The 72,089-nt window shown below is 44.9% G+C and overlaps 2 protein-coding genes across 2 annotated transcripts in view; both read left to right on the top strand.

Moving 5' to 3' along the window:
- Positions 1-45,148: 45,148 nt before the first annotated feature.
- On the top strand, positions 45,149-64,859 carry LOC100079382 (liver carboxylesterase 1). The gene is made up of 14 exons (XM_029076003.2): positions 45,149-45,418; positions 48,933-49,137; positions 50,793-50,937; positions 52,324-52,457; positions 53,115-53,268; positions 53,662-53,766; positions 54,728-54,832; positions 56,158-56,196; positions 58,208-58,348; positions 60,255-60,335; positions 61,434-61,581; positions 63,324-63,455; positions 64,072-64,144; positions 64,257-64,859. The coding sequence occupies exons 1-14, from the start codon at positions 45,349-45,351 to the stop codon at positions 64,432-64,434; spliced, it is 1,710 nt and encodes a 569-aa protein (XP_028931836.1). The 5' UTR covers positions 45,149-45,348; the 3' UTR covers positions 64,435-64,859.
- Positions 64,860-69,786: 4,927 nt separating this feature from the next.
- Positions 69,787-72,089, top strand: part of LOC100079348 (carboxylesterase 1D-like) — a 20,742-nt gene continuing 18,439 nt past the window's right edge. The window contains exon 1 of the mRNA XM_001510275.5: positions 69,787-70,099. Coding sequence (XP_001510325.2) covers positions 70,030-70,099 — 70 coding nt within the window. The 5' untranslated portion in view covers positions 69,787-70,029. The remainder of the gene's footprint in view (positions 70,100-72,089) is intronic.

Raw genomic sequence — 72,089 nt, 5'->3', positions numbered from 1 at the left:
TGTGCAGTGCACTGTAGCTAATGCTTGGGGAGAATACAATATAACACCATTCGGTAGACACGTTCTCCGCCCACAGAAGGTTACAGTCTAGAGGGGGAGAATAACATTAAAATAAATTACGGATATTAGGCTCCGGGCTGGTGGAAGAGCAAATTTCACCTCCTCCAGGGTGATGCTCACTTAGTCTGGAAAACTTCACTTCCCTGAGTCCTCCATTCCTCAGCTGGGCTTCCACCTTCAACTCGCTCCTCCTTTTCTCCTTTTTTACCCCTTCCCCTCACCTGCCACTTTGCTCCATCCTCGGGTCAGTAGGATGGCCAAACAGTGACACATTGCAGGCTTATTTCTGCTTTCTCCCAGATCTCAGAGCAGCAACTGCACAAGTCTAGTGAGAAACAGTGGTGCTTAGTAGTTAGAGCATGGGCCTGCAAGTCCAAAGGACCTGGGTTCTAATCCCAGCTCCGCCACTTCTCTCCTGTGTGACCTTGAGCAAGTAGCTTAATTCTCTGTGCCTGTTACCTCTTCTCTAAAATGAGGATTAAGACTGTGAGCGTCCTGTGGGACGTGGACTGTGTCCAACCTGATTACCTTGTATCTACCCAGGGCTTAGAACAGTGCCAGCACAGAGTAAAGTGATTAATAAATATGGTAAAAAAAGCCTGGTCTTGGGAAGTGGCAGGTTTCACAGATTTAGGCCAAAGCAAGACAAGTCCTCCCCAAAATGGAGTCAATTTCAAAAAACCCCATCAGCCCCACATAGAGTTGTAGCAAGCAGACCCTAGAGCTTCATTTTGTGGCGGCAGAGATGGGGTTCTTTAGTATCAGTCAATCAATCAATAATATTTATTGATTTCCTACTGTGCACAGAACACTGTACTAAGTGCTTGAGAAGCAGCGTGGCCTAGTGGAAAGAACACAAGCCTGGGAGTCAGAGGACCTGGGTTCTAATCTCAGGTCTGCCAATTTCTTGTTGTGTGACCTTGGGCAAGTCACTTCACATCTCTGTGCCTCACTTCCTCAGCAGTAAAATGGGGAATAATGCCTAATCTCCCTCCTACTTGGACTCTGAGCCCCAAGCACAAAAGGGACTGCGTCTGGATCTTATTCACTTATACCTACCCCAGCATTCAGAACAGTGTTTGAACTCCAAGTAAGCCTTAGCAAACACAATAAGAAAATTCTAAAAAACACCTGAGAGCATAATAAAGTTAGTAACACATGATCCCTCTCTTTGAGGAACTATACTGTAGTGGAGGAGACAGACGCTAAAATAATTTACAGATGGGAAAAGAGGAAAAAAGGAGCTATATGTACGAGTTAGTATTTAAGGATCCGTCATCTTCTTCTCTGGAGTTCTGTCCCAAAAGCAGTGGGAAAGTCACTGTCGATGGCCTTGCCAGCTAGCCTTGATGCACTATGCCAAGGGGCAGGGTACATAAGTCGGATCTCAAACAAATGGTGTCGACCTCTGCGTGTCATCTAACTTAAATTGTGTTCCCGGGGGCGATTTAATCTCAGGTTTCAAATGCCTTGCAAATGCCCAGTTTCTGTGCTGCTGTGAGGAGCTTATAATAATAATAAATAGTGATGATGTTTGTTAAGGGCTTACCATGTGCCAGGCACTGTACAAATCACCGGTGTGGATACAGGCAAATCAAGTTGGTCACAGGCCCCGTCCCATGTGGGGATCAGTCTCCATTTTACAACTGAGGTAACTGAGGTACAAAGAAGCAAAGGGACTTGCCCCAGGTCACACAGCAGGCAAGTGGGCAGAGCCGGGATTAAGTATCCTCCTCCGTCTGACTCCCAGGCCCGTGCTCTATCCACTACGCCATACCGTTTCCCAAGGCAGTGTGAGGGCCGGTTGCTGTGAGCACCCGACATACGAACTCCCTGGAGAGTGGAGAGTGCAGCTTGTAATAAGAGAGATGCTGACATAGATGAGAGATCATGTGCCAGCCCTACGGATGACTCACCCTCTGAAAATAAACAGGATACAACCAGCCCCCTGAAATGCAGGCACTGAAAGGTCCTCTTATCTAGGATCAACTACTGCAGGCCTCACAGAAAATCCCAGCAAACTCGGGGCCTGGACTCCTCACCCACCCTGGGACATTCCCGCCCTTTTCCCCTCACTCCCTACCCCTTTCCACCTTGCCCCTTTTGCCCACCTCCTGCTTTTCCTCCCCTTCCTTCCTCCCCCCCCCCCCTCCTTTTTCCTTCCTCTCCCTCTGTCCTCTCTTCCATTTCTCCTCCTCCTTTCTTTGCCCCTCTCTCCTCTCCTTTCCCGCCCCGCTGAATCTCTCTAACCTCACCTTCATTTTCCGGACCTCCCTCCTGCTGGTCACATGAAGTCGGCCTGCCCGTACCCAGCTAGTCCAGGCAAATTCCCATGATGCCAAACCATAGGATGCCACTTCCCGGGATGGCTCTTAAAGAAATGGGTGATGTTCTGGATGAGAGGGACCGGCCAGCTGGCTTCCTCCTTGACACACCTCCTCTCCTGCCCAGAAACATCTGAAAGCTCTCCCGGTAGTCCAACCTTTCCCAGCTCACTTCAGCAGAATTGCACGTCTCTCCACCATTTGTTGGACGCTTAATCCAGGCTGCGGGGTGATTCCTGGTTCCCCGACTGTCCGTGCGGAAAATGAGGAGTCTGAAGGAGCAGCCCCACCGCATGGGAAACAGCCCGGCAGCTGCAGTTTCCTTTCACCAGCACCCTGGCCGTCACTGTTCCCATCTCAGGCCTGCCAATTGACGAGCCCTCTCACATTCTCTCTCCTCCCTTCCCCCTGCTCCTTTCTCAGGCTTTTGTTTAAAGGCGAGGACCATTAATACTAACGCAGAGATTGCTGACCGGTTTCCCAAACGGGGCTAAGGAAGCTCGCCTTGAGGTTTCTGTTTTCTTCAGTGGTTGTGTTGAAGATCGAAGGAAATTTATCTTATACCAGATGGTTTTGCCCAGACTGTGTGTAGAAGCCCCCTGGGTTAGGAACTATATCAACTCCCTTAAAGTAACTGGATGGACTTGGCCTGAGTGGCCAACCCAGCTCTGCCACCTGTCTGCTTTGTGGCCTTGGGCAAGTCACTTAACTTCTCTTTGCCTCAGTTACCTCATCTGTAAAATGGGGGTTACAACTGCGTGCCCCATGTGGAACAGGAACTGTGTCCAACACAATTTGATTTTATCTACCTCAGCGATTAGTACGGTGCCTCACACATCGTAAGCGCTTAACAAATACCACAATTATTATTATTATTATTATTATATGACACTGAAGTAGAAATTGCTTTTCTGCAGGACTGAAAACAGCTTCAGCATATATTGTGTCTTTCACTTCTTATTTAGTTGAGTATACACCTAGTTCTTCTATGGCGGGGGGGTTGAGTGCTTGCAAAACCTTGAGTTGTGCTGTGTACTCACTGTGCTCCAAACCAAGCATACGCACGTACGCACAAACCGTTTCTTCCGACAATGTAGTGTACCGTCCAAATGAGCTCCTGTTGGCCGATGAATGCTCCTCAATTCCCTAACATTGTTTTAGGAAAATGCAAAGTGAAATCATGCATAATGGCACCACTAAGTGCATTTTCTCTTTCCTTCCTGGGATCATTGTCTTTCATCAATATCCGGTTGGTGGGGTGAGAGGGGAAGCTGAGGGTTTACCTGTTGCAGATACGTGTTTCAGCTAGAAATAATTGTGCCAGGAGACGAAACTGGCAGTTGGTCGTAGGAGTCAGTGGCCATAGTGGTTGAGGCCAGTGTCCAGTTGGTGAATTGATTGAGCCCTGAGGAGAATTGCAAGATGACCCTGCTCTCAGGGAGTTTACGTTCCACAAGAAGGAACCAGAAAGGCATATGACATGTAATATAGGAATAGCTTTGGGGAAGATATGGCTACGTGTTCAAGATGCAAAGACTTAGTGAGAGAAGGCTTCTCGTATGATTGTATGTATATATGAGAAGTAATGTGACTTTGTGGATAGAGCACGGACTTGGGAGTCCAAAGGACCTGGCTTCTAATCCCGGCTCTGCCACGTGCCTGCTGTGTGACCTTGGGCAAGTCACTTCACTTCAGTGAGTGAGGCCTCAGTTGCCTCATCTGTAAAATGGGGATAAAGAGTGTGAGCCCACCGTGGGACAGGTACTATTTCTAACCTGATTGACTTGTGTTTCTCCAGCGCTTAGAACAATTCTTGGCATATAGTAAGCTCTTAACAAGTACCGTAAAAATAATTATTGTTATTTAGAAAGTGTATTTTAATTGGGTTTGGATAACATTTGCAAATTATTCATAAGATAATGCTTCCACTTCCCACCTCCACCAAAATTCTACCTCCCATCTCCATCCAGGGAATGGATGATGCTTTATATTCCAATGTCCCAGGACTGTCCCCCTTCTCTTTCTCTTCTCCTCTTATCTTTTTTCTTGTCTTCCTTCTCCATTTCCTCTTCCTCTTTTGCCTCCTCTTTCTCTTTTTCCTCTTCCCTCCCCTCTTCCTCTTCCTTTTTTCCCCCTTTTCCATTTCCTCCTCCCTCTCCTCCTTCTCCTCCTCCTCCCCAGTTAACACTGGCTGAGTGCCCACACGGTCTTGTGCCAACCTGAACCTCTTACCGAACCAATCACCAACCAACATTGGCTAAATAAGAAGCAGAGTGTGAGAGGGAGTTGATGTGGCTTAGTTACTCACAGGAAATAAGACTCGGTGAACACACTATATCCTTTAAAATAGACATGTCAGTGAGGGTTTATTTTTAGTAGAGCAAGCAATTGGCATTCTTTCACAGCAGCCATCTGCCAAGTGTAGTTGCCAAGCAACCTGAGCCTATCGGGGGAGAGGGAGAGAGAACCGTCTTAGATAGTGTGGGGTCCCTGGAAATGGAGCTAGGATTTGAGCATTCGATCCCCTCAGCCTCTGAAAAGGTCTGAGCCTGTGCTTCCAAGATCAGACTCCTCTTCCCTACCCCCAGTCACCCTCCTCCTTGGTTTAGTGGATAGAGCCCGGGCCTGGGAGTCAGAAGGACCTGGGTTCAAATCCTGTCAGTTGTGTGACCCTGGGCAAGTCACTTTACTTCTCTGGGCCTCAGTTACCACATCTGGAAAATGGGCATTAAGACTTGCGAGCCCTATGTGGGACAGGGACTGTGTCCAACCCAAGCGGCGTGGCTTAGTGCAAATAGCACGGGCTTGGGAGTCAGAGGTCGTGGGTTCTAATCCCAGCTCCACCACTTGTCAGCTGTGTGACTTTGGGCAAGTCACTTAACTTCTCTGCCTCAGTTACCTCACCTGTAAAATGGGGATTAAGACTGTGAGCCCCACATGGGACAATCAGCCTTGTATCTATCCCACTGCTTAGAACAGTGCTCGGCACGTAGTAAGCGCTTACAAATACCATCATTATTATTATCTTCTCCAGGGCTTAGTACAGTGCCTGGCACATAGTAAGCGCTTAACAAATACCACAATTACTATTATTATTATTACTTTATGCTGCATCCTGTCACAGTGCGTGTAAATATCATGTACACCAACTTGTCTGGTGGATGGGAGAGAGGTCAGCACGTACTTTGGAGGTGCAACTGATCTGTAGTGAGGTGAGAAACCACATATCTTAGATTCATAGCAAAGTTGTTTTAGGAAAGTATCTGGGGTCTGTTTTGAAACCTTGTTTACCTTCTTCCTAAGTCCTTCACCTCCCTTCTGCCCTTACATTCCCAGTGAAGCCGTGAGGGAACCTCACTTATTAGATAGGAAATGTGACCCATGACTCTTTTAGGCTCCTTAGGCAATCGATGCTTTGTTGATGAGACCGATCAGTCAACCAGTTATATTTATTGAATGCTTACTGTGCTCAGAACACTGTACTAAACTCTCGGGAAAGTATAATATAACAGAGCTGGTAGATGCTTTTCCTTGCCCACAGTGATTTTACAATCTAAAGGGAGCTCACAATCTAGAGGGGAAACATTAGTAAGTCAATAATGGGAGACTGTGAGGCAGTGAAAATATTGCAAGAAGATAATCATGTTTATGTGCCACTGCCCAAAAAAGATCTATCTGCAAGACTCAGATGAGGAATCGGTTTGGGGTAGGCTGTGAACTCCTCCCTTCGACTGGAATCTCCTTGTGGACAGGGATCACATATACCAATTCTGGTATATTCTAAGAATAATAATAATAATAATAACTGTGGTATTTGTTCAGTGCTTACCATGTCCAGGCACTGTACAAAGGCTGGGATGGATACAAGCAAATTGGGTTGGACACAGTCTCTGTCCCACGTGGGGTGACAATCCCCTTTTTACAGATGAGGAAACTGAAGTACAGAGAAGTGAAGTGACTTGCCAAGGTCTTGCAGCAGACAAGAAGAGGAGCAGGGATGAGAACCCATGGCCTTCTGACTCTCAGGTCCGTGCTCTATCCATTATGCCATGCCGATTTTCTCCCCAGCACTTAGTACAGTGCTCTGCACACAGTAAGCACTCAATAAATACAATTGATTGATTGATTGCTTGGGTAAAATGGATACAAAGATAGATCGACTCATTTGATATGCCCACCACCCTCCTTTACATCTGAAATCTCAGGTCTGTCTCCGCTTGAAAGGTAGGCTAGACTCCTTCTATAGGCTCCAGTTCCAAGCTACTGACCCCAGAAGTCGAAACCATTAGGGATCTTTTCCTTGATTTGAAAGAGGCATCCAGAGCCTGGAATACTGAGATGTGGCTTTGGGAATTCCAAGCTTCCATTGTTTAGGAGATTCAGGGGAGACAGCTGGGCACCAAAGCCAAGGTCCTTTCTGGCAGGACATCCATCACCCGGCCTAGCATTGCTCGAGGTTGGATTATCATCGGAACGGCATCGCATCTGACTCCATTACCTTGGTTGGATGCACGCGGTGCTTTATTCCAGTGGTTTGTATTTTTGACAGCTCTATGCATTATAGAGTACAACTATGAAACCTCAGCCCAGAGCAATAGAGAAGAAAGGTGAGGTGAGCTGTATATCCACCCCCCCAGGGAAAGGACCTGCAATAAATTACTGTCTCATCCATCTGCTCCAAGTCTCTGATGTAGGCAGCAGGCGCGAGCTAGAGAAAACCTAGTGATAACCACTTAGAGAAACCGCATGGCCTAGTAGAAAGAGCCGGGGTCTGAGAGTCAGAGGACCCGGGTTCTAATCCCAGGCCCCGCCACTGGTCTGCTTCGTGATCTTGGGCAAATCACTTCACTTCTCCGGGCCTCAGTTACCTCATCTTTAAAATGGGGATTCAGATGGCGAGCTGCATGTAGGATAGGGATTGTGTCCAACCCAATTATCTGGTACCTAACCTGAATTTAGTACAGTGCCTGGCATAGTTTGCACTTAACAAATCCCACAATTAGTAATTACTAATTACTAAGCTGATGCAGGGATAGTTCGGTATGCAGGATATTGTCTCTAATCCCTTGCTTTTGTTCTCACTGTCTAACCTTTGCTTGGTCAGTTCATTGGGATTGTCAGGAGAGTGGACAGGAGTTAGTTTGCCAGGTGGACGATCGTAGAGGGAGAAGGAGAACAAATGGGTTTTCATTTTTTAAATGGTATTCGTTAAGCCGTTACTATGTGACAAACACTGTTCTAAGCACTGGGGAAGGTACAAGTTAATTAGGTCAGACACGGTCCTGTCCCACAATCTAAGTAAGAGGGAGAACAGGTATCCCCATTTTGCAGTTGAGGAAACTGAGGCACAGAGAAGTGAAGTGACTTGCCCAAGGTCACACAGCAAGGAATTAGCCTAGTCGGGATTAGAACTCAGGTCCTTTTGACTCCCATGATCTCTCCACTAGGCCACGCTGCTCCTCAATGTCCACGACATCCCAACTCTGGGTCCAGATAGAGAGGGTTTCGAGGCTACTCTGAGGTCTTGCATGTAGTGCTGCTTAGCTCCCCAGGAGAACATGGTATTTGTCCACAGCAATGACCTTCACACACATTCCCGTGAAAATCAAACAACAGGAAGAAAGACACATTCCTTTAGTTCCGTGGCCTGGTTTCTTTTAGTCCCCGGGGCACTGTCAACTTGAACGACTGATGGACTGGGTCCGGGTTGTGTGCAGAACCTGAGAGACATGCTGGGTTAGTTTTTCTCCCCCCACAGTTCAGGCCAACTCAAAACCATGACCAGGAGACGGTGGGGTGACAATGCTGAAAGGTACCTTCTTGTGATGGCTGGGGCGATCACAGCCAAATATCACATTGTAAGTTCCGAGAGAAATCTCTGTCCACCCGGACATTAATGGCTGAGATGCTCAGTGATTTAAGATGTCATCCACTCAGCCCAAAGATCAACAATCAATCAATCAGTGGTATTTAGTGAGTACTTACCGTGTGCAAAGGACTGTACTAAGCGCTTGGTAACATATAACAGAGTTGGTGGATGCTGGTCCCTGCCCACAACAAGCTTACAGTCTAGAGGACTGTAAGTTCCTTAAAATAAGTCCGTTTGATTCTCCCAAAGGTCATCTCTCCACACTTTCATTTTCTTCCTATTCCATGGGGAAATGTGCCTAGCCCCCAACTCTCTCTGGCTCCTCCAAGCGATGGCCAGAGTATTAGCCAGATCATATGTGAAAATAATAATAATGGTGGTATTTGTTAAGCGCTTACTATGTGCAAAGCACTGTTCTAAGCGCTGGGGGGGATACAAGGTGATCAGGTTGTCCCTCGTGGGGCTCACAGTCTTAATCCCCATTTTACAGATGAGGTCACTGAGGCCCAGAGAAGTTCAGCGACTTGCCCGAAGTCACACAGCTGACAAGCGGTGGAGCCGGGATTAGAACCCATGACCTCTGACTCCCAAGCCTGGGCTCTTTCCACTGAGCCACGTTGCTTCTCCTAAACAATTAGTAGAGTGTTTGGCACACAGTAAGTGCTCAATATATACCACTGACTGATTGAAAAGTCCTCTCGAAAGAGAGTCTCCGTGCCATGTCCATGCCTGGTATTGTTAAATACACTGGAAAGGAAGAAAGTAACTTAGAGAAATGCTTCACTTTCAAGTACTCAGAGTCATTACTGAAAATGAGATTTTGAAAGTGCATCAGGAGGGACCTTTATAACTGGGCCTTGGTTGGATGAAAAAACTTTCCTGTTCCTGTTTTCTAAGCTATCTCCTATTTCCTCGCAGATGCTTTTCCTGAGTACCTCCACCCATTCCCAACCTGGTAGTCCAACCCCTTGTCCCACTCCTTCCATTTCATTCAATCGTATTTATTGAGTGCTTACTGTGTGCAGAGCACTGTACTAAGCGCTTGGAAAGGACAATTCAGCAATAAAGAGAGACAATCCCTGCCCACAACGGGCTTACAGTCTAGAAGACAGGTCTAGACTTCCCATCTACAGTCTTCCCATCAACTCATCCTTATAATTCTATATCCGACAGCACGTTAAGGGAAATGTGCACTGATATGTCTTGTCTTGCTTATTTACACAAACTCCAAAGTGGGCTGTGAGGGGGTACCTGTAGGTATACAGTTGGCTGCCAACTGATTAAATGAAAACTGACCTTTTTGAAGTAAGGCAGAAGGCTCTTGATGGGTTCACTATCCCTTTCTCCACATCCTACCAGGGTGAGCAACTGACAAGTTCATTTCCATTTTGATTCTTACATAGTTCTGACAGGCAGAAAACAGACCCATTTACAGATCCCCAGAAGAGCCGGAGGGTTCTTCACACCTCTACCCTCATCTTCTCCCAGTTTAAGGGTTCTCAAGTGTGAAGGACCCTTAAATTGGGCGAGGATGAGGGTAGAAGGCAGCCTTAGGACAGCAAGGAATATTCTCAGGGCCCTCAGCTACCTGAAGCAGCGTAGCTTAGCAGATAGCAGCGGGGCTCAGTGGACAGAGCCCCGGCTTGGGAGTCAGAGGTCATGGGTTCGAATGCAGGCTCTGCCACTTGTCAGCTGTGTGACTGTGGGCAAGTCACTTCACTTCTCCGTGCCTCAGTTACCTCATCTGTCAAATGGGGATTAAGACTGTGAGCCTCATGTGGGACGACCTGATTACCCTGTATCTACCCCAGCGCTTAGAACAGTGCTCTGCACATAGTAAGCGCTTAACAAATACCAACATTATTATTATTATTATTATTATTAAAGAGCGTGGGCCTGGGAGTCAGAAGGCCCTGGGTTCTAATCCCGGTTCTGCCACATGTCTACTGTGTGACCTTGGGTAAGTCACTTCACTTCTCTGGGCCTCAGTTACCTCAACTGTAAAAGGGGGATAAAGACTTGGAGTCCCACGTGGAACAGGGACTGTGCCCAACCTGATTCACTTGTAATCTACTCCAGTACTGAGAACAGTGCTTGGCACATAGTAAATGCTTCATAAGTCACACTATTACATTTTTATTATTACTATTACTTGGAAATGTCCCCAGCCCCTTTATATCAGCTAGATATAAATAACGATGATGATAATGATGGTATTTGTTAAATACTTGCTATATGCTAGCCACTATACTGAACTCTGGGTAGATACAAGTTAATCAGGTTGGATATAGTCCCTGTCCCTTGTGGGGCTTACTGTCTCACTCCCCATTTTACAGATGAGGTAACTGAGACACAGAGAAGTGAAGTGAGTTGTCCAAGTTCACACAGCAGACAAGTGGCAGAACTGGGCTTAGGCCCCATGACCTTCTGACTCCCAGGCCCGTGCTCTATCCACTGCACCATGCTGTTTCCCATTGTTCCCAGCCCCTTTGTGCCAGGTAGATGTAAATGTCCCCAGTCCCTTGTGTCACCTAGAAGTAAACGTCCCCAGCGCCCTTACATCAGCTTCCTGTAAATGTTCCCATCCCCAGAAGAGGAATCCTGTGGGATCGGGGATGGAAAGGCAGAACACAAAGCTAAAGCCCAGAGCCGACTGAGAAGACCCTCACCTGTCCCCCACTCCTATCTACACCTCTCTTCGGGGTGGGGAAGAAGGGCAAAACAGTTATCCACTGTCACTGAGGGAACAGAGAAAGGGAACAGAGAAAACACCCACTCTTATCCAGACTTCTAAAGGTTCTTTTAGGTGGCAATCTAACACTCCATGTTGTCAGTTCCTGCTTGAGTCAGTCCCCTGCAGGAGACCAACTACATACCCCCACCCGTTATCTAATTCCATCATCTCTTACTCATGTTATCACCTGCAGCCAAACAATCCTGCTTACTGCTCCCCACACATGATTGTCTTCCCCGTGAGACATTGCTCATGCTCCTAGCCCCAACCTGTGTCACAGTGCCAAACCATGCACCTTCCACTTCTTCAAAATGCTACTAAAATACCCGCCACCTCCATGAGGCCTTCCCGGATTAACCTCCCCTGAGTGGCCATTTCAGTCATTCTGGGCATCTTTCACATATAAGTAATTCTCAGTAAACTGAGGGAATATGTGTGTTTATCATTAGTGCTCTTTAATCATAATAACAATAATGGTATTTGTTAAGCACTTACTATGTGCCAGACACTGTACTAAGCACCGGAGCAGATCGGGTTGGACACAGCCCATGTCCCACATAAGGCTCACAGTCTCAGTCCCCATTTTACAGATGAGGTAACTCGGACACAGAGAAGTGAAGTGACTTGTCCAAAATCACACAGCAGATAAGTGGCAGAGCCGGGATTAGAACCCATGACGTTTTGCCTCCCAGGCCTGTGCTCTATCCACTACACCTCTGCGTCTCTGCTTCTTTAAACCCTGCCACCCCGATTATTAAATTTCCGTGTGATCAAATATGGGTGTTTGTTCTGCGTCCTCATTTGACTGTAAACACCTTGAGAGGTGGAATGTGTGTCTTGGTCTTCCTCTGTATGGTCCCCCAGTTTCTGCAGCCTGCATGCTGGTAGTGCAGTAAACTGTGATGCGTGTAAACTGACAAGAAGCCTCAGCCTTCGTTCCCTGGAAGACGGATGTGTTCCTAGAGGGAGAGGCTGGCTGCATCCTTCATTCACAAGAGCGATAGCTGAAGAGATAGGCCAATTGCTCCCTCGTTTGCATTCCTTACACCATCTGGATTGGGACATGTTTCTATTGAGAAGGGAGATGCTTTGCTCAGCCCGGAATACTCGTGGCTTGCTCTGGCCCTGGATCTGTGGTTACGGCGATCCAAATAGAAAAGCACGCTGGAGGACTGGGGGAAAAATGCAAACCTGTGTGTTCAAGCCACTGGGGGAATTGGTTTGATTGCTCGTGCTTGGGCTCTGAGGAGACTCTGGCCACCAATTCAGATTAGTGATTCCAGTGGGAGCTGTGTTTGCTTCAGGATACTGTGGTGTGACAAAAATCAAGGAGGTGTGGTTCGGGGAGGAAGGAAGAGGTCATTTGAGCAGCAGGAGTTAGGGAAGACCGCTTCAGAGCTTTAGGCCCAAACCCACTAGAGAAAGTTATGTATTTATGTCAGATGTCTGTCTCCCCCTCTAGACTGTAAACTCCTTTTGGGAAGGGAATATCCACGTTGGTAGATATTCTGAGAAGCAGCATGACCTAGTGGATAGGGCGAAGGCCTGGGAGTCAGAAGGACCTGAGTTCTAATCTCAGCTCCTCCACTTGTCTGCTGTGTAACTTCGGGCATGGGTCCCGCCTACCCAGGTGCTTCATAGCCCGTGCCTGCTACTGGCCCTCTGCCCTCTGGTCTTCCAGCTGCCCATTGTGTCTTCTTGGCTGGCAGTCGCTCTCTCCAAAGAAGGGATGACATCTTGTACAGCTGCAGCTAAATGGGTCACACTTTCAATGAAAATGCCGTATTAATTACCACTAAATAAGTATTATTACAACAAAAATAAATCAACAGCCATTTACCAGAGGGCCCTCCAGACGAAATGACAATCAGGGTGAAAACATCATCAACTTGTCTAGTACCCAGAGGGATATTTAAATCCCTTAAATTGGGCCTTTTCTCCTGGAGAGTGTGGGAGGAAGGTGGGGTGGGGGATAATATGGATAAATTGGTTGGCAGACAGTGGATGGGAAACCACTGGAGGTGCTCGAGGGGAGGGGAATCACGGTTGGAATGGTTTTGTAGAAAAATGAACCAGGCGGCAGAGCGAACTACGGGCTGGAGTGGGGAGAGTTGAGAGGCGGGGAGGTCAGCAGAAGACTGATGTGGTAATCAAGACAGGATGGGATTAAGGCTTGGATTAACAGGGTAGCCAACTGGATGAAGAGGAAGGGTCGAAATATAGCAATGTTGTGAAGGTTGAACCGACAAGATTTGGTGACAGATGGGATATGTGGGTTGAATTTAAGAGATGAGTCGAGGATAATGTCAACAGTTGCCCATCCAGTGTCTACCAACTCTATTATGCTGAACTCTCCCAAGCGCTTAATGCAATGGTCTGCACGCAGTAAGCGCTCAGTAAATGCCACTGGTTGATTAAGGTTCCACTATGTGTTAAACTCTGTTCAGTCTGTTCATACAACATGATCCCTGTCTTCTAAGAGCTTCCAATCAAAAAGCGTTGGTCTTTCCATCTGAGCACAGAACCTCATTAGCAGTCTAGGCCCAGAAAGAACAACAAAGGGGAGACATGGCAGTTTTCTGCCTTGAAGCATACCTGAGCTGAGGGGAGACTCATTCCCATGCCTTGTCACTTACTTTTGGATTAGTCAGTTCATGTGGTGACCTCAGGTGGAGCCCAGCCAATTCCGGGGAGGATGGGGACAAAGGGGAAGTCAGAAGAAGGAGCTAAAAAAAGGATTCTTAGAGGAAAAGGTGCTCTGCCTCCCTGCTCCACCTGAAGAAGGTTGAAATCTTGGCTCTTGGGTCCAGAAACTTCAGCCCAGAGAACTACTGTGATTTGAGCTTTTCTCGCAGGGATTCTGCTGTGTGGTGACGTCCCTTTCTTTCCCCCAACACTCTTAAGCAGATCACATCTTCACCGTGGTGCCATTTATCTTTGAAAGCAGCGGTGTTTCTCCACAGCATCTTAGGATCATGGGTCTGTTTGTAGTATTGGGTAAGGGAGAGTGCTGACCAGCTCCAAAATGCAACTCCTCAGTCTCCTGCCTTCAGAGCAGGAATATGAATGCATTAAAGGGATTTGGGTGGGAATGGGGTAGGAATGCTGGATGACTCACCCCGGTGGAAAATGATAGGCAGGAAGCCCGATGAACTATTCTTCTGGTTTGTGCCTCAACTCTCCTGCTTGCAACCAGATAAAGTCTTCGTAATAATAATGTTGTCCAACCCCTGCTTGCCTCTATTGTCTCCAAAGTAGATCGAACAAGTTCCACTTTTGATGTAATACGGGCCCTAAAATCAATAATGACTCCATATTGATTTCGACTTGATGATGGGATTTTTCTGTTTTGGCTTCCAATTTAGATTCTTCATTCAGTTGTATGTACTGAGAGCTTACTGTGTGCAAACCACTGTACTAAATACTTGGGAGAGCATAATATAACAATAAATGGACACATTCCCTGCCCAAAACAAGTTTACAGTCTAGAGGGTGATTTGCGTTCAAGTGATCCAACTCCTGCTTCCCTGACTTCTTCCTTTTCCCTTCCCCTTTAGGACTGAATTGAATGCAGTCCAAACCAACTTAGATTCTTCCTTCCTCCTTCCTAATCTCTTCCTCTCCTTTCCTCTACCATCCCTGATGTCTCATTGACATGGTCCGCTGTTTTTAAATGTAAGATTTAACCACCTGCCTAGATAGTTTAGGCAGTTTGGATACCGACAACTGTTTTGTAGACTGTCTTCTAGAATGTAAGCTCGTTATGGGCAAGGAACATGTTTAATAACTCCATTATGATTACTATTATTATTATTGTCATTATTATTCTCAGTATTTTATTCAGTGATTACTACATGTCAAGCACTGTTCTAAGCACTGGGTAGATACAAGTAAATCAGATTGGACAGTGTTCCTGTCCCACATGGGGCTCACATTCTAAATATTGTATTGTATGGTACTCTTGTATAGTACTCTTCCAAGCACTTAATACAGTACTCTGCACATAGTAGGTGCTCAGTAAATACCATTGATTGATCGACTGATTGGACTGGATGATACGTCAATGTCCCTTCCAGTTTTCTGGTTTTGTGAACAAGACCATGGAAAGGATTCATAACAGCCTTCTTGGACAGTGAAAATTTCAGAACCTTTGTTCAATTCTCCCATTGTTGTTATTTCTTCCTATTCCTCATCTGCATGTGAGGGCTGCAATCTTAAATCTCAAGGCTTCTCAACCTTATAATTACTCCCAGTCCCAGCTCTGCAAAAATACACACACTCCAAGCAGACAGTGAATGTAGTTTAGCAGTGTGGGTTAGCAGTGGACTGTCAGGCGATGCTGCAGGTTAAGACCAGCCGATCATGTGGCAATCAGAAGAGGGGTTATTATCCTTGAGCAGAGGCTCTGGGAATATCAGGAAAACAAGAGACAGACTGGAAAACAACCTTCAGTTCTGCAAATGCCCGACTCATCAACCTAGCAAAGGACAATTTTTATGTGCACACAGTGTTGAATGGGTTGTTATCCATGTGTGTAAATCTTTTCTGCCACATCCATACATATGGTTAGGATTTCCCTAGCAGTAGTTTGTACCTACCCCAGCACTTAGTACTTACCCTGGCCCATAGGAAGTGTTTAACTAATACCATTTTAAAAAATCAGTATATCAATAGTATTCACTGAGAACCTACAGTATGCAGATCATTGTACCAGGCCCCTGAAAGAGTACATTAGAGGTAGAAGACAAAATCCCTGTCCACAAGGAATCTGCAATCTAACAGAAGGGATAGACACACAATAATTGATAGGTAGAAGACCTGCTTAAATTGTAGAGTATGAAAATCAGTGCAAACGAAAGTGCAGTGGGAGACTGTGAGTGGAAAAGGGCTGAGGTTGTGCAAAGTATGTGGATATGGCTGAAAAGATCTACGGAACACATAATCTCGCAAATAATTCCATACCGTGTGAACATGAAAGTTGTCCTTTCCATGCTCATGGAAGCTACATGTATAGCCTCGAGCTGCTGAAGTAATGGTGCCAATAAGTGGCATCAAACCTTTTGAGGAATTGGCCGGATCACACTAACAGCCTCTCTAACCTTGGACTGAGCTAGAAAAAATGATTACATTGTTTGTCGGCATCATCACATAGAGCACAGCTGGAAGAAGAACCAAGGGTAGATTCATTCAATCAATCGTATTTATGGAGCACTTACTTTTTTCAGAGCACTGTACTAAGCACCTGGAAAGTACAATTTGGCAACTATCGATCTGCCTTGTAAGAGATCTCATACTTATCCTTCTTTCCCCAGTTGGAGATGAGCCTTTGAGTCTCCTCCTCTATACTGTAAGCTCATTGTGGGCAGCGAATGTGTCTGTTTATTGTTATACTGCACTCTCCCAACTACTTAGTAGAGTGCTCTGCGCACAGTAAGTGCTCAATAAATACGATTGAATGAAAGAATGAGAAATCAGTCATACTGGTCAGGAAGTGACATCTACCTACAAAAGGGGCCCAACTCTCTCATGTCCCTAGTTGGGGATGTCTGGCGAGGTCAGTAACCTTAGCAACTTAGTCAAGGAAGTTAGAGAAAAACTCGCTTACCTCTTAATACAGTGTTCTGCACACAGTGTTCAATAAATATCAGTGATTGATTGATTGACTGAACACACACAATTCCCCCTTTGCTGAGAGCTCTAGGAGAAAATGCAGCTAGTGATTCTGCTCTTAGTGTCTGCTTTTGAATGGCCCTATGAAACATACTCTAGAGTTCTAACTTCATTTTAAATAGGCCTTTAAGAAGTGGCTCTTATAAAGGAACTAAAAATGCTTCTGGCTCAAGGATGATCACCACCAAAATGTATCTCTTGACTAAGATCAAAGGTTAAAACTTTTATTAGAGGTCCAGCTCTATACCATCTTGTTAAAGGAAGGATTGAGTAGCCTAATAGAGCTTTCCCATCTCTATTAATTTCCCTGAGGGGCAAGAAAAGTCTGCTCGTTGCACGTTATCTGACATCACTCAATACTCCACATGAAATACCAAAGCTCTTTCTAAACAGCCGAAAAACTAAAAACAAAATTCAAACATAATTTCTTTTTCTCAGGTCAAGAGAGCATTCAGGGAAGAAGGCCAAGATTATCTGAGGGAAATCATTCAATCGATCAATGGTATTTATCGAACACTTACTACATGCTGAACATTGCACTTGGGAAAGTACAACAGAATTAGCAGATATATTCCCTGCCCATATCGAACTTACAGTCTGAAAAAACCCCTTTCTCCAAGACCCAATTAGGGAACTGGGAGCACAGACCTTCCAGCTGACCATAATTCTAAATATAAAACTTTGTGATAAAGACCTCTGCCATGGAAACCATTCCTGGAACGCTGCTGGAATCCAGGCTGCTGCAAGAGAGGCTAATATCCGGTTCTATGTGAACTTTTGAATATGGCTCTGAAAATACTACACACACTTTTTAATCAATTTAATTGGGCTCCGACAAACACAAACGGAGAACAGAGGGGCATCTGTATTTCAGCATAAGTAGGAGGCCCCTTGCAGTCTGCGACAGATTTTCTTAGGTGTAGCTCCCTCCTGCTGTGTATTTCCAATGTGCTTTAATGTTACTGTCTTCAGCGGGGGTTCCCTTCCCATTTTAATTAGGCCTTTCGTTACCTGGCAATATTAGGTTCATGAGGAAATGTCCTTCTTTCTCTTTTTCAGTATGTCCGGTTTGACTGTTGAATTATGCATAACTTTGCCTGTGTCTGTGCATATCCAACTATATGCTTGCATATTTATATATGTATACATGGAGAGAGTGAGAAATCTGAATTAAGCACTTCAATTTCAAATAAGAAATCCCAGGATCTAGGAAAGCCATGGAGGAAACTGAAAGATTGTCCAATGTTCCTGAAATCATTGGGCTGCCAAAGAGAGCTTGGAAGAATACCAGAAGACATTTTCTCATTTATTTTTTGTTTGCTTCTTTGTTTTTTATATTTGATAAGCATTTAGTGTTTGTTAAACACTGTTCTAAGAGCTGGGGTAGATAGACTGTAAGCCCGTCAATGGGCAGGGATTGTCTCTTTCTGTTGCCGAATTGTACACTTCAAGCGCTTAGTACAGTGCTCTGCACATAGTAAGCGCTCAATAAATCCTATTGAATGAATGAATGAATTCAAGTGAATTAAGTTGATCACAGTCCCTGTCTCACATGGGGCTCACAGTAGGAGGAAGAACAGGAAAACTGAGGCACATATAAAGTAAGTGACTTGTCCAAGGCTACTCAGCAAGCAATTGGTAAAGTGAGGATTAGGACAAAAGTCCTCTGACTCCCAGGCCCACATTCTTTTCACTAGGTCATGCTGCTTCTCACTGTTATTCCAGAGAATGTTTTCCCAGGTGAGATCATTCATTGTGATGTGGGCTCCTGCTGTCTTTCATTCATTCATTCAATAGTATTTATTGAGCGCTTACTATGTGCAGAGCACTGTACTAAGCGCTTGGAATGTACAAATCAGTAACAGAGACAGTCCCTGCCCTTTGACGGGCTTACAGTCTAATCAGTAGCCTCCTTCAAGCATCACCTTGGAGGTTCTCTGAAAAATGCTGTTGATCAAATGACTGATCAGCCACAGATCTGATTTTTCCAATAGTCTCAAGGTTTCACCACATAAATATACTCTGGCAGCTCCTTTGAAAAAAACAAAAAACACTTTCCCAGTCAATGGTATTTATTGAGCACCTGCTTTTTGCAGAGCACCAAATTAAACTTTGGAGTATACAACAGAGTTGATAAACATGTTCCCTGCCCATAAGGAGCATACAGTCTAGAGTCTTTAGAATCTCCCCTATTGAAAGGTACCTCTTTTGTGTGAGTCATCTTTTCATTTTCAGTCAACCCTGTGATTCTGAGGGAAGAACTCCCCTCTCTAGACTGTAAGTTCATGGTGCGCAGGAAACAAATCTACCTATGTTATATTCTCCCAAGTGCTTAGTACAGTGCTCTGCACACAGTAAGTGCTCAGTAAATATGATTGAATGAATAAAGTACAATTGATCAATTGATTGAAGAGCTTGGCAGTGACCCGAAAAGATAGCTGGAATGAGGTTTGGAAGAAAGGCAGAAACTGGAAAGCTAAGTAATGACAACCATCTAATCCCGACTCCACCACTTGTCTGCTGTGTGACCTTAGGCAAGTCACTTCACTTCTCTGTGCCTCAGTTACCTCTTATGTAAAATGGGGATTGAGACGGTGAGTCCCACATGAGACAGGGACTGTGTTCAACCCGATTTGCTTGTATCCACCATAGCGCTTAGTAAGCACATAGGTGCTTAGTAAGCCTGGCACATAATAAGCACTTGATAAATGCCATAATTTATTTTTAAGCATTTAAAAATAAATGCACACAGTAAGTGCTTCATAAATATGATTGAATGAATGAATCATCTTTGATTGTGAACAAAGGTGGGTGCAGAGGTCAGTGGTCCCAGGTGCAGCTGGGAGGTAAGAATGCCAAGCCTTGCTATTGGAGGTGGGCCTTTAGGTCTCTAAATAGGATGTCTGGCATCTCTTTCCCCAGAAGGGAAATGGTCTGGGATTTGATGAGCCTGGAATTTATGAGCACAGATTGCCAACCACTGAGGGGAAACATTTCAGCGCTGTGGTCAATGAGGTGAATCCAGAGGAGTTTCTCATTTTCGAATACTCATTTGATTGGGATTTTTCAATTGACAGCTCCACTGCACAGACCCTTCCCCGCAGTTAGGCTTCACCATGACTCCAGCTACTGCCTTTGGTTGTTAAGAAAAAATGTGCTCTTTCACATCTTGAGCAGAGGCCTGGCCCAGAGATAATTATAATACGTCGGAAAGGAATCGATCAATCAATCGATTAAATTTATTGAGTATTTACCGTGGGCAGTTGGAAGATGTGATTCCTGCCCTAAAGGAACATACAATCTAGTTAGAGAAATAGATGTTAAAATCAATTACAGGTAGGGGAAATAGCAGTGGATAGGGATATGTACAAAAGGATTAGGGAGTGGGTGGGGGGCGAAATGAGGATCAAAATGCTTAGGGGTTATAGATCCAAGTACATACGCACGGGGGACCTGTCAGGCTGTAACTGGATAAATCCAGAGTCTTTGAGATCTGTCAGGAGAGGAAGAGGTGTTGTCGATGCCTCTTGCAAATTTCTTGGCAACTCCTGGTAGTAAAATGTTGCAAACTAAGAGCTGGTCTAGTCACTGCTGGGAGTCAAAAGATCTGTGTTTTACTATGGATCCTGTCAGTGATGGACCAGGGTATCCACCTCTCCCCCTTCTTTGCTCCTCTGTTCCCCGTTCCCACTTTACAACCTTGACTGTATTACCATTGGTCACGTTCATGCAGATGAGTCTACCCCGCTTCCGCTATAATTACCCCCACCCTCAATTCCGAGAGCTGTACGTTCAAGAAGCTTTGAGCTTCTCGAAGGAAAATTGTACTGGGAAGCAGCATGACCTACTGGAAAAAGCGCGGTGTTGGGAGTCAGAGGACCTGAGTTCTAATTCCGGCTCTGCCACTTACATGCAGTGTGGCCTTGGCCAAGACACTTAGCTTCTCTGTACCTCAATTTCCTCATTTGTGGGGATTCAATACCTGTTCTCTTTCCTACTTAGATTATGAGCCCCCATGGGACAATGGCTGGGTCGCTCCTAATGAATTCGTATATACCCCAGCACTGCAAACAATGTTTGTTACACAGTAAGTGGTTAACATGTAATACTAACAATAATAATAAAAGATTATTGTAATGATTGAATACCCACTGTAGGCAAAGGCTTGAGAATAGACTTCAGATGTTAGGTCTCTTGGAAAATTCAGCCCGATCCACATGCTAACATTAAATACCAGATCTGCATCCTATCAAATTAGGACTTTCTATTCTGGGATGATGCAAGGTAAGAAGGGACATGACTGAAGTTTACTTAGTCATGAAGACTGTGGTCAGGCTGAACAAGGGATTGTTGTTCATCAGCTCTCACAACACCAGGAAAAGGGAGGACCCTTTAAAGTTAGCTCTGTTCACATTCCTCTGGAGGCTCAGCTGCTTCAGTGGAAGATAAGTAGAGGGCACAGACTTGAATCAAAGTAGGATCCTTACAATTCTCCTAAAACAACAACAATAGTATTTGCCAAGCAGTAAACTAAGCTCTGAGGTAAATACAAGATAATCAAGTGAGACAGAGCCTGACCTTTATCAGGTTCACCGTGTAAATAGGAGGGAGAACAGGGATTAAATCCCCTTTTACAGATAAGGAAACTGAGGCACAGAGAAGTTGTGATTTGAGTGCTTGACACATAGTAAGGGCTTCACAAATATAATTATTATGTCCTACCCAAAGTCACAAAGCGGGCAAGTAGCAGGTCCTCTGACCTCCAGGCCCATGTTCTTTCACTTAGACCACCCTGCTTCTCATGAGGCAGTATGAGGGTTACCCTGATTAATAATAATAATTGTGGCATCTGTTAAGTGCTTACACTGTGCCAAGCACTGTACTAAACACTGGGGTAATTACAAGATAATCAAGTCGTACACAGTCCCTTTCCCACATGGGGTTCACAACCTAAGAGTGAGAACTTGTCCCTGCTTTTTATAGGCGAGGAAACTGAGACACAGAGAAGTTAAGTAACTTGCCCTGGGTCACATAGCAGGCATGTGGCAGAGATGTGATTAAAATCAAGTATCTGTGATTGCCAGACCTGTGCTCTTTCCACCTGGCTACCCAGCTTCACCAGTTGTGATCACCTTCTGGCACCATTCCTCCATCGCTGACTAACGTTCCATCCAGCCCAATACGCTGACTCTTGCAGGGACGGTGTGATGACACTGAGCCCTAAAGACATCAGCCCTGTCTGGAAGCTTGACAAGGCAGTTCAAGCCCCGGCCTGGGAATCAGAAGGTCATCGGCTCTCATCCCGCCTCTGTGTGGAAAAGGAAGAAAATTAAATGGGCTGGCAGAATGTCTGTACGTTTTGGCCTTAAATGATGCCATGCCAAATAATATCCTGCTGAACTCTGTAAGTTTCCCCTGAGTGTTTAGTAGGAGTGCTGGTTAACCCGTTTTCCCTAGTCTCAGTAGAATGGAAAGCCAATTATCCAAACACCAATTATCTGTCCCAAAGGTAGCTCAGATTCTTTTGTCTGTAGAAGCGCCTCGTGGGCAAGGAATCTGTCCTCCGACTGCTGTTTCGAATTCTCCCAAGCACTCGGTACAGTGTTGTGCACATAATAAGTGTTCGATAAATACAATTGATTGATTGATGGATGGATTGATAGGCAGCCCCATGATGCATGCTCCTTGTCAGAACACCGCCAGGCCTGGGAATTTGAAGCCCACCTCTCTCTTTTGTCATCAATAGGGTGGCACAGGAACTGTAATCATCAGCCCATAGGGGAAGAGGAGACTGTTTCCGATGTGTAGAGTGAATCTCTGGGGAGTAGGCTGGCCTCAATGCCTTCAGCAGCAAAGTTTAGTGGAGTTTAGCTCCATCTTCTGTTCAAACCTGAGCGTGGAGCTGGCTTTCTGATTTGCAAGAACGATGAGCCAGTGGCCGCTGTCTGATTATTCTAGAGCATGCAACGTTGTGACTACTGGTTATAATTACACACTCTTCTAGGGAACTCTGTATTTTTATGTACTTTCTGCAGCTGGGGAAACTGAAATTCAAGAAGTTATGTGACTTGGGCAGCCCTGAATTTGCTGGGACAGTCTTAGTTTTTGGCAGCCTATCTCCGTGGCACTAGAAGAATTCTTTGGGTGTAAGATGTTCCAGTTGCAATAACTCAGGAATGAATACATCCGTATCTCTTGCGGCCTCCCTAACCCTCCTTCATGTGATAACACCTCCCTCATTTATCCTCTCCTCCCCTCCCTGAGTGTGTTCTTTTGTTGTGGTTACCCAAATGGCCACCCTCCAACCGAGCTAAGGGCGAGGGCATGTAAGCTGATTTTTGTTTGCCTCACCTTCAGGAACCAGGTGACAGCACTCCCACCCACGAGGAAGGGTACATAGAAGGGGGGAGAAGCAGCGTGGCCTAAGAGAAGCAGAGTGTCCTCTTGGATAGACCACAGGCCTGGGTTTCCCAAGAGCCTGGGTTCTAATCCCGACTCCGCCACTTGTCAGCTGTGTGACCTTGGGCAAGTCACTTTTATGTGCCTCAGTTACCTCATCTGCAAAATGGAGATTGAGACTGTGAGCTCCATGTGCACAGGTCTTGGACTGGGTCCAACTCGATTACTTCGTATCTACTCCAGCACTTAGGAGAGTGCCTGGCACATAGTAAGCGCTTAATAAATACCATTTAAAAAGAAGGAGAAAGAAGGATTATGGGTCCAGGGGAAAAAGGGACATAAGATGGCGGGGCTGTCAGCATCTCACCATCCTCTCCAAGGACTGTCAGAGTAAGTAGAAGTTGGAAAGGAGGACTCTGTTGTACCCATGAAAGGGAACTAAATTATAAGCAGAGGGGAGGCAAGATGTGTCAAAGCAGGCCTCCTCGCCTCTGCTAACCCAGTCACTGTTTCAGCTTCCCCTGGAATGACAGAAATGAAAAGCAGTGGAGGGCAGGGGATTGGGAGTAGAGTTGGGGGTATGGAATGGTGGAGGTCACAGTATACAGGTACAGTCTCACTCAGGTGTGGCTCTGGGTCCTGGAGCGGGGCAGTAGCTCAACTTAGATTTGTTCAGCCAGTCAATCGTATTTACTGAGAGCTCACTTTGTGCAGAGCACCGTACCAAGCACTTGGAAGAGTACGGAATAACAATAAACCGACACACTCCTCGCCCGCAATGTGCTTATAGTCTAGAGGGGGAGACAGACGTTAGTATCAATAAATATATTACAGATATGGACGTAAGTGCTGTGGGGCTGAGAAGGGGGATGAATAAAGGGAACAAGTCAGGGTGACACAGAAGGGAGTGGGAGAAGAGGAAAGGAGGGCTTAGTCAGGGAAGGTCTCTGGAGGAGAAGTGCCTTCAATAAAGGGGAGAGTCACTGTTTGCTGGATATGAAGAGGGAGGGCAATCCAGGCCAGAGGCAGGATAATAATAATAACTGTGGTATTTCTTAAGCACTTACTCTGTGTCGAGCACTGTTCTAAACACTGGGGTAGATACCAGGTAATCAGGTTGGACACAGTCCATGTCCCTCATGGGGCTCACAGTCTTGATCCCCATTTTACAAATGAGGTAACTGAGGCAAAGAGAAGTTAAATGACTTGTCCAAGGTCAAACAGCAGATGTGAGACAGAGCTGGGATGTGAGAGGTTGGCAGTGAGACAGATGAGATCGAGATAGAGTGAGAAGGTTAGCATTAGAGGAGGGAAGTGTGTGGAGTGGGTTGTAACAGGAGAGTAGTGAGGTGAGATAGGAGGGGGCAAAGTGATCGAGTGCTTAAGAGTAAATGGTGAGGAGTTTGATGCAGAGGTGGGTGGGCACTAGTCCCCATGCCCAATCTATCAGCATAGCCTGGTGAAAAGAGCACAGGCCTGGGAGTCAGAAGACCTGGGTTTTATTTTCCCTTGCCTGCTGTGTGACCTTGGACAAATCCCTTAACTTCTCTGTGCCTCAATTTCCTCAACTGAAAATGGGAATTAAATCCTATTCCCTCCCACTTAGACTGTAAAGCCCATATGGGACAGTGTCCAACCTACTTAACGTATACCTACTTAGTACATTGTTTGGCACAAACTAAGCATTTAACAAATACCATTATCAGCACCATCGGTATTAGAATTATTATTATTGTTATCATTAGCCCACAGTGCCGGGCACCTCCCACAAAACTTATAAGAGCCCCTATTGCCTCTCTAGACCTCTAAGAACTTCAATCTATGAACCAGTTGATCATTTTTATTGAGTGCTTACTATGTGCAGAGCACTGTACTAAGTGCTTCGGAGAGTGAAGTACCACGGAATTGTTGTCCCCACTCAACCAAACATGCCAGGCAGCAGAAACAGCCGACATCCACCCTCCTGGCAGTCTTGCAATCATCTGCTCGATTACCTTTCATGATGTTTGCCTTCCGAGGGGGTGCAGAGCGTCAAGTTAGAGAACAAGGAATCAAAGCACACCCACCTTCGTTTTCATCTCCAGGCCAGCTTCTCAAAGATCACTTAGGGTGAGCGTTCGGGGCCGATTCTGGATTATGTTCCTGTTCCTCCCTCTCCCCTAGCCGCCTGCAGAATTGCTGATAGGAAGTTCTGAAAAGAATCTGGGCCATACCCAGCCAGCCTGGCCAGCAGGAATGATTAAGCAACTGACTGCAGCCCTTGCAGCCCAATTAAGACATTTTATACTAAATAAAGGGACAGGTTTGCATGTCAGATGGATTTTTTGAACCCAGAAGAGGACGATGCCACTGCCCGTAGCAACTGCTAGAGTTCCCTAGGCTGGAACATGGATTCCCCCAGCTATCTGCATGCCTGCGTTAAGCCAGTCCAGGCTAGAGGATGCTCAGGGATTAACCTATACGCTTCATGGGCAAAGGAAGCCACAGGATCTAGTCCCTGATCTGTCTCTACCTGCCCCTAACCACACCCCTCTACCACTGTGAATTAAGAGTCCAACCCCAGAAGCTCCACCCTGGGAAGATACATGCAGTGACTTCCAAAACCATGGGAATTTGCCTGGACTGCGGGACTGAAGTATTTTCACCCAAGAAAATACTGGGGCTCAATTCTGGAATTGTTTTCTTTTTCCTCCTGCTCTGTCTTCTTTTCCGCTACTACCTTCCAGTTCTGGGAGTCCAGAGCCCTAGACTTGAAACCCCACTGAGGTCGGATGCAAAAATTTCCAGTTGCACACAAAAGAGTTACCAGGCTGCACTATTTTTCCCCAACCTCCGAGCATCGGCACTGCCTTAACTCAGTCATTCAATCGTACTTATTGAGCGCTTACTGTGTGCAGAGCACTGTACTAAGCGCTTGGAATTTAAAAATTTGGCAACGGATAGAGACAATCCCTGCCCAACAACGGGCTCACAGTCTTAACGAAGCGTGGGCTGGAGGGAGCATTGCGGAAGGCGACTTTTTGTGGCCATAAATCCTATCATCAGTGTGTATTTTACCCTCTGCCTGATTTGGAGGGGCTAGATGTCTAGCACTGTTCTAAGCGCTGGGGTAGATACACGGGAATCAGGTTGCATCACGTGGGACTCACAGTCTTAATCCCCATTTTACAGATGAGGTCACCGAGGTGCAGAGAAGTTCAGTGGCTTGCCCAAAGTCACACATCTGATAAGTGTGGAGCTGGGATTAGAACCCAGGACCTCTGACTCCCAAGCCCAGGCTCTTTCCACTGAGCCACGCTGTTTCAGGTCCTGTACAGTATAACAGAGCTGGTAGACATGTTCCCAGCCCACAGTGACCTTGCAGTCTAGAGGGGGAATAGATGCCAAGATAGTTGCCTGCTCTGTTATCAGGGTTCCAGAGATATGGACACAGCGGCTGCCAGAATCTTGACTTCAGTCAGAGAGCCCTAAGATGGGCTGAATGCTAAAACCTGATGCTTCGGCGGGTGCACGACAGAGAGGCACCTCTTAACCCTTACCCTAGTGGCATCAATCTCTTTCTATCCAAGTCACCTCCCTGCTCAAGTAAATTAAGTCAGTTGCCAGACCCTAGGAATCCATGGCATCAGACTACATGTCCCATTCTTCCCCCAGTTTCTAAAGGTATGTTAGAACTCTAGGGTCTTTTTTTTTTACAGTATATGTTAAGCGCTTGCTATGTGCCAGGCACTGTTCTAAGCACTAGGATAGTTACAAAGTTATCAGGTTGGACACAGTCCATCTCTCACATGGGGCTCAGCGTCTTAATCCCGATTTTACAGATGAGGATACCGAGGAACAGAGAAATGAAATGACTGGCCTGAGGTCACACAGCAGACAAGTGGCAGAGTCAGGATTAGAACCCAGGTCCTTCTGACTCTCAGGCTTATGCTCTATCCACAAAGCCCTGCTGCTTTGAGTGCTTCCTAGTGTCTCATAAAGTATTAATGAGCACTTACCTTGCCATTCTCTTTGAAGGACTGTAAAGTGCTTTCTCCCTGTTGGTGGAGAGCAGGAATGTTCTCCTGCTATTTGCCACATTTCTTATTGACCAAGCAGCTTTTCAGAGCACTTTGCAATTCCCCAAATGTGGACCAGGAGAGAACTTAGGTGCTTTCTAATCATGGCCACCGTGGAGCTTCCAAAAGCCGTGATTACGAAAGTCGTGCGAAGCTATTTGGATCGAGAGGTTGTGAGAAAGTTTCAGGAGGAGAGAGACAAAGTGCTATAGTTTTAGCCTAGAGAGACTCAGCAGATTAATAAATTAATCAATCAATCAGTGGTATGTACAAATCTGCAATTTAATTAATTGATTGATTGTATTAATATCTGTCTCCCCCTCTAGACTCTAAGCTTTTTGTGGGCAGGGAGCGTGTCTGTTTATTGTTATATTGTACTGTCCCAAGTGCTTAGTACACTGCTTTGCACACACTAAGTGCTCAATAAATACGATTGACTGAATTAATGAATGTATCGAGCACTTACTATATGCAGAGCACTGTACTCAGTCCATGGGAGAGTACAATACAGGAGATTTTGTCAACCAGATTCCTACCCTCAAGGAGTTTACGGTCTAGTGAGGAGCTTACAGTCTAAAAATGTAAGGACTAATTCAGCTTCGGAGTCATGTGGTGGAAGATTCACTGAAAATGACTTTATCAGACTATACTTCAGTTGACTCGCCATTGGAGAGGTGAAAATAACCTGGGTCAAGTGATCCAACAGTCCCCAAACCTGGCTGGAAATTCTGCCCCTCAGTCCTAGAACACTCAAGCATCTGAGAGTCAGAGGCTTGGAAACACCAAAATGGTCACTAAGCATGTTTAGTGTGTCCTCTTTCCCTTCTGTGTGTGTGTGTGTGTGTGTGTTTATGGTATTTGTTAAGCACTTACTATGTGCCAGGCACATAGCCGGGATTAGGGTTGGGGTAGATACAAGATAATCGGGTTGTACACAGTCCATGTACCACTTGGGGCCCACAGTCTTAATCGCCATTTTACAGATGAGGTAACTGAGGCCGGAAAAGAGAAATGACTTGCCCAAGGGCACAGGGGAAGCAGGGGTTAGAACCTCGCCATTTTACAGATGAGGTAACTGAGGTCAGAAAAGAGAAATGACTTGCCCAAGGGCACAGGGGAAGCAGGGGTTAGAACCCAGGTCTTTCTGACTCCCAGGCCTGGGCTCTACCCACTAGATCATGCTGCTTCTCCATTCTGTGTTTTCCCAAATGTCCTTCCGCTAGAGTGTCCATCTCGGGCTGTTAGGCTAATGGCTAATGCAAAGATTTCTCTGGTGCATTGCCATCTAGACTGTGGGCAGGAAACCTGTCTACCAACTCCGTTGTATTGTATTCTCCCATGCACTTAGTCCGGTGCTCTGCACCTAGTAAACGTGCAATAGATTGATTGATGGAATAATCGATTGCATTCGTTAACAGAGCTCTTACTTTTGCTGAGGCTAATTGTCTTCTCTTTTCAATCAGCAGCCCCTGTGACCTGGTTCCTCATTTCCTTCTCGGACGTAACGTACTTAGTACGGAGATCAGAACCAGCATCCGGTTCTGGATCCGTCCCTGAGAGTGTTCAGCCAACTGAAGCCTAGAATGTCTCGTATAGGAGCAGATGCGGAGGGCCACATTAATAGTAGCAGTGGGGGCCCTATAAGCCTACTCTCAGATGGGGCCACAGTAAGGCCAGCGGTAATAATAAGGCCTCAGAATGAAGTAGACCCTATCCCAACACCATGGGCTGTGAAGAGCTGTCTGGACTAATAATAATAATAGTATTTATTAAGCGCTTACTGGTTTGCGAGGCACTGTACTAATCGTTGGGGTAGATATAAGCAAATCAGGTTGGACACAGTCACTGTTCCACATGGGGCTCACAGTCGCAATCCCCATTTTACAGATGAGGCAATTGAGGCATAGAGAAGTAAAGTGACTTACCCAAGGTCACACCACAGGTAAGTGGTGGAGTCGAGATTAGAACCCATGACCTTCTGACTCCCAATCCCGTGCTCTATCTGACATGAGAGTGCAGGGGAAGAAGAAGTCTCAGCAAAATTATTTTCCCCTTTTTGCCTTAGAAAAAAGCTGAATCAATAGTATTTATTCAATCAATCAATCAATGGTGTTTATTGAGAGCTGTCTATGTGCAGAGCACTATTCTAAGCGCTCGAGAGAGTACAACAGAATTAGCAGACATGCTCCCTGCCCATAATCAGCTTAGAGTCTAGAGCGGGAGACAGACATTAATATGAATAAATAAATAACATACAATAAATAATTTATAGTCATGTTCATAAGTGGTTTGGGGTTGGGGGCAGGGGCAGGGACAGGTATCAAATGTCCGAAGGTCACAGATCCAAGTACATTAAATGTTGCAGAAGAGAGGAGAGGAAGCAGGGGAAAAGAGAGCTTAAACAGGAAAGGCATCATGGAAAAGATGTGATCTTCATTGTGCTTTGAAGGTAGAGAGAGTGGTGGTCTGGCATATATGGAGGGGAAGGCAGTCCCAGGCTAGCGGGGGGATGTGGGAAAGGGATAAAATAGATGAGACTGGGGCACAGTCAGTAAACTGTCGGCAGAGGAGTAGAGTGAATGGGCTGGACTGTAGTGGGAGATCGGCAAGGTGAGGTACGTTGGGGCGAGCTGTTTGAGTGCTTTAAAGCCGATAAGTGCTTACTCTGTGCCCAGCACTGTACTAAGTGCTTGGGTAAGTACAGTATAACAGAGTTGGTAGACACATTCCCTGCCCACGAGAAGCTTATGGTCTAGAGGGGGAGACAGACATTAATATAAATAAATATGACATATGATATAGTGTTTTAAGGCCAGTATTTCCCCTCTTTTTAGTCCAGTACAGTTAGATACTTACTGAATTTGTACATGTACTGCAGTCATCACACCCATTTTTATCTTTCAGGAAGTTGTAGTCATTTCAGCGCTTAGAACAGTGCTTTGCACATAGTAAGCGCTTAATAAATGCCGTTATCATTATTATTATTATTATCATTATTCAGGTTACCTGTTGGTGGAAAACCAGCAGAGGGCACTGACAGTCTGAAAAGTGAACATTTTAAATGGAAAAAAGGCTTCCTCCTCTTTTGGAACCACTTTACTTGCTTATTTCAGTTAAAATTCAATGACCTGAATTCAAGGTCCGGATGTGTGGCCCATTTGTATATAGGGAAATTTCTGGATAATTGCTTTTGTCCATTTTAATTGAAATATGGTTCATGTTTATAGTTAAACAAGAAGGTAACATTCAAAATTAAAGAACTGGAAGGTACTACAGACATCACAGTACTACAGACATCACATCATCTCACTGTCTGCATTTGGCGATGAGACTTTACCTTTAGTGGATTAGAATACATTTGATAAATGTAAATCAGATTTCTGCTTTTACCAAGTTAAATACACAAGTGTGTGTGTGTGTGTGTGTGTGTGTGTGTGTGTGTGTAAATAGAGAGAGAGAGAGAGAGAGAGAGAGAGAGAGAGAGGTGTGTAGCTACACCCAAGGTCTAATTTATACCGACAGATGTAAATAATCTTGAGAGTGCAACTATATTTTAAACATTACTGAATTTTCCATTTTAATCTTGTCTGCCTAGAAATATTAAATTATATATCTTCATGCAATGAAAGTCTTCTTGACGAAAATCTGTTGGTTTTTTTCCAGGGCTGCATTTTGTCTCAGAAATAAAACAGATTATTCTCTTTCAAGAATCACTGAGGGGCATTTATCGAATAGAATTTACATCTCTAAGACTCAAAATAGTAATCCAATTAGGTAGGAATAGTTACTCAAAAAATTTAGTTGAAAAAAAATCTTCTACTGCCTCCTATTGTGTCCAAGATAGGGGTCAGTGCAAGATTTACCAAGCAATTTCATGTGGAGACAGTTTATTAAATTAAGATTCCATTAAAATTTTGCTTCAGAAATGTGCTTAGCCCTCTACCCCCAGTAATATATTTACATATGTTCATTTTATTAAAGAGCAACTGCAGTCTAAATCCATTTTGAATAATAATCTTTTCTTGGCTGATGGTTTTGTATAATGTTAGGAGTGCCGAAAGTGACTAGGGATGGTTTGTTGAAAGAGATGGGATTTTAGGAGGAAGTCGAATGAAGGGAGAGTTCTGGTCTGTCGAATCTGGGAGGGAGGATTTCCAAGCTGGAGGAATAGTAGCGTGAATACTGGGGCCAAGGCAGAGGAGTCGAAAGCGAGGAAGAGTTAAAAGGTTGGCTTGAGAGGAATGAAGAGAGTGAGTTGAGAGGTAGCAGTTGAAGAGAGAAGACAGGTGAAGTGGTGGAGAGTCTTAAAGCTGACAGTGAGGAATCTGGTGGTTTTGTAGGGGGGTTATTTGGGTTTTTTTTTTTAATCTTTAATGTGGAGGGGCACGGGAAACTAGGGGAGGGTTTTGAGAAGAAAGGAGAGATGTGTGTCAAGGGAAGCCTCAAGAAGGTGACCCACGCAGCAGGCTGTAGTAGAGATTGGAGGGTTAGGGAGAGTGGGAGCCCGATGAGGAGGCTGTTATGTTGTCTACCCACCATGTGACCAGAGTTTGTACCAAGGTGCTGACTCTTTATTTGGAGACAGAGGGGTGGATCTGGAAGATGTTCTAATCCAGCCTTCCACACTTCAGTTCATACTTCACTCTAATGCCCAGATCATTTTATTAAAAAACTGTACAGTCCATTTCTCCCCACTCCTCAAGGACTTATGGTGGTTGCCCATCCACATCTGCATTAAACAGAGACTGCTTACCATTGGCTTTAAAGCCTACAATCAGCTCCCTCTGGCTGTAGTGGGAAATCCGCCAGGTATGGTGCAGGTGGGGTGATTATTATTTATTTGACTGGATATTAGCAATCAATAGCTAAATTTGTAGGGGCACCTTAAATAAATGACTAATTTAAGCAAATTGCAAACTGAAAAAAAAAATCAAGAAAAATCCCATTCACAAATTTATTTGGAAACGGGCTTGCCTTTTAAGACTAACCCATGAAAACTGAATAACCACTACCTTTAACAGATGGATGAAAGAAGGTCCAAGGAATCTATGCTATAATTTGCCACAATGGGGAAAAAATAGTAATGAAACATAAAGTTCAAGATTTGCATTTTGAAATGTTTAACTCCTACATTATGTCAATTATAAAGGAAGGCCAGAAGCAGCAAACATTCTGAAATTAATTCCACCCTTGGAAGCACTCTAAAGGTTTTTAAAGGGAGTTCCTTGAAACTCCCTTCTAATAAATTTGTTTTGCTCTTTCAAATTTGAAACGCTGACAACACGAAGAAAATTATTTAATTATTTATGCAAATCCACTGCTGGGCATTGTTTCAAATGGCATCTCTCATGCCATTAAATCTTTCCAGGATTTAAGTGCAGTATTTTAGTGCTGACATTCATTTGTGCTGATGGGAAGGAAAGTGTAACCCCTAGTGTCTTTGGAAACTGGTGAAAATTTTTCCTCCTAAGTCTGGACTCTTTCTAATAATTGACTTGTATATTTGTGTAAATACAGATGTACTCTGGCTAAGAAATTTAAGGACATAATCTTCCTAAATTTTGAATATTCATTTACACTTTCATCAGGCGAAAGGTCTATCTTGGCAAAATGGTATATACCTATATGTTTTCTCCTTTTGGTTGTTGCTGATTTTTTTAATGGCATTTGTCAAGCGTTTTCTATGTGTCAACACTGCTTCAATTGTTGGGGTAGGCAGAGTCCGTATCCCACATGGAACTCACAGTCTAAGTGTCATTCCTACGTAAATCACCCCATAACCTGTCTCTCCACCCACTGAGGCAATTTCTGCTGGGTTTCTAAGGTTTGGTATCATGCAAGGAAATAATGTTTGGGGCATCTGGAAGGCATGATAAGTTTACACAGCATGAGTTGACACTGGATTTCAAAGCCCTAAGAAAATATCCCTCAAAACTTCTGATTATAATTAAAAAAATGCCATTTTACAGTGTTGGTGCCACATTTTAGATTTCTGATTGGAAATGCCTTGCGAGGTTTGACTGCATTTCTCTGGTTAATCGATCCAATCTTCAAACAATATTCACTGAGCCAACTGCTCTAGGCAGAGCACTGAATTAAGCACTTGGGAAAATAAAGTGAAAGTAAAAAGCATTGATTACTGCCCTCAAGGAGCTTAGAATATAACAGACGGCACAAGTTATTTACAGTTAGTGAGGGTAGAAGGAAAAACAGATGCAACTCTACCTCATCCCTTAGTACAGTGCCTGACACCTGGTAAATGTTTAACAGATACCATTAAAAGAAAAACAAAGCTGTTTTTAGCAAGAGTAAGGAAAGGCGAATAAGTGATTTAGAGCCTGTTTAGTTGCAGTTGCAATCTTAAACCTCTCACTATCCAGCTACCTATATCAATCAACTAAGTGTATTTAGTGAGTACTTACTGTGTGCAAAGCACTGTACTAGGCATTTGGAAGAGTAAAATTGAATTAGTAGGTATGATCACTGCCTTCCCTGGCTAGTGGTATTTATTAGGCAGGGGGTAAGAGTTTCAACCCACAAATGAAGTTAGTGTTTCGTAGTATGTACATACTCATTTAGGTCCTCACAAGACTGTCCTTGTGTCCCCGATATGCCTCTCAACAGACAATGGGGTATTTTCTTTCATCATTTTCATGTCTGAAAATGATTTAAAAAAATGATTTTCCCTCCCTTTCTTGTCATTCATTCTTGCAAGGTCTAACACTTAACTTCCTGGCCCTGTTTTCTGGTGACCTACAATCTGATCTAAAAATCCTAAAAGACAGGCAGAGACAACAGGAGCTCCACTCTGATCTGAACCATTTAACTGCTTCATGAGGCACCAAGGGCTGATCCTATGCGGCAAAGCAGGACAGAGAGACTTGAGGAGGGAATGGTGAGAAGTTTAAACACTTTTCAGAGAATAGCACTATTGGGTTCAGAGCACTTTGACTTGGCACTTGCAAGAGAAATAGAGAAGTAAAAGACTGCTCCTCCCTGCAAGAAGCTTACAGTCTAGTGAAGAGAGAGTAATTAGGGCCTTGGCTCTCTGAGCTAGTGATGATAGTGGACAAATTGTATAGTTTAAAATGAATATTTAGTTAGAAAAAGGAAAATCTCTCTGGACCTAGAAAAGGATCCATTTATGAATAATCAGCCACCCACATCTTTCTTCAGGAAGAGGTGCTTTCACTAAAGGAGACTGAAAGCTGTAATGATAATTGTGGTGTTTATTAAACACTTAATACATGTCAATCATTCTACTAGGTACAAGTAAATCAGGTTGGACATAGTCCTTGACCCACATAGGCTCATAGTCTAAGTAGGAGGAAGAGCAGTGTTTGGTTTAGTTTTATAGGTGATGGCGGAGCAGTGGGGAGGGTTACGGTGTTTGTTAAGCACTTACTGTATGTGCCAGGCACTGTATTAAGCCCTGGAGTAGATACAACTTAATCAGGTTAGGCACGGTTCATGTCCCACAAGGGGCTCATAGTCTTAATCCCCATTATACAGATGAGGAAGCTGAGGCCCAGAGAAGTGAAGTGATTTGCCCAGGGTCACACACAAGACAAGTGGTGGAGCCAAGACTAGAGCCCAGGTCCTTTAACTCCCAAGTATGTGTTTTTTTCATCTAGACTATACTATATCCCTGCAGAAAAATTCAGGCATGTCCTGTGTTTGAGAAGGGTCAAAAACAGTGAATTGGGTGGATGTGTCATTCTTTAATTATTTAGAGCTAAGTATTCTTCCATCTAATGCATCCTAAAACTCTGGGGAAGTAGATAATTGCTTCAATGTGTCTTCTATCAATCAATCAATCAATCAATCAAATTTATTGACACTTATTGTATGACTAGCACTGTACTAGACTGTAAGCTTATGACTGTAAGCTTGTTATGAGCAGAGAGGAGCATGCCTCTATTCTTCCAAGGGAATATGGGACCCAAGTGCAGAAGGAAGGGAAAATAGAGTGGGGAGATGAGAGTTCAATCGGGGAAGGCTTCCTGGAGGAGATATGACTTTGAAGATGGAAGAGAGCGGAGGTCAATCAGATACGAAGGGCAAGGGAGTTCCAGGAAGAAGTGAGGCTGCGAGTGTAAGGTAAACAGCATGTCAGTCACTCAGTCAGTCAGTCATATTTATTGAACACTGACTGTGGGCAGAGCACTGTACTAAGCACTTGGGAGAGTAGACTATAGCAATAAACAGACACATTCCCTGCCCACAATGAGCTTACAGTCTAGAGGGGGAGACACACATTAATATAAATAAATAAATAAATTGCAGATTGTCTTGTTTTATGCCATCGAGATGTCCCTGACCCATAGAGACGCCGTGGACACATCTCTCCCAGAATGCCCCATCTCCATCTGCAGTCATTCTGGTAGTGGATCCATAGAGTTTTCTTGGTAAAAATATGGAAGCGTTTTACCATTGCCTCCTTCCGCATATTTAACTTGAGTCTTTGCCCTCTACTCTCTCCCATGCCATTGTTGCCCAGCAAGGGGGAATCTCGACTTGTAGCAGATTACCTTCCACTCACTAGCCACTGGCCAAGCTAGGAATGGAATGAGTAGGCCTCTGCTTGACTCTTCCTCCCTTAGTCGAGACTGGTAGAGTACTGGAAATCTCCAAGTGGGCCTCTGATCGGGGAAATTACAGATATAAGTAAATTACGACTAGAGACCTTAGATCAAAGCACAGTGTGTGGATTAGTAGAAGAGCAAAGTATACAAGTTGGGTTGCAGTGGGAGAGAAGTGAGGTTGGGAGAGGAGTGAGGTCGGGAAAGAGCTGATTAAAGCACCTTCAAGTCACTGAAGAGTTTCTGTCTGATGTGGACATAGACAACTCTTGGGGATTTTCGAGGAAGATGTGCTCAGAGCAATTTTTAGAAAAGCGATCTGGGCAGCAAAATGAAGTTTGGACTGGAGCAGGGGGAGGCCGGAGGCAGGGCGGTTGGCCAAGAGGCTGGAGCAGTAGTTGAGTGGTCTCTTCTGTAGGGACCATTTTTGCATTTGAGGGAATAGCCAGGCTGTGGATGGAACTTTTCTTGTGTAGGTTAACTGGCAGGACTTCCCAGCAGTGTCATGTCAGACTAGTACAGCCAGGAGACAACATACTAGCTCTGAAGCTGTTCTTCATGAAGGAACCACTATTTCCTATCAGATTTTAAAAACCAGACACTCTTTCAATAGTTTGCCGCAAACAAATCTTTTAGAAAAAGGAACCCAGGGCAGAGCAGAGTTCCCAAAAAGAGGTTGTACTTGATTGAGCTCTGAGATCGTGTGTCATATGCTATCATATGTTGTGAATGTGAAATAACCTCCTCCCAGAGCTGGAAATAATCCTATTAATGCTTGAGAAGCAGCATGGCTCAGGGGAAAGAGCACAGGCTAGGGAGTCAGAGGTTCATTCATTCATTCAATAGTATTTATTGAGCACTTACTATGTGCAGAGCACTGTACTAACTGCTTGGAATGTACAATTTGGCAACAGATAGAGACAATCCCTGCCCAATGATGGGCTCACAGTCTAGTCAGAGGAGACGGACAGCAGAGCAAAACAGAACAAAACAAAAAAGAAGACAACATTATCACCATAAATAGAATCAAGGGGATGTACACCTCATTAACAAAATAAATAGGGTAATAAATAATATATACAAATGAGCACAGTGCTGAGGGGAGGGGAAAGGAAGAGGGGGAGCAAAGGGTGGAGGGGGAGCAGAGGGAAAAGGGAGGGTGCTCAGTCTGGGAAGGCCTCTCGGAGGAGGTGAGCTCTCAGTAGGGCTTTGAAGAAGGAAGAGAGTTTGGCAGACGTGAGGAGGGAGGGCATTCCAGGACAGCGGTAGGACATGGGCCAGGGGTCGACGGTGGGGTAGGCGTGAACAGGGGACAATGAGGAGATGAGTGGCAGAGGAACAGAGTTTATGGGGTGGGCAGGAGAAAGACAGAAGGGAGGAGAGGTAGGAGGGGGCAAGGTGACAGACAGCCTTGAAGCCAAGAGTGAGGAGTTTTTGTTTCGTGCGAAGGTCGACAGGCAACCCCTGGAGGTTTCTGAGGAGGGGAGTGACAGGCCCAGAGCGTTTCTGCAGGAAGATGAGCCGGGCAGCAGAATGAAGAATAGACTGGAGCGGGGAGAGACAGGAGGAAAGGAGATCAGAGAGAAGGCTGACACAATAATCCAGTCAGGATATTATGAAAGCTTGTACCAGCATGATAGCTGTTTGGATGGAGAGGAAAGGGTGGATCTTGGCGATATTGTAAAGGTGAGTCCGGCAGGCGCTGGTGACGGATTAGATGTGTGGGGTGAATGAGAGAGTGGGTTCTAATCCCAGCTCTGCCACTTGTCTGATGTGTGACCTTGGGCAAGTCACTTAACTTCTCTGTATCTCAGTTACCTCATCTGTAAAATGGGGATTAAGACTGTGGGACAACCTGATAACCTTGTATCTACTCCACCACTTACAACAGTGCTCGGCACATAGTAAATAATTAACAAGTACTATCATTATTATTATTTCCCTGGATTTTTGCAGAACTCGATTTTGTTAGTTGGAGCAGTGTGGCTTAGTGGAAAGAACACGGACTTGGGAGTCAGAGGTCATGGATTCTAATCCCGACTCCACCACTTGTCAACTGTGTGACCTCGGGCAAGTCACTTCAGTGCTCTGGGCCTCAGTTACCTCATCTGTAAAATGGGGATGAAAACTGTGAGCCCTACGTGCGACAACCTGATTACCTTGTATCTACCCGGGTGCTTAAAACAGTGCTTGGCATACAGTAAGCGCTTAACAAATATCGACATTATTATTATTTCTATTATTCTACTCTGAGGAGCAGCATGGCGTAGCAGATAGGGCCCGGGCCTGGGAGTGAGAAGGTCATGGGCTCTAAACCCCATTTGACTGCTGTGAGACCTCTGGAGAATTAAACCCTGGCTTCTACAAATGATCAATCATTTTATCATGAGGAAACTGAGGCACAAAGAAGTTCAGTGACTTGCTCTCACAATTCTCACCCACTGCACTTTCCCAAACATTTAGTGCCATGATCTGTACTCTGCAAATGCACATTCAATACCACTGATTCACTGATTGATCTGAGTGGCCTTAAAACTTTCAACAGGCAGATGGAGAAAACTGACAGTAGGATGGTGGAGGAAGACCCTTCCCAATTGATAATTTCTTCACTTTTTTGGAGGGGTGGGTAGGGAAGGTCTCCTTTTCTGCTTGCATCTTCTTCCTCTCCTAAAGCCTCCCTCTCTCCATTTAGGTAGTTAGGTAGGATCTTTGATTTTCAGGGTATTTTCCCTTCAGTTGGGAGGGGTTGCTCTGCAGCTCACCCTATTGATTGATTGATATAAAACTCAGTGACTGCTTTAGCAACTGTTTTGTGATCATGAGGAAACCGAGGCACCAAGAAGTTAAGGCACTTGTTTCTCTTCTCTCATTCCATCCCAGCTAACAATCCCACTCCCACCGCTACCTTCTGATCATCTTGTCTTTTGCTGTTGAGTCGTCTCAGACCCATAGCAACGCCGAGGCACAGAGAAAGTAAGCCATTTGCCCAGGGTCACACAGCAGACAAGTGACGGAGCGGGGATTAGAACCGGGGTGCTTCTGACTCCCAGGCTTATGTGCTATCCACCTGACCATGCTGCTCCTCCTTTCTGGGCTCTCCATTAAATTGTAAGTGCCTCAAGGGCAGGGATCATAACTCTTCATAGAGCTAACACAGGGCACTGCCACACAGTGGATAGTCAAACCACATTCCATTGTCAAAGACCCATCACTACAGGTCCCAGCAGCCAACTCAAACAATTCAGGCCTACTAGAAACTGGTGGTATAAAAGCACTCAATTAATCAATGGTATTTGTTGAGCGCTTACTCTATGCACAGCACTATTCTTGACACTCAGGAGAGGACACCACAAAGGAGTTGGTAGACCCGTTCCCTGCCCACAAAGAGCTAACAGTCTAGAGTGGGAGACAGTCCCCTAAAAGCCACTTGAGACCCTCACCCTTCCTTTGCCAGGAGGAAAGCCAACTAATGACTGAAGTTCCCAAAATTCCCAAACCCCATTACTTTATTTTCCTGTTAGCTCATCTTGTGTTACAGAATAGGGGAGGTATTCAGGTATAAGTAGCATTCACATAGACAGGTACAGCGGGAAAAAAACCCACCTTTCAGAACCTTATACCACAGCAGTTTGGCAGTAAACACTGTTTACCCCTCTGCCCTATTTTCATCCGGCTTGGAAGAAAGGCTTGCTACCATTTGCTACCCAGGTTTGCTGACAGTAAATCAATTCTGCCCGTAGCATGGGTACAGAATTTACTGTCCCCCTCAGGCAATGGGTGTTGGGATGGGCTCCAGAGAAAACTACTTAAAGCCAACCCAGGTAAGTACTGGGTCACGTCACCAAGGACTAAAACATGTCAAACATTTGCTATCTTTAAACAGACCTGTGGCACCATCCTTAGAATGAAAGCTCACAAACAAAAATTCACATTATGTGAAAGTTTCAGTTACCACAAACCATCACTGAAACTGGAATGTGGAGGGAGGGTGTGGAGAAGAAGGCAGGAATCAGCACTCGCTTCATCTTAAATTAAGGAGGAGTGAGATTTCAAGAGGATGCTGAAAGGGAGAGAAAGAGAGCTCAGCAGGGGGTTATCAATAAAAATACCCTCTCTTTGGCAGCATAGATTGGTTCTTCAGGCTTCCTTTTTTATGTAATTTGTAAAGTGCTTATTATATGTCCAACACTCTTCTAAGGGTTGGGGTAGATACAAGTTAATTAGGTTGGACACAGTCCCTGCCCCACATGGGGCTCATAGCCTAAGTAGGAGGAAGAACAAGAGAAGAAAAGTTAAATGATTTGCCCAAGATCACACAGCAAGTATTTGGCAGAGCCAGGATTAGAACGCAGGTCCTCTGACTCCCAGGCCCGAGTGCTTTCCAGTAGGTCACACTGCTCTTTTCCAACATTTCAGCAGATCCTGCATCCTCTGTCTCTCTGGTCACTCTTTCTTTCTCTTTTGCAGGCTCCTCCTCTGCCTCCCACCTCCTAACTGTGGGTGTTCTCAAGGTTCAGTTCTGGATCCCCTTCTATTCTCCATCTACACCCACTCCCTTGGAGAACTCATTTGCTCACATGGGTTCAATTACCACCTCTATGTGAATGATTCCCAAATCTACATCTCCAGCCCTGATCTCCCTCTCTCTCTGCAGTCTCTCATTTCCTCTTTCCTTCAAGACATCTCTACTTGGATGTCCTCGGATCACCTCAAATTTAACATGTCCAAAACAGAACTCCTTATCTTCCCACCCAAACCCTGTCCTTCCCCTGACTTTCCTCTCAACAGTAGACAGCACCATCATCCTTCCTGTCTCACAAGTCTGTAACCTTGGCATTGGCCTTGATGCCTCTCTCTCATTCAATCCACGTATTCATCATCATCATCGTTATTATTATTATGTGCCATCGAGTCATTTCCGATTTATAGTGACTCCATGGATATTCTTTCTTCAGAACATCCTGTACTCTGCTATAGTCCGCAACCTTTCTAAAGGTTCTTCCATTACGGTTGTTACGGTCTCTATCCATCTAGCTGTTGGTCTGCCTCTTCCACGTTTTCCCTGGATTTTTCCTAGCATTAACATTTTCTTCAGAGAAGTAGTCCTCCTGATTAGGTATGCTAATCTAAGTCAAGTCATTTGGCCTTCCAAAGACCACTTTGGTTTAATTGATTCCCAAATCCATTTGTTTGTTATTCGGGCAGTCCATGTATTCAGTCTATCACTACATCCTGTCGGTTCAGCCTCCACAGCATCACTAAAATCCATCCTTTCCTCTCCATTCAAACTGCTACCACATTAGTCAAAGCACTTATCCTCTCCCTCCTTGATTACTATATCCTCCTCCTTGCTGACCTCCCAGCCTCTTGCCTCTCCCCTCTCCAATTCCTGTTTCACTCTGCTGCTCAGATCATTTTTCTGCAAAAATGAATATTCCATGTTTCCCCAGTCCTCAAGAACCTCCAGCAGTGGTTCTTACCATGGCCTTTAAAGCATTCAATCACCTTGCTCCTTCCTACCTCACCTTGTAACTCTCCTACTACAACCCAGCCTGCACATTTTGTTCCCTAATGCCAATCTACTCATTGTACCTTGATCTCAACTATCTCACCAATAACCCCTAGCCCATGTTCTGCCTCTGGCCTAGAACATCCGCCCCCTTCATATCTGACAATTACTCTCCCCACTTCCAAGCTTTATTGAAGGCACATCACCTCCAAGGGGCCTTCTCTGACTAAGCCCTCTTTTCCTTTCCTTCCACTCTCTTCTGCGTCACCCAGACTTGCTCCCTTTATTCATCCTTTCCCGAACCCCACAGGACTTATGTACATATCTCTAATTCATTTATTTACATTGATGTCTACCCCTGACCTCCAGACTTTAAGCTTGTTGTGGGCAGGGATTGTGTCATATTGTTGTATTGGTACTCTGTCAAGCTCTTAGTACAGTGCTCTGCACACAGTAAGTGCTCAATAAAAATGATCAATTGTTTGACTGGAGAAAATTTGCTTTTGAACTAGGTACGATTGACAGTGATCAACCAATCGAGAGGGCCTGGGTGTAGATTTCCCAGTACTTGTCTAATGGCCCAAATCTCCTCTCACCACACCATTTTTAGTATTCCTTCTTCATAAGGGAGAGGGACGGGTCTAGGAAGATAAGGAGGAAGTGGGAAGGGAAAGGAATTATGTAAGGAAAGAAGACCAGAGGAAGTGAGAGGGGAGAGAAAAGATGGAAGCAGCATGACTTAGTGGATAGAGGACGGGCCTGGGAGTCAAAAGTACCTGGGTTCTAACCCCGGCTCCACCACGTCTCCTGTGTGACCTTGGGTAAATCACTTAACTTCTCTGGGCCTCAGTTCCCTCATCTGTAAAATGGGGATTAAGGGTGTGAGCCCCATGGGGGACAGGGACTGTGTCCAACCTTATTAATTTGCATATACGCTAGCATTTAGAACAGTACTTGGCACATAGTAAGTGCTTAAAAAATATGATAATTATTACTGTTATGGAAGCCTTTCCTAACCATCTTTTTATTGACTGCTGAATCCCTTTGTGAAGCTGTTTAACAAGCATGAGTCACCCAAGAAATGGGAGCTGAAAGCAGCCTTCCAAAATATTCTTTACCTAGAGATTGATCAACTACCACTGACATACTCTGTCCTTTTCCTGTTCCACAACAGATCAGAATTATTGCTCCAACCAATTGCATGACCCCGATAGCCCTCTACAGTATACAAACCAATCATTCAATCAATCAGTTGTGTTTACTGAGTAATCACTGTATGCAGTGAACTTTTCTAAGCCCCTTGGACAATTCAATATAAAGAGTTGATCGACCCATTCCCTGCCCACAAGTAGTTAACAGTCTAGAGGGGAAGACAAACATTACTATAAATAACTACACTATGGATATGTACATAGGCATTATGGGGCTGAAGGAGTGGGGAATAAAGTTTACAAATCCAAGTTCAAGGATGATGCAGAAGGGAGAGGGAGTAGGGAAAACGAGGGCTTAGGGAAGGTCTCTTGGAGAAGATGTTATTTCGGTAAAGCTTTGAAGTGAGGCAGAGTGATGGTCTGTTGGATATAAAGGGGGAGGGAGTTCCAGACCAGAAGCAGGATGTGGGCAAGGTGTCGGTGGCAAGATAGATGAGATCGAGGTACAGTGAGTAGGCTGGCATCAGAGGAGCGAAGGTGGCGTGCCGGTTTGTAGTTGGAAATCAGCGAGGAGGGGGCAAGGTGATTGGGTGCTTTAAAGCCAATGGTAAGGTGGTTCTGTTTGATGCCCAGGTAGATGGGCAACCACTTGAGCAGTGAGAAAATATGGACTGAATGTTTCTTTAGAAAAATGATCCAGGCAGTAGAGTGAAGTATGGACTGGAATGGAGAGAGACAGGAGGTAGGGAGATCAGCAAGGAGGTTGATGCAGTAGTCTGGGCAGGATAGGATAATCAATTAGTGGTATTTATTGAGGGCTTACTATGTGCAGAGCACTGTACTAAGATTTTAGGAGAGTACAATACAACAGAGTTGATAGACACTTTCTCTCCTCACAATGAACTTACAATCTAGAGGATAAATACTTGGGTCAATGCAGCAGTAGTTTGGATGGAGAGGAAAGGGCAGATTTTTAGTGATGTGATGATGGAACCTTCAGAATTTGGTGAGAGATTGAATATCCAAATTGAATGAGAGAGATGAATCGAGGATAATGCAAAGTTTCTGAGATTGTGAGACAGGGAGAATGATGGTGCTCTTGACAGGGGCAGACGGTGTGTGAGGGAAGAAGGGGAGTTCAGTTTTAGTCATACTAAGCTTGAGGCATTGGTGGGACGTCCAAATAGAGATGCTCTGAAGGCAGGAGGAAAGCAAGACTGCAGGAAAGAAGAAAGATCAGGGCTGGAGATTTGAGAGTGATTCACTTAGAGAGGGCAACTGAAGCCATGGGAGCAGATGAGTTCTCCAAAGGAGTAGAGGTAGATGGAGAATAGAAGGAGACCCAGTCCTGAGCCTTGAGGGACACCCACAGTTAAAGGGGTGGGAGGCAGAGGAGAAGCCTGTGAAAGACGCTGAGAATGAATGGCCAGAGAGATAGGAGCGAGAACCAGGAGAGGACAGTGTCAGTGAACCCAAGGTTCAATGTGGTTCACAGTGTCGAAAGCAGCTAAGAGGAGGAGGACTAGGACAGAGTAAAGGCCAAGCAGGATTTGGTAAGCAGGGGATCGATGGTGACCTTTGAGTGGGTAGAGAAGCAGTGTAGCATAGTAGATAGAGCCCGGGCCTGGGAGTCAGAAGATTCTAGTTCTGGTTTCTAGACAAGGTTCTAGTCCTGGTACCGCTATTTGTTTGCTGTGTGACCTTGGGCAAGTCACTTCATTTTTCTGTGCCTCAGTTACCTTATTTGTAAAATGGGGATTGAGACTGTGAGCCCCACGTGAGACAGGGGCTATGTTCAACCCGATTTTCTTGTATCCACGTCAATGCTTAGTACAGTGCCTGGCACATACTAAGGGCTTAACAGATACTATAATTATGATTATTATTATTAGTTTCTGTGGACTGAAGAGGGGGGGGCGGAAACATTGAAGGAGGTCAAGGAAAGAATTAGAGGAGAGGAAGTGAAGTAAGCAAGTATAGGGAACTCACGCAAGGAGTTTGGAGAGGTAATGTAGGAGGGTCATGGGATGATAACTGGAGAGTCAAGGGAGATTTTTTTAGGATAGGGGATACCAAAGCAAAGCCCAAGACCCTGGATCCAGATGGGGAACTAATCAGAGAAGCCATTCAAGGCTGTGGTGCCCAGAGACAACTTCGGGTTGGGAAGAATTACCTTGTATTGCCAGCAAAACTATTTTCAACTCTACTGGCAGAAGCTATAACCTACCTAGGTCTTGGGATAGGAGAACCCAGCTGGTTATTTATGGAAACCCCATTGAAGAGAGAGCAAATAATTGGTCAAGCAGAGAACACACATTTAGCAAGATCCCCAAACTCAACGATGAAAACGTAAAATCCGAGACCAACTCATTCCTCCCAACAAAGTGTGAAAAAGTTCTGGGACTCACAGTTCCCTCCAAAGAATCCACACAAGATTTCTATGTAGGAAGTGGCACCATCCATGGGGTCTAAGTCAGGGAATTATAATAATAAATGTGCAATAACACATTTATAATAAATGTGCATCATCAGTAGTAGTAGTAGGATTGCATTTGTTAAAGGTTTACTTGCATCAAGCTCTATGACTAGAATATTAGCTCAATGCATTCAAGAGTAGAAATGAGTAAATTGCCTACCTGTAGTGAAAAAGAAACTGCCAGATCACAGTGAGGGCTAAAGTCTGAACAAATTAAAAAAAAAAATACATAACACTCACTGTGTTTGGTAATCTAACAGTTAAATTTGTAATCTGAGCATTTTGGATTTGGCCACGCAACTGGAGAGGGTGAGATATTAATGGGTGTAACTTCGCTGCACTCACCACTGCTGCTCAAACCCATCTGGGGAATGAAATCAACCTGTTCTTCGTTGGCACCTGCCTGAACTGCTACATTTTCCATCCATGCCCTACTTGGACAGCATTTGAACAAGAGACCTTGTCCACCACCCACTTCAGGGGAAATCAGTCATTCATTTCGTAGCTGGGCCCGTGATGACTCCAACCAGGAGGTTGCTGTTTTCTCTGCTGCTGTCTGCTTCCCTCACAGCTTTCACTGCGCAGGGTAAGTTGATAAGATACTTTTTCCTGTTGGCCAGACTGGAGTCACTGAACAAGTTACGGCACGGTAACCGACGTGTCCCTGAAATCAACCTCTTTTAATTTCATATGTATTTTCTCCATTCTGCTTATACTGCCTCTCCCCCTGGAACTTAGAATGGGGCCTGCCAAATAGTTAAGCACTTAACAAATACCACTGTTTTTATTATCATCATGATTTATACTGCTTGATCAGACAGGAAAGGGGTATATTTATTAACACTTTAAAGATGTATGGAGTCTGGCAGTTTGGAGAAATCTTTAGTTCACTGTTACCGGCCCTATTGATTTCCTGCTTAATCAGGACTCAGCCAACCCTCTGTACTACCCTAGAAAAACAATTTTGAAATGAATCAGGTCCTCCTTAAAACCAGTGAAGCAACAAAGAACTCCTGCATCTACAATTTGATTGCCTTGTAATATGAAGAGTGTAGGTTGTAAGCGTGTAATATGAATAATATGTAGGTTGTAATAGGGAGGCAGTGTGGGCTAGTGGATAGAGCATGGGCTTGGAAATCAGAAGGACCTGGGTTCTAGTCCCAGATCTGCCACCTGTCTGCTGTGTGACTTTGGGCAAGTCACTTAACCTCTCTCTGCCTCAGTTACCTCATCTATAAAATGGGGATAAAGACTGTGATCTCCATGTGGGATGGGGACTGTGTCCAACCTGATTATCTTGTTTCTACCCCAGTGCTCAGAACAGTTTCTGACATAGAGTAAGCACTTAACAAATACTATTTAAAAAAGAATGAAAGGCTGAATGGCTGATGTTGCATTGGAGAGTCTTGGAATCAAGGGTTTGTGGTAAGGGAGTGGCTGGGGCCCAGGCAGGATAAAGAGGGGTAGCCATGGGGACAAGGTAGGCAAAACTGTAATCCAAGAAGAGGTGGTTCCTCTGTTATTGACACCCTCTTCGACTTGCCTAAGGCCTTAGCTAGTGACTGGGGTAGAATCAGGAGTGGGAACAGGCACAGGATCTAGGTATATACACATGGACCAGAGCCTCCCAACTGGGCTTCCCTTAGGCAAAAATGTCTGCCACTCCTCGGTTTTCCAGTCCCAGCCACTTAGGACATACTCTGAAACTTTGGGAGTACAGATTAAGAAATAATGCATTCCCTGTCTATACTAAACTGATGTTCTTACTTCATTCATTCATTCAATTGTATTTATTGAGCACTTTCTGTGTCCAGAGCACTGTACTAAGCTCTTGGGAAATTACAATACAGCAATAAAGACAACCCCTGCCCCCAAAAAGCTCACAGTCTAGAAGAGAGGAGGCAGACATCAATACAAGGAAACAGACATCAATATAAATAAATAAAATTACAGATACATACATAAGTGCTGTGGGGCAGGGAGGGGGAAGAGCAAAGGGAGCAAGTCAGGGCAACGCAGAAGGGAGTGGGAGATGAGGAAAAGTGGGGCTTAGTCTGGGAAGGTCTCTCGGAGGTGGTGTTCCTTCAGTAAGGCTTTGAAGGGGAAGAGAGGAATTGGTGCATTTGAGGAGGGAGGGCATTCCAGGCCAGAGGTAGGACGTGGGCTAGGGATCGACAGTGAGGCAGGTGAGATCGAGGCAATGAGAAGATTAGTACCAGAGGAACAAAGTGTGCGGGCTGGGTTGTAGGAGAGAAGCAAGGTGATGGAGTGCTTTAAAGCCAATGGTGAGGAGTTTTTGTTTGATATGGAGGTGGATAGGCAACCACTGGAGATTTTTGAGGAGGGTGGTGACATGCCCTGAATGTTTTTGTAGAAAGATAACCCGGGCAGCAAAGTGAAGTATGGATTGGAGTGGGGAGAGGCAGGAGGTTGAGAAGTCAGCAAGGAGGCTGATGCAGTAATCTAGGCAGAATAGGAGTGATTGGTAGTATCTCTGTAAGAGATACTGTATCTCTTACAGAGAGCAGATTGTAACACTGAGTATATCCCCCTAAATTCTGTTACTCCGCTGGACCTTTGGGTGTTGCCAAAAAACAAAACATCAACATAGTTCTTTCAGTCAAGGAGGTTCCACAGTACTCTAGAGCAGCAAACAATCCCTGGTTTGAGAAAGGGGCCAGAAGGCTTGATAGACCTCACTCTCTGGTTATCGACAGCTCCCCAAATTTTAGGTGGGGTTTGTCCCTGGACCCAGCTGTTAAAGGTCTCAGGGGTGAGAGAGAATATGGCTGCAAGATTCAGGGAGGTCACGGAGGAAGGCTAGTGTGGGGCCAGAAAGCAAGTAAGGAGCTCTGGAAGTCTTCTCTTTTCCCTGGCTTTTGGCTCAGGGACAGAAGCGAGTAAGCTACTGTGGAAGTCTTTCCCTTTCCTTGTCTGTTGGTTTCCATGGTTTTTGTACTATTTCAGTTATGCAAATCTTAGATTGTGAGCCCCATGTGAGGCAGGGACTATGTCCAACCTAATTAACTTATTCCCCTCTCAGGGTCTCACCTGGTCACACCTCATCATCAATGGTCTTTATTGAGAACTTTCTATGTGCTGAACTCTGAACTAAGCCCTGGGGAAAGTACAATACAACAGAGTTGGTAGACACATTGGCTGCCTATATTTCTCAATAGATACTCAATCCTGTCTTGCCTCCATCCTCCCCAGAAAATGGGGAAAATACTAGGACATCTAATCCCATCACCTTCCTCAAGGATGTCATGAGTGATCATCTTTGCCAATTACAAACCACATTGTCGGCTCCTTGGATGAGTGTCCAATAGGAGATAATATTAAATTGATAGTGGATTCACTCTTTTTTCCCCATAATGATCAAACTTGTCTAGAAACATATTAAGACATTATGGAAGGCAATAAACAATGGCAAAAAATACTACCATTTGAAACATAAACTGGGTAAATCCAACTGGTAGCTAAAACCTGGTATAGATCAAAGATGTCTCTCTTAACGTTGACTAAAACTGCCTAATTCAATGAGATTTATGAGTCTCCAGAAAATGTTGCCTTGAACCTCAGGAGAAAATTGGCATGAATTATTCATTCATTCATTCAATCGATTTGATTGAGTGCTTACTATGTGCAGAGCACTGTACTAAATGTTTGGAAAGTATAATTCAGCAATAAAGAGAGACAATCCCTGCCCACACCTGGTTTACAGTCTAGAAGCTAGGCTTACAGTCTAGAATTATAGCAAAAGATAACCATAAAGAAGGAATTTCCTGCCCATCGGTGAGGATAAATAGTGGAACAGGATCCTGGAGAAGGCTGGGAAATCACGAGCCCTGAAGATCTTAAAAAAGAAAAGAAAGGAAAACCACCTACCCAGCATGCTTTTGACATTTACCTGCCTGGAGGCAGAGGAATGGATCATGATCCTTTCTGTGTCCACTTCAGCTCTAGGGTTTTAAAATTCAAATTCTGAAATCATACCAAAGGCACAAGCAAAAAGTCTTGGAAGAGGAAATGAAAGCTTTCGGGCTCCAGAAAAACTTGAACTAATAGGAAATCACTTGTTTTCTCTAAATTTCTTGCAGAACACGATGCGGAGCAACCCGTGGTGGACACCAAATATGGGAAAGTCCAAGGAAAGCGAGTGGACATCCAAGGGATTGACAAACCAGTCGGGGTCTTCCTGGGAATCCCCTTTGCCAAGCCCCCCCTGGGGGAGCTGAGATTCGCTCCCCCACAACCAGCTGTGCCCTGGAACTATGTGAAGGAAGCCTGTTCTTACCCACCTATGTAAGACTTACTGACTGCCTTGTTTCCTCAGGGGATGGAGTGCTACATACTGGAGGAAAAAGAGGAAGGGATGAAGGGAGGGAAGGAGAGGAAAGAAAAGTTGTAAATATTTTGCTATCATCTGCCTTGTTTTTAAGCAGCATTTTAAGCAGGGAAACTGCCGCTTTGTCATTCTGGACAAACCACCTAGTACAATGCACTGCATCATATGGATGCCCAGTATATACTAGCATCACAACCAGTATTGATTGGGAATCCATTCTAAGCCTTACAAATTTGCAGGGTTTGTTCCTAGGCCATGAAGGAACTAGCTTTCTGAACACCCCAGCCAAACGGAATAAGTGATAATGCTACTATGAGCTCTGAGCCTCAGAAAATAAAGTTGGCATCTCTGAGGTGGTGAAATTTATTTGCAATTACAGATCAGACAAATCCCTGGGAGTCCATTGTTTGGCACAATGACAAATGCCCTTGGCCTCTGCTGGATGTTTCTGGCTCATGCAAGTGCCTCTGCAAGTCACCAAACAATCACTCTGATTAGGTTTTGTGTATCTGTGGCCCATGTCTTCTTGGTTCCCAAGTGGGTCACCTTTAAAAATCTTCATCACTGATCTCCAAGGCCCTCCCTCCCATCCTCCAGGCTCCAAGCAACCAGAATGCGGAGCGCCAAACCCTTCCTAGACTCTACAAACCAGTTTTGCCATCCCTCCGGCTGCCAGCCCTTAATACACTTATGTGGGAATTCTATTTTGAATTCAGACCTGACCCGTAGACTCTCTGCCCATACCTAACCCTAAAGTCTCCTCACATGGTTCAACTTATAAATTGGCTGCAGGTATTCAAGGGTTGGGTAAAGGAAAACCCACATCTCTAAAGCGGGTCAGGGAGCCGTCCTCCTCCCCTCCTCCGCCCTCTGGTTCCTTCTCCTGGTTCTTAGGTAGCCACCCTGTCCGTCCTGGAGCTCTCTCCTTGGGATATAGAGGTAAGGCCAGATGGGGCAGGTCACGAAGGTGAGAGAAAAGGGAGACTAAGCTGGAAAAGACCAGGAAGGCCTCGGGAAGGACCAAACACAGTCCGGGCTGGAGTTTACTTGGGAAATATGGTGATGGCAGTGGTGGCATTGGCAGCTACACAGTTCCTCAGTGGAACATCTCCTCACTGGACCCTCCCCTCCATCCTGACACTCGTGGCCTGGCCGGACTCCCAGCGTTTCTCTGGATAGCCATGGGTCAGGTCGGTTCAATTGTGCGTGTTGGCTCCTTAGCCAATCTCTCCAGAAACCCTTCAGCACATCCCTTCTGCACCACGACTGTTCTCTTCCTAACGTATATGTCCTCTTTCTTTTCATTAGCTCTCATTCCTATTATTTGTACCACTGGGAAAAGTGCACCCCAACCCCAAGTGCTTAGCACAGTGCTCTGCACTCAGTAAGCACTTAATAAATAGGACTGAATGAACTTCTAACTCTACTGTTTCTAAACCAAGGGCGATTTGACCCCTTTATAAAATTGGAGAGGAAAATGTCAACCTGAAAAGAAAAACCTAACTGTGCTAACAAAAAGCAACTTTATCATGATGAATGTAAGAATCCAGGATGGATATCCCTAATCTTTGGAGAGTCAGTAATGATTCTTTTCTCATTTTCATCAATTCAGGTGCATTCAAGAGCCAGTTAACGGCCAGGTGCTGTCAGACCTTTTCACAAACAGAAAAGAAAATATCTCCCTCACATTTTCAGAAGACTGCTTGTACCTCAATATTTACACTCCAGCTGACCTGACAAAGAGCACCAAGTTTCCAGTAAGGCAACCATTTGCTCTCTGCCTATTATCCCTCGAACAATTCATTGTCCTCTAATTTAATTGTTAAATCTTCAGGAGGAGAACAAAGGACTATGAATCTGTTGTCAATTCAAAACTAAGAGTGTGACTCTTCGGTCTGTCCTGATGCCATCACTCCCAGATGGACTGATATGAGGGAAGCTCCCAATCTCTGGGCCTCAGTATTTGCAATTATGAAATGGAGACACTGATATTGAGAATAAATAATTTATAGACAAAAGCAATTAGAAAGGGACTATTTCCTTATATAACGAAAAGATTGTTCTATGCTCATTACTACTACTTACATCCATTTATTAAGTACTTACAATGGGCAAATTACGAACTAAGCCCTGCTGAAAATACACAAAAATATAATTTAGACAGGTCCCTGCTCCACAGCAGGTTGTCAGTCCAAGAAAGGACAGGACAAACACCCAGAACAATGAGAATGTAATCTAACCACAGTGAAAACAAGTTAAAATTCAACCATCAAAAATATCAACTGTAAACTATATCAGTGAAACACTACTCGGTGGTGTCGGTCTTTAGGAGCCCACCGCTGCAGGCAAACATCCTTGAGGAAACACCAGCGCTTAGGACAGTGCTCAGTGCTTAGAACAGTATATTGCCCATAGTAAGCGCTTAACAAATACCGTAATTATTATCCTTCCCAAAGTTCAGACTAGGGTTAGGGGAGTTTCTGCCCTAGTTGCCCTCCTGGGGGGCAGGGGGGTTTGTGTCAGTGAGGGAGGAGAAAAGTGACCCCCACCTTGGCCCAGGGATGTGGAGACCTTGAGTCACTTGAGTCCCAGTTTCAGTTCTCAGTGCCAGTGTTTCACATTTAACCCCAATCCATGATGAAATAGGAGCTTTCTCTCCTCCTTCCACCCACAACCTGAATGACAACCTGGAACCCTTCAGACTAATTCTATGCCCAACCCTTTATGCCAAAGCTACAACAGCATGAGTCAGACTTAACACTCTAATAATAATAACTGTGGCATTTGTTAAGCACTGACCTTGTGCCAGGCACTGTACTAAGCCCTGGGATGGATACAAACAAATAGGGTTAGACAGATTCCAGATGGGGCCTCACAGTCTTAATCCCCATTTTATAGGTGAGGTAACTGAGGGCCCGGAGGAGTGAAGAGACCTGCAAAAGGTCACACAGTGGACAAGTGGCAGAGCCGGGATTAGAATCCAGGTCCTTTTGACTCCCAGGACGTTGCTCTATGAACTAAGCTGGCAAAGCAGAGGCAAAGCTACACCCAAACTGGCGGGATTCTGCACCTTTTGAGATTTCATATTTTCCCAGAGACAGACTATGGGTGGTGACTAAGAAGACTGTTTCTTCTCTGTGCAGGTGATGGTGTGGATCCACGGAGGGGGTTTAGTGGTGGGTGGAGCTTCAACCTATGATGGCTTAGTGTTATCTGCCTTTGAGAATGTGGTGGTGGTGACCATTCAGTACCGACTGGGCATCTTTGGATTCTTCAGGTAAACCCTTAAATCATTTAAATCAAGTGAGTTCATGCTTTTTGAGCATCCTTAGAGGGTTGAGGTAAGGCTCCACATTAGAACCTACATGTATTAATCCCTTTCTTAATAGTAGAAAGCTTGAAATCATCCTTAAAACTAGACTCTCTGGCTACCCACAAGGGTCATTTTCCAGACTGGAGAGTGTCAACTGTCTCCACTTGAGGTGAGAGAGTACATAGAAGTTAATGGACAAATGAGATAGTCAAGCATGCCTTCCCCTGCATTTGGAAAATAGGATTGGCCTCGTTGGGAGTGGGGAGAACTGAGGGGCAGTGATATGGACAACAAAGTGGTGAGTACGATTTATTTGTGTCGGGTTAAGCTGTTCCACATTTGTATTTCAACACCACCAACATTTCTGCTCAGGTACAGGTTGGTCCCATCCCTTGATTTCAGGGATCCTGCGTCTTTAGACTGTCCACTTGTTAAGAGCGGGGATCATGTTCACTAATTCTCTTGTATTGTACTCTCCCAAGTGCTGATTCTGCACATAGTAAAAGCTCAATAAATACCACTGATCAAGTGATACCACTTGCCCTAAAATACCAGGCTGCTCTCTGCATCCTCCTTCCTCTCTCCTCTCTCCTTTCTCCTTACTCCTGGCCTGACCTTCAGCACTGGAGATGAACATGCTCAAGGGAACTGGGGCTATCTGGACCAAGTGGCAGCCTTGCAGTGGGTCCAGGAGAACATTGCCAATTTTGGAGGAGACCCAGACTTGGTGACTATCTTTGGGGAATCTGCTGGAGCTGTCAGCGTTTCTGCTCTTGTAAGTTTTCAGGGCCTAACAATTTAGAAAATGTCTGCTCACATCTCAGCATTTTTGCAGAAATTAACCAGATCACGATTATGCAAGCAGGACTCGAAGGTGGAAAAGAGCAGCTTTTGTACGTTTCGGAAGTCAACCAAATAGCACCAAGGGATGTTGGAAATAGCCAATCAACTACTCATCCAGGACCACCAGTAATAATCTGAACGACTGAGGTCATTCATTTTACTGTCACTAACTCCCCAGAGGGAGGACAGGCTAGTAAGGGTGTGTGAGAGTGGGAAATTGTTAATGAACATGTCCAAGGCTATTCTGTGTGGATTCAAACTGCAGTGATCAAACCGCAGTCTTTGTCCTAAACTCACATGTCGCTTTCTTCCCATATTACCCCAGGTTTTGTCTCCTCTGGCCAAGAACCTCTTCCACCGGGCTATTTCCGAGAGCGGCTCCGTCCTCCTACCTGTTTTGTTTAACCGTAACATTAAACCAGTAGCAAAAGTAGGTTTTCTGAGTTTGAACCACTTGAGAATCCTTTTTTTTTTGTATCTTATAGGATTCATCCTCCGGAGTATTAACCATAACAGACTTGTTTAGTTCTACTCCCGAACCTAGCAAGACAAAGGGCCAGATGCCCAAGACAGTGGGTCCAGAACATCGTCAATTTTTAAGGAGACCCAGGAGTGGTGTAATTACATGTAAAATTAGGACTTTGGGGCTGTAGTCCCAGCTCTGCCACTGGCCTGCTGTGTGTGACCTTGCGCAAGTCACTTTACCTCCTTGAGTTTCAGTTTTCACATCTGGAAAATGGGAAAAAGACACCAGCTCTCCTTACCTCCTAAATTTTGATTCTCTTTGTGGCACAGGATTGAGACTAATCTGATCCTTTTGTATCTTCCCCAGAGTTTAGCACAGTGCTTCACAGAAAGTGCTTAATAAATACCATTAAGAAGGAGACGATGTACAGTCAGTTCTGCCACAGCATGTGTTTCTATTTTACATTTTGGCTAGAAAATGACAGCAGAATTAGGGAATATTCTTCTGACCATACTAGCCTGTCTCAAAAAAGTGCAGTTCAGGGTTGGAAGAAATGCATGTGTGTTCTTGCACAACATCAACTATGGTGAGTGTTAAAATGTGAGTTTCCTTAACGTGGAAATTCTGGTCTCTTAACAGAACTGGACATATAAGTGCTCCATATATGAATACAAATGTGCATACCTATCCAGTACTTGGAGAACGTTAACTTTAGAAAATTGCCCATAACCTATTCGTGTCTGGAGACTTATATTTAGGATGCTATTGGGGCATTATTAATTTTGAAGAGGAGGTGCACCCTTATGTTTCATGGTACAGACGTACCATGGGGCCTAGCCAAAAATTTTGTGTTTGAGTCCACGGAAGGCTAAGCTGTAGAATGAACCAAATGTGGCAGGTTGCAAATGATGGCCATTGATTACAGAAAATGGCCACCGTCGCTGGATGTAAAACCACCACATCGGCATCCATGGTTCACTGTCTGCGGCAACGGACGGAGGAGGAGATCCTGGAAACCACGATAAAGATGGTAGGCCAAATAGTTCCCAGCCACTATTTTAATGGATTTTCCTTAGGTGCGGTCACTTAAGACTTTTATCTGTCCCAGCTCCAGGCTAGGAAGCTCTAATGAATGTTAAGCATTTCCTCATACAGGATCTGGCTTATGTAGCCCAGGGGACTGGAAATGATTCTACTTTTTAATATGAGTGTGTTCACAGTTACCCTCCCCGCCAATTTGCTCTGGTTACTTTGAAGACCACCTTCTCCACCATCCAAATAAAAGGAGCTTTTTTTTCTCCCTAGAGAAGATGTAATAGTACTTCAACACATGAAGAACTAAATAATTCTGGGGACTACAATGGGGAAACTTCAGGAAGCTGGGGGAAAACTGATAATTGTTAGACCTTCTTGGGTCATGGAGAAGACCCTAAGTCCCTTGTAGTGAAAACTGGAAAAAAAAACCAAAAGCTTTTGGTAATCCTTTAGGGAGGGTTGGGTCACCTAAACCCCAGCTGGTTTTTTCAGCTGTAAAATGGGGTGTCCATTTATGGGTCCATTCTAGACCCATTTGCAAGTTATCTGTGACAGGGATTCGGGGCCCCCGTCAGCCAGGAGTGTGGGGTGAGTCAAATGAAAGTGCTCTGTTATCTCCAAATGTCGATCTTGCCTCCAGTGTTTCCATCCTAGGGCACGTAGTTCAAAATCAGGTTCATTTCAAAGAATTTCGGCTGTGGGGGCCCCTCCTCCTGCTTCCGGCTGAGACCCCTAAGAAGGCAGAAAAGAGTCAGCCTCCGATGACACTCCGGTGATTGATCTGGAGTAGAAGTGATCCCCACCTTATTGTGACAGCCTTCCACCCTTGTTCTAACCGGTTTTGATGCAGATGGGGGGAAGGTAGCAAGGCCTAGCAGAAAGACCACAGTCCTGGAGACCGAGGACCTGGGTTCTAATCCCAACTCGGCACTTTCCTGCCATGTGTGACCTGGGGCAAGTCATTTAACTTCTCTGTACCTCAGTTTCCTCATCTGTAAAAGGGGGACTTGGTATCTGTTTTCCCTCCTACTTAGATTGTGAGCCCCTTGTGGGACAGAACCGCTGTCCAATCTGATCCTCTCTTATCTACCCCACTGCTTAGCACAGTGCTTAGCACATAATAAGCACTTTACAGATTCCATCAAAAAAAACAACACAAAAGTGAAGGGGGAGAACAGTGGGGGAGGAGACCGACTGACCCTTGTGTGTAATTTAGATTGGCACCATGGGATTGAAACAAATCTGGCAGGTGGGAGAAGAAACTCAAGCCTCTAACTAGTAAGCTCTCTCATCCACTCTTGGTTTTGTTTTGCATGGCAGGATTTATTCAAATTAGACTTTCAGGGAGAGCCCACAAAGGTAAGTTTGCTTGTTTCTCAATCACAAGTTTGAGCTCCAGATGCTTCCAGCTGGAGTTCATTCATTTATTCTTTCAACTGTATTTATTGAGTGAGTACTGTGTGCAGAGCACTGTACTATAGTTCAGTAGAGACAGGAATGGTTCATGCCCACCTATACTGCTTCGTTCTGTGTCCCTGCACTCCAGCTCACCTTGCTCCCAGAGATTTTTGACTCCATAAAACCCACTCCTTCAGTCCCCTTAGAGGAGGAAGCTTTCCATTGCCTGCTAGCTGAACCTGGCATGGCTGATTGACACCAACCTATGGAATGTGGAGGGAGTTAACAGACCATCTTCCTGGAAGGACAATATACCTTCTTCCTAGGAAATAAACCAGGCACTGCCCAAGAGCCTACAATCAATTGGTTAACTCCACCGACCTTGTCAGCCTCCTACTATTACTCCATACCCAATGTTTGTGGCTCAGAGTAAATGAAATAGAAAACTATTGGCTATTTTTGTTTGAGTTAATGATTGATGGACTCTGTGCAGAGCCTGTGCTCTCTGTTTAGCTGAGGTTCGAGATCTCTTCCCCTCAGGTTCAGTGCAGAGCAAACAATTTTTTCCCCACCAGCTAACAGCCATTGCAAATTAGTGGCCCCTTGGTTTTCTGACATTGTCACAACCCACCCTTCTTTGGAAATTAGATTCTCCAACCTAGGCGAGCTCCTGGTCCCGGGCCCTAGCCCAAGTTGGGGCAGAGGTGGGGGGAAGCAGATAGGTGATGGCCATGATGATGGAACAGAAGTGGTTGAGTGTTGGGGGAGAAGGGACCACTGACCTGTAAGGCGCAAACCCGTGCCCCTCTCCTCCCATGCCCCATCCACCTCAGGGGAGGCATCAGTAGCAACCCACAATCGCCAGGCCACTGACCAGACCCTCCCCATTTAACCCCATGGGTTTAGAAACCCATCTATCTGTCCTATATATTGAGTGCTTACTGTTTATAGGGTACTAAACTAAACGCTTGGGAGAGTATGACACAACAATATAACAGACACATTCGCTGCCCACCACAAGCTTCCAGTCATTAGTAAAACTTCACAAGCAAAGCCTTGTGCCTGTCTAAACAATTCCGCCTACTCTTGTAGCATTATCATTATCATCCTCTAGACTCTAAGCTCACTGTGGGCAGGGTAGGGGTCTACCAACTTCCTTGTATTCTACTCTCCCAAATGCTTAGTACAGTACTCTGTACACATATTATTATTAAGGGCTCGGTTAATACCACTGATGATGATCATTATCTAGAGAAGTAATTGAGCACCTACTGGGGATGGGGCTCAGGAGTGAACAGTGTAATACAGAGGGAGGATGTCAATTTCAGGTAATGAAGAAACCAGTTTTCTTTAAGGTCTGGAATCTCAGTAGCTTGAGAGCTTGTTATCTAGGTGAATTGTAAAGGCAGAGGTTACTCACTGTCCGGCAGAAATTGAGTGGGAAAGACGTGAGAAATCCCTGATGACCAAAGAACTGCTTCCATTCAACAACCTAGAAAAACTTCAATTCCATCTCTCCATCACCTTCCTCTTTCCAAGGAATCCTAGGATTGTGTCAGTATTTGGTAGTAAGCAATTACCAGTTGAGTTGTTGATTAACTCTGTCTACTCTAGTGCTTAGAACACATAGTAAGCACTTAGCAAATACCATAATAATCGTAATAATAATAATATGCTTAAGGAGTCAGGGTACCTGAATCAATGTCTTTGTCCTCATATATGTCACTCTGAATTCATATGTGTCTGAGGGGATGGTCAATATCAAATCAAAATCGCCGATTGTCCTTAAAGTCTCCTTTCCCTTAGATGGAAAGAAGGAAAGGGTCGTTAAGTACTAGAGCCATTCTCCAGTCTTTGCCCCAAATCTTGCAGTTTCTGTCTCGGGGGTTGGGGATGGGGCAGGGGTGGGGGTAGGGGTGGGAGTGGGAGGCATGATGGATAAATAGAAAGTGACTCTGCTCTTTACCTCCAGAGCACCCTATTTGTGGCTGCAGTTGTGGATGGAGTATTTTTCCCCAAGAGTCCTGAAGAGCTACTGGCTGAAAAGAAATTCAATCCTGTTCCCTATATCATCGGAATAAATAATAATGAATTCGGCTGGCTACTTCCAACTGTGAGAGAATTTTGATTTCTTATGTTTAATACGGTGCTCTGCACCCAGTAAGTGCTCAGTAAATACCCCTGAAGCAGTGTTGCCTAGTGGAGAAAGCAGGGGCCTAGGAGTCAAAGGACCTGGGTTCTAATCCCAGCTCTGTCACTTACCTGCTGTGGGACCTTGGGCAAGTCATTTAACTTCTCGGTGCCTCAGTTCCCTCATCTGCAAAATAGGGATTCAATACCTGTTCTCCCACCTGCTTATTCTGTGAATCCCATGTGGAACCTGATTATCTTGTATCTACCCTAATGCTCAGTACAGTACCTGGCATATATTAAGCATTTAACAAATACCATAGTTGTTTTTTATAGTATTTAAGTGCTTACTCTGTGTCAGACACTATTCTAAGCACTGGGGTTAATTAGGTTGGAAACAGTGCCAGTCCCATATGGGGCTCGTCAGAAAGACATTTCGATTGAACTCAGTCCTTTAATCCCTTAGCTGCAAGATTTCAGTGCTGTGCTTCTGCATTTTGTTTTCCCAGAGGAGTTTATCCATGTCCTCCAAATCAATGACCTTAATGTGTTCCTTTCACTGGGACGACAACTCTCTCCTGAAACCTCTAGCCCCATTGCGTCTAATGCTTGTTGAATTTCCACAATTGCATCCAGGCCCCACTTTGAAATATTGCATATGCTGATAGTGAAAGTTTCAGGAAAGTGCTTAGCACCTGCATCTCGGGCACCACACAGTCCTGTGACAAGGATGAGTTCCCAAGAAGAGACCCTGGGTTCAAACCTTCCTATCCATTATTAATAATAGTAATAATAATAATAATGATTGTGTATTTGTTAAGTACTTACTATGTGTGAGGCGCAAGCACTGGGATTGATACAAGGTAATTGGGTTGGACACAGTCCCTGTCCCACATGGGGCTCACAATCTTCATCCCCATTTTACAGATGAGGTTGCTGAGGCACAGAAAAGTAAAGTACTTGCCCATAGTCACACACCACATGTGGTGGAGTCAGATTAGAACCCAGGTCCTTCTGACTCCCAGGCTCGTGCTCTATTAGGTGGTAAGCTCATTTTGGGCAGGGAACTTGTCTACCAACTGTGTTGTAATATACTCTCTCAAGAGCCTAGTACAGTGCTCTACAATCAATCAATCAGTGGTATTTATTGGGCACTTACTATGTGCAGAGCACTGTACTAAACGGTTGGGAGAGTACAATACAATAGACTTAAAAACACATTCCCTGCCCATAAGGAGCTTACAGTCTAGAGGGGGAAACAGCCACTAATAAGAATAAATAATTATTAATATATAATTTAAAGATATGCCCATAAGTGCTGTGGAATTGGGAGTTGGGTGAATATAAAATATCTTCTCAGAGTAAGCACTCAATAAGTGCCATTGATTAATTGTTTGATCAATTAGGAACCTTTCCCCAAGTGACTAGGTCCATGTAAGTCCTTTAGACTGTGAGCTCATGGGCAACGAATGTATATGTTTATGGTAATTTTGTTATCTCCCAAGCACTTAGTACAGAGCTCTTTACACAGTAAGCACTCAAGAAATACAATTGAATGAATGAATGAATAAATGAATGAATGAATGGTGTCCAGCCAATGGTGATCCTCCCTCTCATGTTTAGTCAATGTGAACCTGAGATCTTATTAGCTTTTAAACCAATGCCACTTTAGTCTGGGAAACATTGTTGTTTTCATAGTGCTGGATTTTTGTTATCTATCAGATTTCAGTGTTCTGCCAGGAAATTTTTTTAAAGTCTAGATGAACCTAATTTATGAGAAAATCTTGTTCTGTTATGTAAGAGCAAGTAAAAAAAGTCACCACTCTAAATCTAGGTGTCAGGCTGTTATTTTTGGTTTCTAATTTTTTTCAATTGATTTTTCTCTCCAGATGATGCAGTATCCTCTCTCTGAGAACCAGCTAGACCGGGACTCAGTATCCTCGTTACTGTGGAGTTCATTCCCTCTCACGGTGAGGATTTAGGTCTGATCCAGTCTCATACCATACTAAGACACCTCTCTGGGGTTAATAATAATTATGCTATTTGTTAAGCACTTACTATGTGTCAGGCACTGTACTAGGCGCCGGGGTGGCTACAAGTAAATATCTTATTAGACACAGTCCCTGACCCACAGGGGGCTCACAGTCTCAATCCCTACTTGGCAGATGAGGCAACTGAGCCCAGAGAATTGAAGTGACTTGCCCAAGATCACACAGCAGACAAGTTGCAGAGCCGAGATTAGATCCCATGACCTTCTGACTCACAGGCCCTGGCTTTATCCGCTACACCATACTGCTACGCTATATCCTTCAGCCTCCAGGGTCTTTTACTTATTAATCTTTTTCTCTCCATTTTATCAAGCTAGCTATGAGCTGACATTCTCCTTAATCGCTCCAGACCCAAGCCAGTACCCAGTCCACTGTCCTGAATTGGGAGGGGTTAAAACTCCATCATTCATTAAATCTGGAGTGAGGGCAGGTAAAAGAAACTGAGACAGGCACTGAGAAACAGAAAGAAGAGTGTGAGCTAAGAAATAGGTATAGAATCAAGAGTGACAAGCACACATACTCAACCAGGCAGACAACGCAATTATGCACACAAACACAGAGCCAGCAGTGGCAGGAGAAAGAAGAGAAACTGCAGCTGACTTAGTAGCCTCTGCGGGCCAGCAGGTAGCCAGCGACTGCTGTGGTGCCTGATTTTGTCTTCTTCAACTGCTGCCCTACTCCACGGCGGGCTCCCGTCTTCCAGCCGCCTTGCGTCAGCTGGTCACTGTGGTGGCAGAAGGTTTGAAAAAATCGCAGACATTTAGAATCTGTGGGGCTGCTTCCAGCCATGGAGAGAGAACAGATTTTCATGAGGAAATCTTTAATGAGAGATTTCTTTTTGGGAAATATGAAAAATTCTTTTTTGCTAGAGAATGGATTTCCTCTGTGCTCTCCACATCTGGTAGAATTCACTCTTATCTAAGGAAATAGCCAGAAATTGATCCAGAATATGGAAGGGGGAAAGCACTCTATACTCTGTTGTTCATTTTCCTGGAATGGCTTCTTCCCTGATCATACTAGAACATCTCTAAGGACCGTGTGCCTGCTGTAGTTGAGGAATATCTTGGAGTCACAGATGACCCTGCCAGAAATAAACTCCTGTTCCTCGACATGTTGGGTGACCTGATTTTCGGTATCCCGTCTGTTCGAACAGCCCGTTTCCACAGAGGTGAGCATCTGGCTAATATGTGGGAGAAGAACGGTTGCAAACTCAGGCCAACCCTAACTCTTCCACTTAAGGAAGAGGCAAAGCTGAGTTCTTTTATTTGATCTCCGTAATAAGCGTGTTACTTTCAGACCGAACATAAAACTGAACATCAGTTTAAACACAATCAGGCTCATGATCTCCCCCAACTCTGTCTGGTTTTCAAGCTCATGTATCTGAAGTTCTAAGGAGAGGTAACTTTATTCCTGCTCCTTAAATGCAAACTTTTCCTTCTGAGTGCAAGGGCACACTTGAGGGGTGGAAGGGGCTTCTAGGAAGCGTGGATGCTAAGGCCAAAATCCCTTCCTCTCATGTCCCAGTGAAGGTGCAGAAAGATGCCATCCAGAGAAAAGAGAAGGCCCAAGCTGGTTCCGGAGTCTAGCAGGTGTTTAATCAGTTAATCAATCATTTATTGAGTGCCTTCTGTTTGCAGAGCACTGTACTAAGTGCTTGGGAGAGTAAAGTATAACAGAGTGGATAGACATGTTCCCTGTCCACAGTGAGTTTACAGTCTAGAGCAGTAGCAGACATTAATATAACTAATTACAGATATGTACATAAATGCTGTGAGGCTGAGGGTGGGGTGAATTAATAATAATAATGATATAATAATTGTGGTATTTGTTAAGCACTTACTATGTGCCAGCCACTGTACTAAGCGCTGGGGTGGATACAAGCAAATTGGGTTGGACACAGACCCTGTACTACGTGAGGCTCACAGACTCAATCCCCATTTTACAGATGAGAGCGAAGAGCAAAGACCCAGGTGCAAGGACAGTGCAAAAAGGAAAGGGAGTAGGGGAAATGAGGGCTTATTCAGGGAAGGCCTCTTGGAGAAGTTGTAATTTTAAGAAGGCTTTGCAGGTCGGGAGAGTGATGGTCTTTTAGATATAAAAAGGCAGGATGTGGGCCAGAAGTTGGCAGCAAGATAGATGAAATCAAGGTTTAGTGATTAGGTTGGCGTTAGAGGAGTGAAGTGAGCATACTGAATTTCTTAGTAAGAAATCAGAGAGGTAAGATAGAAGGGGGCAAGGTGATAGAGTGCTTTAAAGCTGAAATAAGGAGTTTCTGTTTGGTGCTTTAAAGGAGTGGGGAAACATGGACTGACTGATTTTTTAGAAAATGATCTGGGCAGCAGAGTGAAGTGTGGGCAAGTAATGATTAGAAAGACTCTTCCTGGGCTGGAACACAGTAGGGGTACAAGGATCCCTGCATGGGTCAAAGGAGTCTAGCTAACCTCTCAGGCCAAGCTTGAGGTGAGAGGAGTCCAGCCAAGCTCTATGGACAGGCTCAGAGTAAGAGGAGCCCAGGTTCACTAAGGAGCCCCTGCCACATTGTATGGCAGGGCCAGGGACCTGCAAGAACCCTCATGGAGAACAGCTAGAAAAACAGAGCTGCCCTGGTGTCATGTATCCACCTCCAGTCAGCTCCCAGATCGCCCCAAGAGATGAGCCAGTTAACCGTGGTTCTGTGTCTGCCCCCCAAAATGAGAAGTCAACACTGATGGCTTCAATCCCACAGCACCCATCATGGAGAGGAGTTGACCCTCAACCCCACTTTCCCACACCCCTACCATGAAATGGAGTGGGAATGCCGGCCCCAATCCCCAGGTCTGGATATCTGCTCCCAAAATTCTGCTCCCTTTTCATTGAGGGCATGGGATGCATTTTGGAGCCTGAATTCGTCTCCGTCTTCTTTACCGGCAGCTTCCGGCGCCCCTACCTACATGTATGAATATCAGCATCGGCCTAGTTCATCTATGGGACTTAAGCCAGATTACGTCCAGGCTGACCATGGAGATGAGTTGAACTTTGTCTTTGGAGGCCCGTTTTTAAAAGGTGACATATCCTAGCCGTGGAATCCTCGTGAAATTGTCCCTACCTGTGTCCTTGGGCTCACTCAACGCAATCCAGCATAATCAGAACGCAACGGAGGAACTCGAGCAAGGCAATTCTTTGAGTCAAATGCGAGGTCTCTTGTGTCAAAATCACCCCTGTCCCTGATAGCAGCAAATAAGGCAAATGACCCGTAGGCCAATTACAGAGGTGTCCCTAAATAACCAAATCATGTTGAGGGACTTGAATCGACTTAGCTCTCTGTGACTTCTCTCTTATTCTCCTGTATGTTTACCACCTTTCAGGGTCAGTCTAAAACCATGCTGGCACATAATCCTATAGCTCTGCCCTGTATCCAGGTCCTGTCTTCATGTTGAAAGGTCCTAGGATGAAGTATAAGATCCATCATATATCTTCAGAATTAAAACTGATGAACTTTGGTTACTCAGAAGCCAGCCCTGAATATTCAGAGTGTGTTTTGGGTGAGAAATCTCATTCTAGGGCTGAATTGGAATGGCGCAACCTTAAGATTAAGTTCCCATTTCCCCTCACCCCTCCCCTCCCCAAATGATAAGAGTTGATCCAGGAATGGTGTCAGACTTCCTGGTCTCATCCTTAGGTGGTGCCTCGGTGGAGGAGAGCAAACTCAGCAGGACAGTGATGAAATATTGGTCCAACTTTGCTCGGAATGGGTAAGGCTGGGGGCAGACGGGAAACTCCAGAGTATCGTGACGTGAGCCTCCATGAGACTTCCTATCAGCACCATGATTAACTGATGATTTCTCCTCTCAACTCTGTATCCAGAAACCCCAACGGGGAAGGGCTGGTGACCTGGCCTGCCTATGACCAGAGAGAAGAGTACCTGCAGATTGGGCTCACTCAGAAGGTGGGAGAAAAACTGAAGGACAAGCGAGTGGCGTTCTGGACCAAGATCATGAGGGAGGACCACTCGGGGGTGAAGAAAAGGCGCACTGAGTTATAAGCTGACCAGGTCATGAGGTCAGGTGGAGCCCAGTTTGAAATGAATGTAAAGTGTGTTTGTAATATCCTGGTATGGTTTGAACACCAAATTCTGAAATGATCTTAGATCAAGGTTCCGAATCCCAAGACGGCAACTACAGTCCGGCCCATTGGCTAGTCATTGAGAGATGATCTGCCAAGAGAGTGCAGCCACAGTACCTTCAGACATTTCAAAACACTTGGAGCCCTGAAACAGAAGCTTGGTTAATTTTTCGTGGAGAGAAAAGGGGAACAGTTAGATCAGTAAATCAGTTGTATTTGTTGAGCAATCACTGTGTGCAATGTATTAAGCACTTGGGAAACTACAATATAGTAGATATAGAACTAAATGGTTATAGTTGGTTAATTATTAAAATCACAATTAAAGCACGAACTTCCATTAACTGATGACCAATTTCCTTATTTATACAAGGAGGGCAGACATCAGGTCTCTGGGGCCCAAGGCTGGAACGAAAAGGCAGCTCTTCTCCTGAATGCCATTGCTGTTCCGGCTTGCTCGCTGGGCCTCATTCCCAGAGGATTCTGGGAAATGTGGCTTCTGGCCTCTGAGAAATGTAATTCTTAGGCAGCTGGTACTGCAGAAATGAGCTCCGTACTTCCCCTTTACTCTTTTAATCTTGATTCCCCCCATAATAAGATAATAATAATGGAGAGCTGACTCTGTCAACATGCCTCATCTTGTGAGCCCACCGGGGTGTAGGGTCACACACTTATAATAATGTTGGTATTTGTTAAGCGCTTACTATGTCCAGGGCACTGTTCTAAGCGCTGGGGTAGATACAGGGTAATCGGGTTGTCCCATGTGAAGCTCACAGTTAATCCCCATTTTACAGATGAGGTAACTGAGGCCCAGAGGAGTTAAGTGACTTGCCCACAGTCACACAGCTGACAGGTGGCAGAGCTGGGATTCAAACTCATGACCTCTGACTCCCAAGCCCGGGCTGTTTCCACTGAGCCATGCTGCTTTTCATAGGTATGCATCTGCTTGGTCACAACAGTCATGCTTGACCCACAATCAATCAATTCTATTTGATTTGTTCCTCAAAATGCTTAGGAGGAACAGATGACACAGAAGGGATGGTGAATAAAATGGGGATATCTTCACTGGGCCAGTCTGGAGATGTGCTCTCTCTGAGAGCCTGGTCCTCAAGTAAAGCACCTTTATTTTGATACCATATGCTGCTTCTATATTGATCCCGCACTGTCCCCTAACCTCAGCAGCTCTGACCGGATGTGGTAGGGCCGTGGATAAACTGTAATGTGTCTCTGTGTAGTTAGTCAGTATATACTGCCAATTCGATAAGCAGCGATTCAGAGAATGTGGACCAAAGGAACAGTTCTTCCTGCCAGTCAACCAGAACAGGGTGGGGGGATGCCGGGAGGCCTCTGCTTGGTAAGTCTTTGTCTCCCTCAGTTCCATTTGAGTGTGTCTTAACTACCATTACATATATAGACTATCTGACTTGGGCAGCTATGATCCTAGCAAAGAAGCATGAAGAAGAAGAGACTTCCCTTTCTGTTGGATAATATGCCTGTAATCATATCTCAGATGCAAATCAATATTCCTACTTTGCCACGGCAAATCCAAATACTGAAAAAGCATGGCCATTCGGGCGATTTTCTACAGGACTGTTGGGTTTTCGGTGACTGGTTCGGGTGGAGCATTGGATGCCTTCCACAGTGGATATTTTTCTTCTCAGTGTCAGCGTCCCCTGCCTTGGCACCTGATGCTGAGCATGAGTGTGTTGCGTGGGACACGGAATCTCAATAATGCCTAGTCATGTAAGACGAAACCCGTCTTTGGAGTACAATCCAAATAACAAGAAACAACTGCAAACACCACTGTATATAAATACCAGAGTAGGCAGGGCCCAAGATGAAATGAGAACAAAAGAAGGTATTATAGGGGCAAGGCAGTCAAAAATGTGGGGGCTAGAAGAAAAAGGTTTCCTGTGTGCTGTACAGTGAAGTTCCAGTTTTGCTTCAAGAGTGTCAGCCAGGGTTTGGAATCTTGTCAATTATAATAATATTTAGTAGTATTTGATTAATGCTGAGCACTGTTCTAAGGGCTGGGGTAGAAACATATTGACCAGATCACCCAATCTGTAAGAGTCCTGTGTGGGTTGGGGATTGGGTACAACCTGATTATCTTGTATCTATCCCTGCACTTGGCACATAGTAAGTGCTTAGCAAATACTAAAAAAAAAGCCAAAATCCTTGTCCTTTATGGAGCTCACAGTCTAAGTGGTAAGGACAGGTATTGAATCTCCATATTCCAGATGGAGAAATTGAGGCACAGAGAAATTAAGTGACTTGTCCTAAATCACACAGCAGACTAGTGGGGGGGCCCAAGTTTAGAACCCAGATGATCTGACTTCCAGGCCTGTGCTCGTTCCAGTAGGCTATGTTGCTTCTTACTTTAACCTTTCCTGAAAGGAGACACTCCATGAAATGTGATTAGTGTGTCATTCCATTAGGTCATGCTGCTTCTTTCTTTAACCCTTCCTGAAAGGAGAAACTGCCCTCTACTCCTTTAAAGTAGATTGTTCATATTCCAGTTAAAGAATCAGAAATGAATTGACAAAATTTGAAAGAACCCCACTGTAAAACATAATGACTGTGAGAACCAATTAAGGTCCCCCTAACAAAAATAGTTGTTTATGAAAGATATTTTTTCCTCTCTTTTTTGGTAAATATGAAAGCCTATATATTGGCAGTGTGGTGTTATCAATAACAGACTTGGTTGTTTTCCAGCCACAGGAAAGCAGCATGACGTAGTGGATAGAGTGTGAGCCTGGGAGTCAGAAGGTCACGCGTTCTTATCCCAGTGGTGCCATTTGTCTGCTGTGTGACCTTGGGCAAGTCACTTCACTTCTCTGGGCCTCAGTTACCTCATCTGTAAAATGGGGATTGAGACTGTGAGCCCCACATAATAATGTTAATAATAATGTTGGTATTTGTTAAGCGCTTACTATGTGCCGAGCACTGTTCTAAGCGCTGGGATAGACACAGGGGAATCAGGATGTCCCATGTGGGGCTCACAGTCTTAATCCCCATTTTACAGATGAGGTAACTGAGGCACAGAGAAGTTAAGTGACTTGCCCACGGTCACACAGCTGACAAGTGGCAGAGCTGGGATTTGAACTCATGACCTCTAACTCCAAAGCCCGTGCTCTTTTCACTGAGCCACGCTGCTTCTCTATGGGACAGGGACTGCATGGGACAGGGACTGCATCCAACCCGATTTGCTTGTGTCCACCCCAGTGCTTAGTAAAGTGCTTGGCACATAGTAAGTGCTTAACAAATATCATAACATTATTAATATCATTTCCCTCCTGCATCAGATGAATAACACTGCAACCAAGGACCAGTGTGATGAGCAGAGAAAATGGATTCTCCTGTGCAGGTTGACTCGAATGAAAAAACCTCCTCTTCAGGAGCCCTAAGCATAGACTGTACCACTCAGTTTCAAGAACTCAGTCTAGAAAAAACTACAGATGGCCTTGGTTCTTGTCGTGGTGACATACTGCTGAGGAAAGGCCTCCTTATTCTCAGTTCTGTTCCTGGGTTCCAGTCCTACTACATCAGTGTGGTAGATGAGAAAGATTACACTGGTTTTATTGAGACAGATCATGCACAAAGACTTCTGAGGGAATAATAACGGAGAGGGTATTGATGCAGAATAGCTGATATCAGAAAGGTATGAGTATTATTGGGGTTTTTGGGGGGGGCGGGGGGATATTGTTATCGTTTACTGTGTGTCGAGCACTGTTCATACGATCATATTTATTAAGCACTTATTGTGTGCAGACCACTGTACTAAGCACTTGAGGAGGTATAATACAACAATAAACAGTGATATTCCCTGCCCACAACGAGCTCACAGTCTAGACGGGGGCCGGGGGTGGTGGGGGAAACCGACATTAATACAAATAAATCAAATTGCAGATAAATGCCTAAGTGCTGTGGGGCTGGAGGTTGGGGGGAAGAGCAAAGGGAGCAAGTTAAGGTGATGCAGAAGGGAGTGGGAGATGAGGAAAACTGGGGCTTAGTCTGGGAAGACCTCTGGGAGGAGATGTGTCTTCCATGAGGCTTTGGAGGTGGGGAGAGTCTGTCCAATTTGAGAAGGGAGGGCATTCCAGGCCAGAGGCAGGATTGTAATCCCTGAATAGAAAGACAGAATATAATCAGGTTGGACACAGCCCGTCTCACATGGAGCTCACAGTCTAAGTGGGAAGAAGAACAGGCATTGAATCTCCACTTTACAGAGAAGTCAAGTGACTTATCCAGGTTCATGCAGCAGGCAACTCTGAGCCACAGTTAGAACCCAGATCCTTCATCTCCTAGACCGTGCTTTTTCCAGTAGGCCATGCTGCTTCTCTTAAGCATATGTGATATGTAGAGTTTTGACAGAGGTTTTCCTTTTCCTTCATTTCTCTGTGCCTTGGTTACCTCATCTGTAAAATGGGGATTAAGACTGTGAGCCCCATGTGGGACAGGGACTGTCTTCAACCTGACAAGCTTGTATCTACTCCAGCTCTTAAAACAGTGCCTGAAACATAGTAACTGCTTAGCAAATACCATCATCATCATCACCGTACCAAAAAAAAATCCATCAAGCCTCTTGCAGATATTTTTTCATTAACTTTCCTAATATATTTGTGATATGGCTGTGTGGAGTCCGGGCATCTTTCACCCCTTCTACAGTTGAGGAAACTGAAGCCAACAGAGTTTAAGAATTCACCTACCTAGTTAGTGGCAGGTCTACAATTAGATTCAAGTATCTGGATGGAAGCAGCGTGGTCTAGTGGATAGACCACAGGCCTGGTAGTCAGGAACACCTGGGTTCTAATCTTGGCTCTGCCATTTCCCAGGTGTGTGACCTTGGGCAAATCACTTCACTTCTCTGTGCCTGAGTTATCTTATCTCTAAAATGGGGATTAAGACTGTGAGCCCCATGTGGGACAGGGATTGTGTCCAAACTGATTAGGTTGAATCTACCCCACCACTCGGAACAGTGCTTGACACATAGTAAGGGCTTAACAAATAAAATCATTCTGGGGGGCATGGCCACATCTGCATTAGCATTAGTAGAAGAGCAATAATAATAGTAGTAGTATATTTGTTAAAGGTTTACTGTGGGTCAGGCTCTATCAGTAAAACTTTACCTCAGGGCTTTGAAGAGTAGATCTGAGCATAGTGCCCACCTCTAGTGGAAAAGAAATTATCAGATCGCATAGAGGGTTAAAGTCTAAGCAAAATGAAAAAAAGTTACATAAGACTCACTGTGTAATCTAACAGTTGAATTTGCAATCTGAGCATTTTGGACTTAGCCACTCAACTGGGGAAGGTGAGATATTTGTGGGTGTAACTTCGCTGCCCTCGCTACTGCTGCTCCAACCCATCTGGGGAATAAAATCAACCGTTTCCTTGTTTGTACCTGCCTGAACTCGTGCTTTTTCAGTTCATGCTCCACTTGGGCAGCACTTGAACAAGAGACCTTGCCCGCCACCCTCTTCAGGGGAAATCAGTCTCTCATTTCATAGCTGGGACCGTGATGACTCCTGCCAGGCGGTTGCTGTTTTCTCTGCTGCTGTCTGCTTCCCTCACAGCTTTCACTGCGCAGGGTAAGATAAGATACTTTTTCCTGACGACCAGACTGGGGTCATAGAACAAATTATGGCCCGGAAACTGATGAGGCCCTGAAATCAACTTCTTTGTATTTTCATGTGTATTTTCTCCAGTCTGCTTATATTATATCTCCCCTGGAACTTAGAATGGGGCTTGGCAAATAGTTAAGTGCTTAAGAAATACCACTGTTGTTATCATCGTCGTGATTGATATGGCTTCAACAGAGAGGAAGTGGGTGTATTTATTAACATTTTAAAGATCTGTGGAGTCTGACAGTTTGGGAAAATCTTTAGCTCTCTGTTACCTGCCTACTGATTTCCTGCTTAATTAGGTCTAAGCTGAGGCTCAGAACTAACCTAGGAAAGCACTTTTGAAATGAGTCAGGTCCTCCTTAAAATCAATGGAGCAACAAAGAACTCCTGCACCTACAATTTGGCTGCCTCTAGGTTGTAATATGAAGAGTGTAGATTGTAATAGTATAATAGGAATAATATGTGGGTGGTAATAGAGAGGCAGCATAGCCTAATGGATAGGGCATGGGTTTGGGAGGCAGAAGGACCTGGGTTTTAGTCCCAGATCTGCTTCTTGTCCTCCTTGTGACTTTGGGCAAGTCACTTAATTTCTCTGGGCCTGAGTTACCACATCTGTAAAATGGGGATAAAGACTGGGATCCTCATGTGCGACAGGGACTGTGTCCAACCTGATTATCTTGTTTCTACCCCCATGCTTAGAACAGTGGTTGGCATAGAGTAAGCACTTAACAAATACCCTAAAAAAAAGAATGAAAAGCTGAATGGCTGGTGTGGCAGGGGGAGCCTTGGACTTGAGGGTTTGTGGTAAGAGAGTGGCTGGAGCTCAGGCAGGATAATCGGGTGGCTATGGGGACAAGGCTGGCAAAATTGCAATCCAAGAAGAGGTGGTTCTTCTGCTTTTGACACCCTCTTCCACTTGCCAAAGGCCTTAGCTAGTGACTGGGGTAGAATCAGGAGTGGGAACGGGCCCAGGATCTAGGTATTTACATGGACCAGAGCCACCCAACTGGACTTCCCTTAAGCAAAAATGTCCACCTCCCCTGGGTTTTCCAGTCCCAGCCACTTAAGGCATAGTCTGAAAAACTCTACCTGCCTTGAATTTCAAGGACAGCAGCTGTGAGAATACTTAAGGGAAGTTAGGGAAAAGGTGAAGATGTGAAAGAAGACTTAATTATTGGCATATTGAGTCACTTTAATAATGCAGTATCCTCTTGGGATCTCTGAGTGGCACTCAGGAAATGGGAAAACAGAAAATAATAAGAATTGTGGTATTCGTTAAGCACTTACTATGTGCCAGGCACCATCCTAAGTGCTGGAGTGGATTCAAGCAAATCGGGTTGGACATTGTCCCTGTCCCACACCGTCTCAATGTCCATTTTACAGGTGAGGTAACTGAGGCACAGAGGAAGGGAAATGACTTGCCCAAGACCACACAGCAGACAAGTGGCAGATCAGGATTAGAACCCATGTCCTTCTGACTCCCAGGCTCATGCTCCAGCCTCTATGCAATGCTGCTTCCCATATGCTTCTGTGATGATTATGCGATCTCTAAAGTGATGGATCAGTCAATCAGTAGTATTTATCGAGTGCTTACTACCTGCAGAGCACTGTACTAAACACTTGGGAGAGTTCAACAAAACAGAGTTGGTGGGCACGTTCCCTGCCCACAGCGAGCTGACAGTCTAGAGGATGGATGGGTCCCAGCTCCAAACTTATTTCAATCCCAGACTCTCTTTCTGATCTAAGAACTTGAGACGGTAAGAAGTGCCATTCCTGCATCAGACCAATGGCCCATCAAATCTAGTATTGAGTCTCTGGCAGTGAAATTGGATGTTTGGAGGAACTATACAATTACTCGTCCTCCTGCACCTTTGTCTGTATATCTACAAACATCATAACTTCCCCTCTAATAACCCACAGTGGACTGCACAAGTTCTTGTAATAAATTACGTGT

The sequence above is a fragment of the Ornithorhynchus anatinus genome, chromosome 11 (assembly GCF_004115215.2).
Source record: "Ornithorhynchus anatinus isolate Pmale09 chromosome 11, mOrnAna1.pri.v4, whole genome shotgun sequence".
NCBI lineage: Eukaryota > Metazoa > Chordata > Mammalia > Monotremata > Ornithorhynchidae > Ornithorhynchus > Ornithorhynchus anatinus.
The sequence above is the reverse complement of the archived record's forward strand: the minus strand, read 5'-3'. Positions and strand labels throughout refer to the sequence as shown.

Coding starts and splice junctions, on each gene's coding strand:
- LOC100079382 (XM_029076003.2), top strand. CDS start 45,349: ATGACTCCAACCAGGAGGTTGCTGTTTTCTCTGCTGCTGTCTGCTTCC. Junction 45,419..48,932: donor CACAGCTTTCACTGCGCAGG/GTAAGTTGATAA, acceptor AATTTCTTGCAG/AACACGATGCGGAGCAACCC. Junction 60,336..61,433: donor GGAGTTCATTCCCTCTCACG/GTGAGGATTTAG, acceptor TGATCATACTAG/AACATCTCTAAGGACCGTGT.